The sequence below is a fragment of the Macrotis lagotis genome, chromosome X (genome assembly GCF_037893015.1).
Source record: "Macrotis lagotis isolate mMagLag1 chromosome X, bilby.v1.9.chrom.fasta, whole genome shotgun sequence".
Lineage (NCBI taxonomy): Eukaryota > Metazoa > Chordata > Mammalia > Peramelemorphia > Peramelidae > Macrotis > Macrotis lagotis.
In genome coordinates, this window is record NC_133666.1 from 584697191 (window position 1) to 584769279 (window position 72089).

Sequence of the window (72089 nt, forward strand, 5' to 3'; positions counted from 1 at the left end):
ATTTTCCCAGTCCCTTAGTTTTACAACTCATGAATCATTCTGGAATCCTCACTATCTCTCACCCTCCAAAAAACAATCTATTTCCAAGGACTGTCAATTTTACCCCTAAAATATTTGTTGACTAGGTTTTATTTTTCCCAAGGAAGCAATTGATAAGAAAAAAATCCCCATATAGTCTAAATTTTCATGGCAGCACTGTTTCTGATAGCAAAGAATCAGAGACAAAGTAGATGACCATCAATTGAGAAATGACTAAACAAATTGTGGTATGTTAATGCATTTGATATTATGTTATAAGAAATAATGTGATGAATGTGATGAATATAAGGATCTTCATGAACTAATTCAATAGAAAGCAATCAGAGCCAAGAAAAAAAATATACATAATACCTACAATGGTGTAAATGGAAAGAATAATCACAACCAAAAAATCAAAACTGAATGTCACATAAATGAAAAAAGAGAAAATATCCCCAGCATACCTCTTTTTGGAGGCTTTAGGAGATACACAAGTCTTTCACATTGCACATGTTTTCAGTCTTTTTCAATATACTGTTTTTCTTGGAGCTTTCTTGGTTGCTAAAATACAATTTGTTGTTTAAAAATACAATTTGTTATATGGAATGGATGGAAATTAGGAGAGAAACTAGTTGTAGATAGGTTGAGATTTGCACTTTAGAGAAGCTAGGAAAACCAAAGAGATCACAGATCCATTTAATTACCATCTCCTGGGACAGTGGTTTAAATATAAAATGAATACATAATAAAATATAGGGAATTCTAAGAATAGGATCCAGTCTAATACAGCTTAGTTCAACAAGATTTATTAAACACCTACTACATGTAAGGAAATATTTTAGACACAGAAGAGAGAAAAATAGAAATGAAAGAGTGATCTTAGAAAATAACAAATAACCAACTTAAAGGGATACTCATGTCAGTTAAAAAAGGACTCTATAGCAAGACGATATAGTAAAAAAAAGCATAAAAGATGAGCATCTGGAAGAATAGGTTCCACTGTGCCACTAATTTATATGATCTTAGGTAAGTTCTTATCTTACCTAATCTGTCTGACTTTGAAAGTCACTGTCGAATCTATTATTTAATATTTGTTTTTTTAAGTTTCCTAGGACTTAGGCATACAGTAGTTTTATTTTTATCAAGTCAATTAAAGTTAATGTAAATAAAGTTTTTTTAATATCAGTACCAAGTCTATGTTAGGAAGGATAAAAAGGGGGACATATTAGAAAATCCCAATAATATTGTTTTCTACCTAAAAACCACCTAGTCATCCACCCAAGACATTTTTCCATTTGCTTCCCACTGCAGATCCCTTCCTCTCCACCTGAACAACAATCATCTACACTAGTCTTCTATACTCCCGTCTTTAGGAATCTACTCATCTTTGGAATTTACTTTGTAGATTTCATACCAGATGATTAGTGACTGAATGAATTCAGAATGGATCACTTAGATCATAGTATTAGCTGAGTGACTCTAGACACCAGATCAAGCTTCAGCTTTCCTTTCTTAGGTAGTTAGGTAGCATAGTGAAGAGAATACAACATCTGGAGACATGAAGATTTTTCCTTTCAGATATATTAACTAGCTCTATTACTCTTAGGACAAAACATTAGATATGCTTACCTCAGTTATCTGCCATTTAATCTTCCAAATGGGAATAATAGTACCTACCTCCTAGGGTTGTTGTGGGGAGAAAAGTACTTGTAAATCACTTCATGAACCTTAAGGTGCTATATAAATTGTGTTGTTATTTATTATGATTACTTTTGTTATTATTATTATTACTATCCAGTCATCCACCCATACTCTTTCATCACTTGTCTACCACTAAAGACCTATTCTTTCCCTTCTTCCCACAAATACTAAGAGAAACCAGCCTACTGAAATCACAATTTCCCTGCATGTATAGAATATAATAGAATATAAACTTTATTATCTATGCATCTGTCCTTTTTATATTATGAGCACTAGACTGAATATACTTTTAGATTGCATGATAATATACAAATTACAGTTGTAGAACCCAGGGCCACCTCAATTTAAAGTCTTCTTTTAAAGTCCAGCCTAGCATAGAAGGTGAGCCTTTGTTATAAAAAGCTTTACTAGGAAAAATGTCTAACTTGAAAGTTCATCTGACCTAGAAAAAGTCTTCTCAATGGACCTAAGGATAGAATGCTCTTATCAGAGAAGCTTCTTACATAATATTAGAGAGGTTTATCAGTAGGCTGGCTGAAAGGTGAGAAATTTTCTTAAGCATATTAACTTTCTAATTCAGAGAACTTGTAATAGAGGAGATGTGATGTGAATTAGGAGAGATGTATTTATTCATGAAATCCTTGATTATTCTTGATCTCTCTGCAGGTTTTGATATTTTGAAACATTCTCTCCTCTTGGATATACTCTAATCTATGGATTATCTGACACTACTCCCTCCTGGACATCCTCCCACGTGTGTGACTACTGCTTCTCAGTGGATTCTCCCTAACTGTGACTATTCTCTAAGACTTTGTCCTGGATCTCTCCATCTATTAATAACTATAAATTTCTGCCATTGTTCAGTTGTTTCAGTGATCCTAGTTGGGGTTTTCTTGTTAAAGATATTGAAATGGTTTGCAATTTCCTTCCCCAGTTTATTTTCACATATGATGAAACTAAGATAACATGGTTAAATGATTTGTACCCAGTTTATTTTTATAAATGAGGAAACTGAGGTAAGAGTTATACTCAGATATAATAATAGTCATCATTTATATTTTTCAATCATGTCCAACTCTTTCAATCCCCTATTGGGATATTCTTGACAAATAAATTGGAGTGATTTTAAAACAGAAAGAAACAGGGTTTAAGTGGCTTGCAGAGTCATTATAGTTTATAAGTGTCTGAGGTCAAATTTGAACTCAGTTTTTCCTGACTTCAGGTCTGACAGTCTATCCACTGCACCACCTAGCTGCCCATCATTTAGGTAGCACTTGTCATAGGCTATTAATTATGTTAAGTACTTTAAAATTATTCTCTCATTTGATAATCAAAACAATATAAGGAAGAGAGTATTATGATCCTTATTGAACAAATGAGGAAACTGCAACAAATAGAGGTTAAATGACTTCCCCAGGGTCACTATGACAGTAAAATTCTGGTATTGGATTTTAACTTGGTTTTTCTTAACTCCAAGCCTAGTGCTTTATCTACTGTACTTGGATTATAGCCTTTCAGTGAACTCATTAGGTCCCATTATCTTCTTAACACCATGTCTTAGATCCATATCCCTAACCTTAATATCTCCTGAGGTTCTTTTCTTCATGATCCATTAGCAATTGAGGTTTTTTGAACTAGCTGCTCAAATCTAGCATAACAAAAACACAACACATTATATTATCTCAATAATTGTATATAATTTTTAAAACTTCCCCATTTCAGTTGAGAATCTAGGTTTAATATGTGGGAGATATTCTCAACTTTCTTCTTTTCCTTTATCCAAATATTTAATTAATTAAACCTATCTCTATGCCATCTATGCTACATGTCCCCTTCTTCCTCCTCCAATTACTACCCTAGTACAATCCCTCAGCACTTATTCCCTGGATTATTGTGATTATCTTTTTTTCTCTGTGATCTCTGTGTCTCTTATCCATCCTTCACATAGTTCCAAGTTGATAACACTAAAACATGTGTTTAACCATGCCATTCTTTTACACAATAACTCCATTGACTCCCATTACCTCTAGAAATAAATAAAAATTCTATTACTTGTCAATTAGATCTCCAACTCTCATTTCCAAGATTATTATACATTACTCCCCTTCATGAACTCTATGGTCTAATCAAATTGCTCTTCTTGCCATTTCTCCTACATGGCCTCTAATCTCCCATGTCCATGTCTTTTGCATAGACTGTTCCCTGTGAGTAGAATTAATTCTATCTTTACCTTTTCTTTTAGAATCCCTTGTATTCTTCTCAGCTTAGTTCATGTGATAAAGGAAATCTAATCTGCCCTCAGATGTTATTTCCTATGTCTCAAATCCCCTACATACACTTTGTATATAGTATATTTAATTTTAGATATACCTCTTTTCTATCTTTATAGAACCTAATTTCCTGAAGACAAATACTTTTTTTGCTTTCATCTTTTTTCTCCAGTATCTAGCATGCAGAGTATGTGGCACATAGTAATTACTTTTAAAATGGTTGTAAAATTGATTGTTTCCTTAAGTTTTGAAGTTCAGAGTCTAATATATAATTTTGCATGGAATAGAAACTTAATAAATTTAGTCAGCTGACATAAAAACAAGTCAGAAAAATGTCAAGAATATAAAAATCCTATTTATGAGTCTGGCTTGTGAATATAGATATGATGATTCTTCGAGACATTGTATCATGAAAAGGGCAGTTTCTAGCCAAGATGATAAAATGTTATACATGACCACATAAGTTATAAAAAAACTAGGAATACTTATCCCAAACTACCACTATTTACTCTTAAATGCAATGGTTTCCTTTTATTTATAGTTTAAAAATTCCAAAGAACTCATTTGGGTCTCAGAACAATTATGTGAGAAGGTACAACAAGTACTATTCTCTGTTTTATAGCTGAAGAGACTGAGGCTCAGGAAGGTAGTAATATTTATTTTTCAAAAGGTTGTACAGTTAGAATGTGTAATAGCTAGGAGGAAAGGGTTCAAGTCTCATGAGCCTAGGCCCAGCAATCTTTATCCTGATCCACATTAATTCCTGTTACCTGAAACATTCAAGCAGATAGAGTTGCTAAGGTAACATAATATAGCACTCCATGCAAATCATCACCCTTTGATAGGAACCTGATGTAAGACAAAACACTTACCACCCAGCCAAGGTTGAAATACCCATAAGGAGACTCACAGTAGCCTTTCAATGAGAAAGGATATACAGTATTTAAACATACCTGTGGACATCATCAAAATCTGTGTCAATAGTGAAAGGACGGAGACCCAAAATAATGGCAAATATTCCCCTTGTGCCCAATGCTTCAAAGAACTGTTAAAATATACAGTGCTTCTAGGCAGCTGCAGAGTGCATGGTCTTTTTTTCTAAATGAATGTCCTGAAAAATAAATGACATTGTTCTGTGCTGCCTGCTTAATGTCTTTCTTACAACAAAAATAATCACTCCAATGGTGTTTCCAAGATTGGGGATCAGTAGGTCAGAATGGAAGCTCTGTAACATTAAAAGAAACTAAACTTGGAAGTTAGCTGGCACAGTACTAGAACAAGATGAATTACTTCTCTGTTTAGTCATCAACAATCCTCAGAGTCAAGAAATCTCAGATCAGCTTCAATAATGTGAACTTGTAAATTGGTGATCATGGGACTTCCAGGTTAGACATTTGACTCATTTTTACAGATACCTGAAACTATGGGTAGCTCCTGTATAGCTCAATAGTGTTTGTAATATAATCTGACTGTGGCAGGACTATACTAGTGACAGCTCTTACTAACTCAAGAAAGTGAACTGTTCATTGTTAAATTTTTATACTTCAGGTTTTCCAAGAGTTTTCCTGATTTATACACTGAAGAAAATGATAGATTAAATGATAAGTGTTTTCTGCAAAAATCAGTTGTTAAACATTTATTGGCACATCCCCTGAAACTTAAAAATTTCTTAATCTTCCTTTATTAAATTGTTTCCTTTGGCAATTATATAAAAATTGACGAGCCTATGTGAAATAACATATCCAAGAATACAAAGGAAATCAATTATATTGAAATAATATAATAAACTATATGTCTTAAAATTTTAATTCATAGTCTGATCTAGCTCATTCGAGATAATGAAGAAAAAGCATTCTGGTCATCAAGAAAAGGAAGACTGACAAGATTTTATTGTTTATCCTTCATTTTGAAGAGGATCAATGACATCATGGGGTAATATCTTGATTCACATGTGAATTGAATTTAAGTAAAACAGAGTTCCACAAAGTTGTCAGCTTCTCACTCTTCCAGAATCATGGAAATTCAATGACAATGCAGTCAAGAGAACTGGAGATGACCTGGGTTGCAGTGGGATAACTTTAGAATCTTTGATGTATTACCAAGCTCTTAGAGTTCCATGTTGCCAGATTACATTGTCAACAGGATGCTGTAATAAACCATTCCACTGCGGGACGTTTTCAGATACTTGGAGTAGACACCTCCTAATTCACTATCACCTTTCAGTTAATCTCAGTTGTGTTTGGTCCATCTGCTGAGATAGTTTTACTACAATAGGACCACTGCACATGCTACAGCTTCTTGACGATCTGGTAAGAAGTGAGCATAAAAGGTAGATGAGCAGCGCTGAAAAGATGCTAGTCTTCTTTAAACAACTGATGAAGCTCCCCATCTCTCTAAAATGATAGACTCACAAGATTACTAATGAATGGAAAGAATCAGTTTGGTGCCCAGAGACAAGAAAACAAAAACAGATAAGGGTGTCCCCTTTCAAAAGAGAGGCATGAAATGGTAATTATTGATTAGAAGAGGTTCAAGCAGGAAGGGGGGGGGTAGGTAAGAGCCATTATGATTTATGTGGACATCCTGAGAATGAAAGGGAATAGAGTGCAGGAGAAATCAAATGAAAAAATATGTTGCATAGGGTAGAGAAGATCCTATTGAACTGGATATAAGAAGAACTAGGTTCCATTATTGTCCTTTGTAGAAAGTGAGAATTGATTCTTTCTGACTAGGTACAATGAATAATCTTTACTTGATTACAGCATTTCTTTTATTAAAAGGAGCTTTTAAAAGCTGCCTGATATCTCCGTATGGAATAAGATAGAACAATCATTCTATTAGGTCTAAGATGTGCCATGCTCAATAGTCAGGGTGGTCCTTACCCTGCAGAGTTTGAATCTGGGTTTCAAGTCAGTCCATTAGGGATTGAGGGTTGGAATGAGATGGGAATTAATACAGATGCTGTCTAATTTGCTTCATTGCCTCCTCCCACACAATCTCTTGCCATTAGTGTGCTATGTGAATTTTGACTTTTGGCACATTCTTTAAATTAGGTTTGGGGAGGTATTATTTTAGCAACTGCGTTTTTAAATGCTTCTAAGGTAAAGAAAATGGTAGAGCATTGAAGAAAAACAAACTTTTCACTAGCTCAGACTCTGGAAAGCATATGAAATGATTTTGTAGTTCAAGTACTTTCACCATTTATTTATACATTTAGATTTTACTGTTGCTATGGTCATCTATCTTGCTATACTATTTATTTTGTGTTGTCATCTACCCAACTATCTATTGTTCTATTTATCTGTGTAAAACCTTGCAGACTTCATTCAGACTTGCAAATTTGGAAAACTAAGAAGCAAAAGATCTAAGGAACTCAATGGAGATGGATAGGTCTGCAGATATAACCAATTTCAATCTCAGGGATTTTATATTCTTTCTCTGTTTAGGATTATACAGTGATATCAAAGAACCTGGAGCCTGACAAGTCTCAAAAAGTAGATTAACTTGATCCATTGTGATCCTAACTCTCTCACACTATCAGCTTGAGGTCCTCTGAGAACAAGGAATCACTCAAAGTTCTCATCCAGTATCTATTTCAGAGTTGAGGGAGATGGTATATTCTGTGATAGAGAAAGAGCAGACCTGAAAGTTGATTCAAGTCCCATCTCTGACATACTGGCTGCATCACCTTGGGTCAGGTACTTAAGCGGGAAGTTCCCTAAGTCAATGGCATCACACTTGAATAGAATCAGATTCCTCTAGGTGGGATATTGACTTAGAAAATGCAAAATTATTATCTATGCTTCATTGTATTTTTACTCATTTTATTAAACATTTTCCAATTATATGTTAAACTGGTTTGATCTTGAGTGTTGGGGGCCATAGTTCAAAACTTGTCTCTAAACAGTTCACTAATACTATACAGAGAAGATACAGACCAGCACTGATAGAGGACATTTTCCCTCTAAAACTTTCCAGTAGCTATGGAATCTCAGGTAGTTCCTATTCCTGTTTAAAATTGTATGAATAAACAAGATCTTCCCTCTCTTAGCTTAAAAAAATTAAGAGCAATTCTATCCATTTATTTGAATGATTTTTCTTTTGTTCTTTTTTCCTTTCAAGAAACTGAGTTAGAATTTAAATTCATTATTTTTTTTAAAAATCACTTGATTCCAATCAAGATCACAAAAACATTAAATAAACTAGATGTAGTTCTCTGTTTAATTCTTTACATTTTATTTTCTATTTTTTTAAATTTTATTTTTCCATGGTTACACATAAAAACAAATTTTAATATTCATTTTTAGAATTTGAGGTCCAAATTCTCTCCCTTCTTCCCATCCTACTCCCCCATTAAGAAAGCAGCTTATTTGATATAGTTTAAAAATGTGTAGTTTGGTGAAACATTTCCATAATAGACATGTGAAAAAAAAGAAACTTCAAGAAAAATCAAAGCATGCTTCAGTCTGTATTTGGACACCATCAGCTCTATCCTGGGGGATGGATATTTTTATTATGAGTCCTTCACAGTTGTTTTGGGTCACAGCAGTGCTGATAAAAGTTGTCATTCACAGCTGATCATCCTACAATATCACTGTTACTTTGTATACACTACATTTCCCATTGCATCTAATCATGCAATTCTTTCTAGGTTTTGCTGAAAACACCCTGCTCATCCTTTTTTATGTTAGAATAGGATTTCATCATAATCCCATAAACAATTTGTTCAGTCATTCTCAACTGATGGATATCTCCTTGATTTCCAATTCCTTGCCACTAGAAAAGCACTGCTATAAATATTCTTATACATATAGATTCCCTATGACTATTCTTATACATATAGATTCTTTTCCTCCCTGTTTTGCATCTCTTTGGGAATATAGACATGCATAATTTTATTGCTCTTTGTACAGAGTTCCAAATTGCTTAAAGAATTGTCGAATTTCACAACTCCAATAGTGCATTAATATTTCATTTTTCCCTATCTCCCCTCCAACATGTCATTTTGACTTTATGTTTTATTTGCTAATTCAATAGGTTTGTTCTAATTTGCAATTATCCAATCAAAAGTGTGTTAGGAATTTTTTTTTAAATAGCCATAGATAGCATTGATAACCTCATCTGAAAATTGTTCATATCTTTTGAACATTTTGTCGATTGAGAAATGGCTCTTCTTTTTTATAAATTTAACTCAATTATCTCTGTTTGAGAAAAAAGATCTTTATCCAAGAAACTTATTTCAATAATTTTTTCTGCAATTACTATTGCTAACTGTATTTCTCTCCATCCTATTTCCCTCACTCACATTTATCCTATTCTCTCCTTTCATACTGTCCCTCCTCAAAAGTGTTTTGTGTCTGACTAGCCCCTCCCATAATCTTCCCTTTCTTCTCTCACCTCCACCCCTTTCTCCTATTTTCTTCCCCTCCTTCTTTCCTGCAGGGTAAGATAGGTGTCTTTATCCAATTGAGTGTGTATATTATTTCCTCTATGTGCTAATTTCAAGGAGAGTGAGGCTCATACATTGCCCCTCAACTTCCCTCACTCCTACTCCACTGCAAAAACATTTTTTTGCTTCTTTTATGTGAAATAAAGACCCCAATCTAGATCCCCCCTTTGTCTTTCTCCAAGTACTTCCCTCTCTCACCTCTTAACTCCGTCTTTTTAATATAGTCAAATTCAATTCCTGCATGTGTCTTGTCTATATAAGCTCCTTCTAACTTTCCTAATAAATGAGAAGTTCATGTGAATTATCAGTATCATCTTCCCATGAAGAAATATAAGCAATTCAACAATCCAAATCAATCTTCCTTCTTCTTCATATTGAGTTCTGTATTCAATTTAAGAGCTCATCAATCAAAGAAAAGATTTCTTTTTTTGTATCAAAAGTGTCAAAAGAAACAAATAGGGAAACTGTATTATGCTTAATGGTTCCTTACACAAAAAAGTAAATTACAAAACTCTCTCTCTCTCTCTCTCTTTCTCTCTCTCTCTCTCTCTCTCTCTCTCTCTCTATATATATATATATATATATATATATATGTGTGTGTGTGTGTGTGTGTGTATGTATTTATGTACAATATAAAGATATGCAACACATAGTATCTTTAACAATTAATTTAATTATAAAAATACATTTATAATAATAAATTAATTATAAGAAGAGTTTAATGTTCCAAAAATACAAAATAGTCCACTGAAGTTAGTAACAATAGACATATTTTCTGAAATAGAATGATAAAGAATATCCTATTTCTCACCATCATGTGGTACTTTCACAAAACTAGACTATAATGATGCAAAGACATAAGGAAAATTTTAAAATATGAAAAAATAGTAATAATATTGCTTATACATCATATTGCAATAATAAAAGCATTGAAAATAGAAAAATAAGCTAAAGAACATAGATCTTAAAATCATAATCTTATCCAGAAAAACAAGTCAACAAACAAATTATAAAATAATTGATAACTCTATGAAAGAAAATGAAATAATATACCACAACTGGAGATTCAGATAAGGTAATCCTGAAAAGAAAAGGTAAAAAAACAAACAAACAAACAAATAAATTCATTTATGGAAGCTTTTTAAAGTAGATTAGCCAAATGAATATAAAATATAAAAACTTCAAAGCTCAAAAATTAACCAAATTCAAATAAGCACAAATAAATCAGTTTTGAAAGTAGATATAAATTGGAAAATAATTTTATCAAAAAAATAGACAAAACCAGTAAGGTTTTATTCAATGTAAATGAAGAAGAATAAAAAAAGGGAAAAATCAAACTGTTCAAATAAAAAATAAGGAAAAAACAAAATCACAACCAAAAATAAAAAAATAATGATCAGAAATTACTATGTAAAATTATCTATTACGAAAGATAGGGAATTGAAGGAAATGGATGATTACCTATAAAAATAAAAAGAACCAAAATAATAGAACATGGCATAGAGATTTTAAATACTAATCTCACAAAATTAAACTGAACAAGTCATAAAAGAACTTCCAAATGGGGTTAAATATCTAATTTAGGTAGACTTACACTTGAATTGTAACAAACATTTGAAGAGCAATTAATGCATATGCTGTAACAATCATTCTAAAAATGAGATATATTTTATTTTTATGGGATAAACATTTCTTTTATGAGATAAATATGGTCCATATGTCTAAACCAGTAAGAGACAAATATAAGAACAGAAAAAGATCACTTATGAATATTGACATAGGATGTTAAATTACATTGTAACACAAAGAAGCCAGAAATACTTTAAAAATCATAATTATGGGGGCGGCTAGGTGGCACAGTGGATAAAGCACCAGCCCTGGAGTCAGGTGTACCTGGGTTCAAGTCCAGTCTCAGACACTTAATAATTACCTAGCTGTGTGGCCTTGGACAAGCCACTAAACCCCATTTGCCTTGCAAAAACCTAAAAAAAACATAATTATGGAATTATAGCTGTATGCCATATATGAAATGAGAGTTCAAAATTAGGAAAACAATCATATCAAAAACAAAAAGATATAAGGAACAATTTTATACAGAGAGGAAAAGTGAAGCACTGCTTTCGGAGAAAGAAGATTTGAGTCCACTTATGCTTTGATAATAACTTGAAAACTTTCTACCTTAAAATCTCAGGAGGCCCCAATTTTCCATCTCAAAATGAGAACAATGGATTACCTGACTTGTAAGAATCATTCCAGGTCTGGAAGTATGATCATAAATGCTCTATATTGTCAGTCTGGAAGCAAATTCCTTATTCTGAAAGAAAGCATTCCATAGGTGCAGCTAGGTGGTGTAGTGGATAAAGCACTGGCCCTGGAGTCAGGAGTACCTGGGTTCAAATCCGGTCTCAGACACGTAATAATTACCTAGCTGTGTGGCCTTGTCAAGCCATTTAACCCCGTTTGCCTTGTAAAAACCTAAAAAAAAAAAGCATTCCATAGGTAACGCTCACAGGACTGATTCTACACTTCCAGGTATTTATCTTTGCCACCATCAAAGGCATTATGAACCTTATTTTTTAAAAGTTTAAATACAGTGTTGGAAGTTTTTAGAGCCAGAATTCATGGATTTTTATTAATGACTCCAATTGTCTCTCAGCATCCTTTAGCATGAAGGATCTTGCTATAAGGAACTTGCAATGGTTAGAGAAAACATTTAAGAACATAAAGTAGACATGACTAGATGAATTATTTGGAGTCTATCAAATTTGAAGTTTAAACTCTTCTGGGATGTCCCAGAACTAAGTGAGAACTTCCTTACTCTTCATTACTGGAGAGAAATTATTTCAGTTTGCTTACTGGAAGTCATGCATTTGATTAGGAAAATTTCCTGTGGATTCTCATAGTAAAGGCAGCTACAGTGCCTTTATTGTATCAGGTATTTTGGAAGGAGTTGCAATATCCCTTGGAAGAAGAAGAATTGGTTCTGAAATGTTAGTTCACATTCAGTTTTATACCTTTAGTTATTTGTTTTCCTCTCTAAGCATAGAAAAGTGACCTCCTATTTCTTTTTCTTTATATACTTATATGTGCAACTAATTACCATTCTTATGTATATTCAAGGCTAATTATTTGGTTCTCTCTCCCCTGTTTAGTATTTCTGTAGGTATTGACTTTTCCCACTGCCCTTCTTTTCATTGCAGGGAACTTCATCTTGTGGTTTGTATTTTCTCAAGCTTAGTCACACTTGCTGTTTTACCAATATGTTTATTTCAAGTAACTGTTTATCTTTCTCATGGATCTTGCCATGACATACATGAAGACTCATTTTCAAAGCTTTCTTGTTCCAAACTTTGGGAAAAAAGAGAGGAAGGCAATGTTAGTCCAAGGGTTTGTAGATCAATTAAAATAATTAAATCTGAACTCATGCTTTTACATTTAAGTGAGTCTACAGTTTCATCTATGTCATTTCACTCTTGCATATCATAAACCATTCATACTTCTCATGAAATCCATTCTCGACTTTTGTTGCAGTAAGATATTTTTATTTCTTGCTAGATAATTCCTTACTACCCTCTCTACAGAAACTATTCCAAAATTTCTTCTCAAGATTTTCTTACCTCTCTCCCCTCTGTATTTGCCAGATGATAAAAATGGAAGCAATAAAGCCAGGCTCTCCCTCTTCTTTCATTCTCTTAATCTCAAAAACCTTAATATCATCCTTTTTTCCCCTTAACTTATGATAAATGTAGACCTACCCCTCACTGAGGCCAATCCCCTTTTTGTGTACTTGATCTCTTTTTGTCCAGCAAATTGCAACCCAAATTATTCTCTTATTCTCTCTCTCTCTCTCTCTCTCTCTCTCTCTCTCTCTCTCTCTCTCTCTCTCTCTCTCTCCCTCTCTCTCTCTCCTTCCTCCTCTTCCTCCTTCTATTATGTCATATCTATAACCTTTTCCCAATAATATTGAACTTTCAAACATGTCCAGGTCTCCTTCATCCAAAAAAAAAAGCAAATTGAAAAGAAAACTTTTCCAAGTTTTATTTTCCCTCACATTATCTACTTATATTAACTCCATTTCCTCTTCTATTAGTTCTCAATCCATTGCAATCTGATTTCCAGTCTTATTACTCCTATTCCTTCCAAAGCCACCATTGATATCTTGATTGCCAAATTTGATGACTCTTGCTCTGATTTCATTCTCTCTTAACTTTGTTGTTTGGTAATTTTTCACTAGTGTCTGACTTTTGTGATCCATTTTGGAATTTTATTATTGGAAAGCTTTGCCATTTCCTTCTCCAGTGCATTTTTACATATAGCCCTGAGGCTAAACAGTGTTAAGTGACTTGCCCAATCATACCACTTACTAGTTGTCTCTTCTGAAGCCAGATTTGAACTCAAAAAAAAAGGGACTCTTCCTGACTCCAGACCTAGAGCCCTGAATTCATGGCACCACTTTCCTGGGCCTCCCTAATGTAAGCCACTGTCCTCTCCTAAAAACTCCAATCTCTCTAAACTACCATGGCAATGATCTTTCTCAGTTCTCCTCTTCCTCTCTGAATACTACTTCTCTGTTTCCATTTCCTAGATCACCATCCATACAATGTTCCCTAACAATGGATATTTTCCCAATGGTTTTTGCTTATTTTTATTCTCTTCTCTTTCTTTACTGTTTTCTTGAAAATCTCAACATCTTCCAGTTTATCAAGGATCTTTATGCAGATGACTATAAGATTCATATATCTAGTTCCATTCCCTCTTGAATGTCAGTCTTATATACCAATAGTCTATTTGCTATTTCAAACTAAATAACCCAGAGGCAATTTAAACTCAAAATTTCCAAAATGTTAATCATTCCTTTTCACTCTAACTCCTCTTTATTCTCTAGTTAATATTTCCTTTGAGGGCACTACCGTGCTTCCAATCTACCAGATTCCTAACCTCAGCATTATCGCCTCTATTCCTTACCCCAATTAGTCAATTGTTAAATCTTGAAATTTCTACCTCCAAACCTTTGCCCACTTGTCTCCACTCATATGGCAGCCACCAACATTCAAGTCCACTATCTATACTTCTTAAGATTAACAGCCTCCTAATTGGTTTTCCTACCTCATGGATCTCCCGACTCCAGCCCAGTTGCCAAAGTGATTTTCTTTTAGCATTCCTCTTACCCTGTCACTTCCCTATTCAATCAATAGTCTCTCACAAAATACTTGTTTCCAGGCAAATTTGTTTTTTCTCTGGCCCTCACACCCAATACTCCATCTCCTTTCATGTGGTATATCCCTTATTTCTGACATGTACACTCTCCCCAATGACACCACATAAAATTTCTCTCTTCTCACTCAAACACCACTTTCTGCATTGTCCTTCATGATCCTCTGAACTATTATTATTTATAGTCCCAAACTACTTTTTTGTTGAGCAGCTTTGTGTTTGTTCTCATTATATTTATTCCACATATGTTGTTGTTAGGTCACTTCAGTCATGTGCAATTCTTATCCCCATTTGTAGTTATCTTGGCAAAGGTACTGGAATGGTTTGTCATTTCCTGCTCTAGTTTAATTTGCCACAGAAGAAATTGAAGCAAACAGGGAAAAGTGATTTGTGCAGGGTCACACAGTTAGTAAGTGTCCCAAGGCTGTATTTAAACTCAGAAACATAAGATTTTCTGACTTGAGACCTATCACTCTATCTACTATACCAATCAACAATCCTTTATTCTGTGTAAATTACAAATATATTTAACATTTTACCCTTTAAAATATAAGGGTTATTTCATTCTGAGTACTTGTAATCCCACAGATTATCACAATGCCTAACACATTGTAGGCATTTAATGCTTGCTGAAAATTAATTTTTTCTTGATTTAGGATCTATCCAACACATCATAGGCCTTCCTCATGAGTTTTTAATACAAATGAATTCTTAATAATGGCTTTTCAATCATTTTCTTTTTTCTTTATTTTGTTTCTTTATTTTATATTATTACAATAATCTTGTTATGAGAGTAATCATAAACCCCCCTCCCCCCAGAAAAGATGAAAAACCACAAGAATAGATATAGAGAAAGAAAACAAAAAAGTGTACTTCAGTCTGTGTTCAGATTCCAATGACTGTTTCTAGGATGAACTGCCTTCCCCATCCTAGCCACCAGAGAAGTTGCTTCAATATTTTTCCCACAGTTGCTATCACTAGCTGTATTTCCCTCTACTCTATTCCTCCCCACTCTCATCTATTAGAACTCTCTCTCCTTTTATCCTGCCCCTGTTCATAAGCATGATGTATCTTAGTACCCTCTCTCCCAATCTTCCATCTCTTCTATCACCTATTCCCCACCTTCCCTCCTAGCATTCTCCCTTATCCCATCCCTTTCCTCTCATTTTTCTCTAGTGTAAGATAGATTTCTATACCCTATTAAGTATGTATTTACATTATTTCCTCTGAGCCATTTCTGATGAGAATGAAGGCTCACTCATTCTCCCCTCACCCCACCCCCATCCTACTCCATTGTCAAAGTTTTTCTTGATTCCTATGTGAAATATCTTAGACACTTCTTCCTCTCCTTTATTTTCCTCCTAATCCTTCTAACTACTCTTAGGAATAAGAAAGTTCATATAAGTTATCAGTATCTTCTTCCATGCAGGAATACAAACAGTTCAACATCATTAATTTCCTCATAATTACTCCTTCTCATTCACTACTTTTGTGGTTCACCTCAGTCCTATACTTAGAGATCAAACCTTTTGTTCAACTCTGGTTGTTTCAATAGAAAAGTTTGAAAGTCCCCTGTTTCATTGAATATCCATCTTTTCCCCTGAAAAAGGAGGTTCAGTTTTGCTGGGTAGTTGATTCTTGGTTGTAAACCAAGGTCTTTTGCCTTCTGGAATGTCTTATTTCAAGCCCTAGGAGCCCTTAATGTAGATGCTGCCAGATTCTGTATAATCATGACTACAGAGCCACAGTAGTTGAGTTTCTTGTTTCTGGCAGCTTTTAGTATTTGCTCTTTGACTTGGGAATTTTGAAGTCTGGCTATAATATTCCTGGAAGTTTTTCCTTTTGGGTTCTCTTTCAGGAGGTGATTGGTGAATTACCTTGATTTCTATTTTACCTTCTGCTTCTAGCATCTCAGGGATATTTTGCTGTATTATTTCTTGAAGAATAAAGTCTATGCTCTTTTCCTTTTCATGAATTTCAGGTAGCCCAATAATTTTTAATCTCTTTTGGATTTGTTTTTAAGGTCAGGTAATGAGATAGTTCCCATTTTCTTCTACGTTTTGTTTTTCTTAGTACAGTTTTATTTCTTCCTGAGTTCTTGCAAAGTTATCAAATTCCTTTAGTTCCACTCCGCATTTGAGGGAATTATTTTCTTCAGAGAGCTTTTTTTAATCTCCTTTTCCATCTGGCCAATACTGTTTTTTTAAGGCATTCTTCTCCTCATTTGCCTTTTGTGTTGCTTTTTTCCCATTTGGCCTAAACTGGCTTTTAACATATTTTCTTCAGTTTTTTGTATTTCGTTCCCCAACTGACTCACTTTTCATGATTTATTTGCATTGGTCTCATTTCTTCTCCCAAGTTTTACTCTACCTTCCTTAATTGCTCTTCAAAGTCTTTTTTGAGCTCATGCATAGCTTGAGCCTGTTTTCTATTTCTCTGAGAGTTTTCAGATACAGAAGCTTCAATTTTGTCACCTTCTGAATCTTCCATGGGACCAAAGTAATTTTCTATGGTCATATTCTTCTTTTTCTGTTGTTTGTTCATTTCCCCAGTCTATGACTGATTTACCACACTTCCTAGACTTTAAGGGGTTTGGGGGACAACCCACAGTGACTTTAATTTCTCCAAGGTCTTATGAGAGGCTTTGACTGCTCTCTTGACTGTGTTCAGGTCCTCCCCTCTGCCCTGGAACTGTGAGGATGGTCCCTGTTCAGCTATGGTGGTGTTGTGGGGTTCTTGGTGTGGGCACACAGCTGAGTCTGGCCCCAGGGAGAGCAGAGAGACCTCTGCAGTCTCCCCTGACCCCCTTACAGTATTTGAGCTGAGAGCTCTGGATGTGTTGGGTGGCTCTGTTGACTCCTGCTGCAGGTTCTTACTGTAGGGATGCTCTGAGGCCATAGCTCTCCTCTACACTCATTCTGGTGTGACAGAGTTCTCTCACCACCCCTCCTAGCTGTTCTGAATGATTAAGCCACCCACTCTGTCACAGGCATGGGCGACCAGCCCATCTATGCTGCACTGCATCTGGGGCTGCACTATAGCTTTTTCCAACTCCCCAGGCCAGTGGAACAGACCTGTCCCAGAACTTCTAAGTTGTCTTGGACTGGGAAATTGTCGCACTCAATGTTTCTGTGGGTTCTGTCCCTCTAGATTTTGGCTAGAGTCATAATTTGATGGCTTTTGGAGTTTTGGGGAAATGAGTTTCCAGGAATTCCTGTCTTTATGATACCATCATGGCTCCCAAATCATTATTTTTATCACATTCATTTTCATATATTCACAGCATAATCCCAGATCACCTCATTTTCCATTTATATGTGCCTTTGGAATTGAGAGTTCTACTATATTCTTTCTTTTAACTAATGGTGGCAGGAGAGAGAGTGCTGGTAGTGGAAGTAAAAACCTGGAATCTGACCTCAAATACTTCCTATCTCTGTGATCTCAGACATTTCCCTTAACCCTTGTCTGCCTTTGTGTCTTTAAATGTAAACTAGAGGTGATAGCACCTACCTTATAGGTTCTTTGTAAGAATCAAATAGGATAATATTTGTAAAAGTACTTACAATTTTGGTTGGCACAAAGTAAGTACTATATAAAAACATTCCTTTCCTCTTACTTTCTCCTCCCCTCCTCCCTACCTACTTTTTTTGCAAATTGGCATCAATCTAATGATGACTACTCTACAGATTCAGGTATTTGCCTAATATTAAATTGTATACTTGTAGTTGTAAATATCTTGCTGGAATTGAGAACAATATCAATCTCATAAAAAAGAAATTAAATTAACATCATTTTGATGGAACAAATAGTTCTTTGTCTTTTTAAAAATATTAATTTTATTTTTTTCAATTACATGCAAAAAATAGTTTTCAGCATTCACCTTTTTTGTAAAACTTTTTAGGGTAAGTTTTTGAGTTCCAAATTTTTCTACCTCCTTTCCCTTTCTAATCCCTCTCCATGATAGCAAACAATTTGATGTAGGGTACACATGTCCAATCATGCTATATAAACAAAGAATCAGAACTAAAGGAAAAAACATAGAAAAAGAAAAAGAAAATAAAACAACTTTTAAAAATTAAAAGTAGAAATCTTTCATCTCCATTCAGAATCCATAGGATTTTTCCCATAACAAGTCTTTTAGGATTGTTCACATAACATAGTTTATCCATTTCCCCAATTGATGGTTATCACCTCAATTTCCCATTCTTTTTCACTACACGAAAAATTATAATATTTTTGTACATTTGAGTCATTCTTTTTGTCTTTTTTAAATGATCTCTTTGGGGAATGCACCTAGTATCAAAGGGTATGAAAGCTCTACTGACCCTTGGGCATAGTTCCAAATAAACATGATTCTTTGTGATTGTAATTTATTGTGTACCATTCATTTACCAAAATCTAATGCTTTGTCAATATTCAAACTTCATTTGACTGACTCATAGTTTTGCTTTAATTATTATAAATAGGGGAAATGAGGACCATATTGATGAAATTAGGATCAGTTAGAACTCCTGAATGCAAGATTAATGTGGTAAATATTTAACAACCATTTCTATGGGTGAGGGTGGGTGTAAGAGGGGTGTTCTTATGGCCCACTTAACTTTAAACTGTGTTGTGTTCCTGTTAGACTAGCTGTTCAGGAAGTGTTAGGTTCCTGCCAGCAAACTTATCCTTACCCAGGAGAATGTTGAAGAGGCAGGAGACAAGGGAGACAAGGATGAAAAGTTCTCCTTAAAGGTCTCCATTTATTAAGCCAAATACAAGTGCTTAAATATCCTCCCCAGTCCCTGGTCCACTCCCACTCCATGGCACTTTCCACTCAACCAGTAAAATGGTGCTCTAGTGCTTAAGGACACCAGGTGATAAAAGTTTACAGTACTCCCACACACAACAGTTCCTTAGAAAACTGTGTCATTAACATTTTATCCATCATTTTATTAAGTCTAGATGAATAGCAAAACAAGAATTCAGGATCAAACATAATATATAGATAATTTCTGAGATTTAAATACTGAAATTTTAACATTTGATATGCCCCAGCCCAGATTCAATCTCCACTCTTTTTCTTAGGTTTTTGCAAGGCAAATAGGGTTAAGTGGCTTGCCCAAGGACACACAGCTAGGTATTTATTAAGTGTCTGAGGCTGGGTTTGAACTCAAGTCCTTCTGACTCCTGGGCCAGTGCTCTATCCACTGCACCACCTAGCTGCCCCTCCACTCTTTTTCTAACAAATCTATGGAGAATTATTAGTGTATAATAGCTTCTGGCATCATATAACTTAGGTTTAAATAAAATATCTTTAGTGTTTTCACTGAGTTTATAACTAGATGATATATGACAGCCTTTAAGAAAGGAAGTCAAAGAGAAATCACCAGCAATGATGAAGACATGGTGGGAAGGATATTGAACTAAAACCAGATGTCCTTGGTTCTAGTAAATACTCATTAGATGGTTCTTGAATGAATGAATTAATGGATTAGTCAATAAATCAATCCATCAATAATCTGAATCTTCGAGAAAGAAAAGCCTTCCTGACACAGAAGAAAAACATTATAATGATAAAGTGAGAGAAATAGGGGATAGTTTTAAGAATGAGACAACATCTTACTGAAATATGTTTAAATCTCACTATACAGCAGCCTTTTCCCAAAATCGGCTCTAAGACATTATCCCAAGAAGTTGCCTAAATTCTGGGAAATTTTACCTAATTACTTAACAGTAGAAGTTTTGTCTTACCTAAACAATTTTACGTGGACCTTTTGATAGTAAGCTGGACAGATGTTTTCGCATCTATTTCCTTCCAGTTTCCTGAACTTAGCATCACTTCTTATCTCCAAAACAGTTTCTAATATTGCCCAATCTTCCCTTTTTCTCCCCCATCCATTATTTTCTAAGAGAATTCTGATGTGGTAGCAATTACAACCAGAGATAAAAGTCTTACTCACTTCCCTGAGAACTCTTCTTAAGCATATTTAAAATTCTGACCCACACAATTATTTTGAATGACAGAAAATTAAAGAAAAAATTCTACCACAAGTATTTTGATATGTGATGAAACACATCCTATTGGATACAGAAAGGATTTCTTGGAAAGTCTGAATTCCTCTTCTATAAAATTGTAAAGGCTTTGATTGTATCTAACCCATTATACTGGTTAAATTATGCCTTGTAGTATAAATTTTATTCATTTTCTATTTCCCTCTTAAAGTCTGTAAGCTTCAGGAAAAAAAGAGACTATTTATTATCTTCCTATTTCCCTCCATTTCTAGAATGATCCTTGGACATATTTCTATTATCCATAGCTGAGAACCCTCTCCCTTAATGACTCTGGAATGTCTTGGACCTGGCATAATCTCAGGGACCTGATCCAAGTAGGTTAGGGTCTCTCTCTTTCAGTTTGACTCATTGTCCACATCCTGCAGATAAAGTAAAGTATAATTTAAAATAAAGCTTTTCTAAAACATGTCTTATAGGGTTTTCTAATAGGCATTCAATAGTTATATATGTTTGGTATGAGTCAATGACCTATGGTAAACGAATAACATAAAATATGCACAAAAGCCCATGAAGAGATACAAAAAGACAAAGATTCCCAAATATGCATGGTATTACAGTCCTTTTAGCATAGTTCCATGTTGCTCTCCATAATGATTTACAGTTTACAACTCATCAATAGTGCATAGTGTCTCAATTTTACTCATTCCTTCCAACATTTTTCCACCATTGTCATCAGATTAGCCAATCTGATAAATTGGGGTGGTACCTGAAAACTGTTTTAATTTGCACTTCTCTAATTGGCAGTCATTGCAAGCATATTTTTCAATTGACAATATATAGTTTTAATTGCTTCATCTGAAAACTCCATGTTTATAGCCCTTTGAACATTTATCAATTGGAGAATGACCTGTATTCTTAAGAATTTGATACAGTTCTCTGTATATTTGGGGAATGAGTCATTTATGAGGAAAATGCTATCATTTTTTCTGGTTATGATTACTATATATTTCCTTCCATCCTATCCCCCCCTATTTACTCTTTCACCCTCTCTATTTTCAAAAGTGCTTTACTACCACCTCCTTCAATCCACCCAACTGAGTATGCATGTTATTCCCTCCTTGAGCCAATTTTGATGAGAGAAAAGTTCAAGCACTTCCTCCTCAACCTCTTCCATATTCCTTTCCACTGTACAAGGTCTTTTGCTTTTCTTTATTGTGAAAAAATTTATCTCATTCTTCCTTCTTCTTCCAGGTCATTCCTTATACTCACTCCTTGATTGTACTTTTTAGGTATCATTCCATCATATTTCACTCATACTATGCTTTTTTGTCTACATACACTCCTTCTAACTGTCTTAATAATAAGAAAGTTCATGAGAATAATAAACAATATAGTTCCATGTAGGAGTTCAAACAGTTTGACTTTATTGAATCCCTTATTTCTTCTTTTAGTTTACTTTTTATACTTCTCTTGTGTCTTGTATTTGAAAGTGAAATTTTCTATTCACATAGCAGAGTGGGCCACAAGAGGTCACAAGGGCCTGAAGCCAGTGGACAATGTAATATCTTTGATGGCATCGTCACCAATGAATAAAAAAAATCTGTGCCATACTAGGAATTCTGGTACCAGGGGAAATTTCATTTGAGCAGAGCAGGGAATGGAGTTGGAGTATACAGCCTAAGCTATTACCGTTCCCATGCATGTTTAGGAAGTTTGGTGGCAAAGTTGCGGAAAGATGAGGAGGAGGGGACACTACAAGTTCCAAGTTTTAGAAAGTGGCAAGGTTTGCAGTAGAGAATGAGGTTGTAAGTTTTGTAATAAAATTACTTGAAGTGACAAAAAGGAATAGTGATTTGGGATATACAAATGATAGCAACATGGTTTCAAAGGTGGAAAAAATGCTTGAGGGAAGTAACTAGGAAAGAGAGTATCTGAAAGTGATAGCTGAAAGCAAGAAAAATTCTACTTTCTCTTAATATTTAATCCTTAATCCTATGGGCTTGGGAGAAAAGAGCAACTTTATAGAGGACACTAAGCAATGTGGAGTTCTGGGAAGTAGATTGAATTCAAAATGGAAGGAATAAAAGATAAAGAGATTTGGGCTAAGGGACTTAAAGGAGCACAGAGCCCATTCTAGCATTTTTTAAATCAATGTTGCTAGACTTCATTTTTTTTTTTTAGGGTTTTGTAAGGTAAATGGGGTTAAGTGGCTTGCCCAAGGCCATACAGCTAGGTAATTATTAAGTGTCTGAGATGGGATTTGAACCCAGGTACTCCTGACTCCAGGGCTGGTGCTTTATCCACTGCACCACCTAGCCGCCCCAGTTGCTAGACTTTAAAGGACTCATCAAAATCAACTAAATGGACAATGGATAGAGCACTGAGCATGGAGTAAGAAAGACCTGAGTTAAAATCTGAACTCAGACACCTTTTTTTGCTTGTTTCCTCATCTGTAAAATGGACTGGAGAAGGAAATATCAAGTCATTCCTTTGCCAAGAAAACCCCAAACAGGGTCACAAAGAATTAGGCAAAACTGAAACAATTGAACAAATAAAATTCTCTGTTCATCTAGACATGTTACAAATTTGGTTGTAAGACAATATTGATGGGCATCATCAAGGTCATCTTTCCATTTGCCATCAAGTAAGAGTAGTTCTCAGTTCAAGAACATGTTCACATTGACTTTGGTGTAAATAGGTTTTTCAGTAAATTATAAAGGTTATCTTTAGAGAAGAAAGAGGGGAAGCCAAGGTTCAATTTTCACTAAGCAAGCAATGATGGTAATATTTCTTTTTTAAATATATAAATATTTTATTTGTTTTCCAATTATATATAATCATAGTTTCTATCAATCATTTTAGCAAGGTTTTGAATTTTTGATTCCCCCCCAACCAAGAAAAGGCAATCTGATATAGTCTTTATATTTCTTTCCAAGATATGCATAGATCAAAATTGAAGTGTTGAGAGAAAAATTATATCCATAAGGAAGAAAATATTAGAGATTGTAAAATTATGTGATACAGAAGAAAACTAATGACAGCAATTTTTAATTCAAAATATTATCCAATTATGTTTGCTTATTTGAACTTTTTGAAACCCAATCTAACTAAAATGTATTAAGTAAATATATAATACTGTATGATTTTATTTTAATAATCTTAACTTTAATGCAAAATCAGAAATTGCTAATTTTTGTATTCCACATACACTATGTGACCTTAGATGAAGACTTTATTTTTCTTTAAAGCAACACATTCTTAGATATTCCTCAAAGGTATTAATATTATATTTGTAACATGAGAAAGTTAAAATAAATGGACCATAATGTGGCTCCTAAATTTATGTTTATATAATATTTCAACCACCATTGCTGAAAATCTTTCTTGAAATATTTTTATTTTTGCTCTGTTTTGGTTAACATTAAGCACATCAGAATTATTGTTTAATCCAACATTTTACAATGCCTCTTAAATATAATTCTGATCCCTAGTAATTATCCATACCTGTTCAAATAAAGGAAGAAGTTACAGGAGATGGAACTGAATCTCTACTATGCCTAGAAATATATCAGATAATTTAAATTTGTATCATACTGTTTTTTTAATCATATTTGTTTGGAATTAATATTTCTAGAATTTATATTGAAGCAACTATGTGACACAGTACATAGAGTGCTAGGCCTGATGTCAGGAGCACCTAAGTTCAAATCCAGTTGTAGACACTTAGTAGCTGTGTGACTCTGAGCAAGTCACTGAAATCTGTTTGCCTCAATTTCCTCAACTTTTTAAAATGAGCTGGAGAAGGCAATGGCAAACTATTACAGTATCTTTCCCAAATAAACACCAAATGGAGTCATGAAGACTCAGGCATGATTATTCAACAATAACAACCAAAAATATTTAGTTCTTTAAAGTTTACAAAGTACTTTGCAAGTATCATACCATTTGAAACTAAAAACACTCTGCAAGTAAGATCATGTTATTATCTCCATTCTACTTTTTTATAAATGAAGAAACTGGGGGAGACAGAGGTGAAATGACTTGCTCCGGTTCACATTGCTATTAAGTAACTCAGATCTTCCTGAGTCCAGGTCTATCATATTGCCAAATTGCCTCTTGGAGTAAAATATTTACCTTATAAGATGAAACAAAAGCCATTTCATGCAACTTAGAATTCTTTTTTTAAATAAAGAATAGTTCAGGAAAACCTGACCAGCCCATCACTTGAATCTGATAGTATATACTGTGCACACTCATAGTCCTCCCTCATTTGTAAAGGAAGAAGGTGATATATTTGTACTTTTTTATTGTCTCTACCAAACTTCAACATTATAATTATGTCATGTTCCATTTCATTTACACTCCTGTAGTTATATGCATATAAATACATACATACATATTTATATATACACATTATACTTTTATATGCATATTTTTGCCTGAATCTGTCCATTTTACATTATATATATATATATATTATATATATATATATATATATATATAAAATATATGACATATTATATAGAAGCTGGATTTTTATTTTTAAACATTTTCATCTTGGATAATAAACATTTCTATTTTTCCTCCAAAGTTTTTGGGATGGGAAAACAACAAAATCTAGAAAGTCAAGGATTCTGGGTAGATGGTGTAGATGACTGAAGGTTTTACTGACATAAAATGGGACAGCTTACTGGAAGAATTAAAAATAATCCCTGCTGTCAAATCTCCCTACAACTAAAGAATGTGGTTTTTGATGAAATAAGATTTTAACCAGTTTTACGGATTTCCTGTTCATTACCAACCTCCAAAAAGACATTCTTTTAACATGGTCTAGTGTCTAACCAGCAACTAAATCTACTCTGTCTGCATGCAATACTCATTCTGTGCTTTCTCCTTACTTGCTGAGTCAACATGAGTATATGATCTTTTCCTGAATCAGTTTCAAGATATTGCATCATCAAAGCCAATTTATTGTACTAGAAACATGATTTTTAAAACCACACTTATTTTGTCTTGATTCTCTACCAATTGAGTTTGAAAATTAAGTTGTTTCCCAAGGTAAGGTCTCCAAACTCTCCACTGAGAACTTTTTTTCAGGATACTTTTAAAATAAAATTTTTAAAAAATGCATTTACTTTCTCTTTCCTGATCATGCTTTTTCTTTGCTATATCAGTCCATATTCTTAACCTAAAAAAACCCCACATCTTCAAAATAAAATTTCTTCTGTTCTCTTCCCACTTTTTACACTTTGATTCTGTTTTTGCTCTTTTTGTTTTTATTTATTTCTCAAATCTATTTGCATAGCTTCCCCAGACTACTTATCAGAATCTTTGCATGGTTGTTATCATAAATAAGTCATTTTTCCTCCAGAAAGTGACATCATATTACTTCCTGATTACTCAAAAGAGCTCCAAATGCCAGAGGGACCATAAGGAGTCCAAGTGCTTTCCCATTTTTCCTGCTTATCATATTTTATCTCCACTTGTCTCCAAGAAGAAAAACAAAGCTCACAGTGGTCAATGTATCATTGATTCCTTAACCCCATAACATAATGATGGTATGTCAATATACACCAAAAAAAAAATCTTAGACTTCTTTCAGAGTTTCAAAAGTTACCTAAGCTCAGTCAATGATACCTCCCAGGTTTGGTAAAGTTGCTGTTGTTATGTTCTTAATTATGAACCATCTAATCAAAAATCTGTATTGTAAATGATTATTAATTATCTGACAATTTTGACTGCTTTTAATTCACATCTGCTACCATAACACCTAGCATCAGTTGGTTATATACTATGGTCTTGGCAGCAGCACCCCCTTTCTCACTCCCATAAATAGGCTATTTCCCCAACAGGCAACTTCTTATTTCTTCCTGCATAGTTCTAGGAATAATGCTGAATGGTAGGGTTACTAATAATCTTTTTCCCATGACTCCACTAGTGTGCTTCCTAATATCATTCAACCAAATAACATTTCCTCAATATCAATAAACCCATCACAACCAGTTAGTTTTTTACAAAGGTGTAATTACTGAAAATTAATAGCAAGGACCAAAGTACAAAATAATCCACTAACTTTCTGACCCTCCAAATTGGAAAATGTTCTCTTTGTTCTATAAACTTAGTCCTTAAGACAGTGAAATCCAATTTAAAGAGATTACTACAAAAAATACCCCCTCTCAGTCCCAACTCAGGATTCATTCTCCTTCCTACAAACACACAAGATCACCGGGATGACTTATAGCACAAAATGACTGTAACACATATAAAATATGTATGACTGAGGAATACCTCTAGACTTTAAAAATACTTTTTTTTCTCTTTAAGGAGTCTACCAGGTTTATGTCTGACTGTGGCATAGGTGCTATATGAGTAATACCCTTGTGTGTTGCACACAGTTTATTGGTTAGCAGACAAATCCACTGATGGACAGGCGGGTTGCTTCTCAAGACTGGATGCTGGGTGGCTAGGTGGCATAGTGGCCCTGGAGTTGGGAGTACCTGGGTTCCGATCCCGTCTCAGACACTTAGTGATTACCTAGCTGTGTGGCCTTGGGCAAACCACTTAACTCCATTTGCCTTGCAAAAATCTAAAAAAAAAAAAAAGACTGGATGCTGAATAGATTCAATAACTAGAGATACTGAGAAATTGAAAAAGAGATCTCTGATTTCCTTTTTACCTTTAGAAGTTCACAAGATTGCATTTTTTCCTATTTTATCTGCAATAATTATTCAGTTAAGAGCAGAAAAGATTAAGTAGATATAAAAGAAAGAAAGGTTCTGTGAATTCACAAACATGTTTTCTTGGTGATGAACCAGTGATCAAGCTCAAGTATACCAGATAACTAAGTACATCATGATGGGGAGTTTTTGATCTAAATATATCAATAATTTCACATATATCCCATTAAAATCAAATACAGATAAGTCTGAAAATATAACAATAAAAATAATCAGAATTTTTATTACTATTATTGATCTTATCCAGAAAAAGTTGGGAAATACATATTGTTTTCTTCCTTCTTTGAAGAAATATGAAATCACAGATATGGGACACTTTGCATACAATCAGGAATGGGTATAAATTAGTTTTGTTGGACTTTTATTTTTTCTTTTTTTATTCTTAAAAGAGTTGGGTTTATGTGGAGAGAAGAGATAAGTTAAGAATATGTTTGAAAATTAAGTGAAGTTAAAACAAAAATAGCTCTATAAATTCTCCAAAAATAAAATATCAGATGAAATGCTCCCTGGATCAATTGAGCTGCATTTGGTCTACAGGTTTCAAGTTGAATGCCTGTATTATGCCTAGGCTATATGAAAATGAACATGAAATTCAAAGAAGTCAATATAGCCCTATATAGAAACTTTATAAATACATGATCATGGTCAGGACCTGTGTAATATTTATCTTGCTATAATTTTTCTTGCTTCTCATATCTGTAGTAACATATTAATTTTTTGGGTATCACTTTTTAAGAAGAATACTGGTAAGTCTGAGAATATGCAGAGGTTGGCAAACAAAAGAGTGAAAAACTGTAAGACAATTCCATAGGAGAAGTTAAAGAAATTTTGAATATTTAACCAGAGAGGAAAAGTCTAGGAATGAAGCAAGAACCTCGGGTATTTTGATGACAACCATGAAGAAGAGGGATTAGTGCTGCTTTTCTTGGCCACAGAGTGAAGAACTAGGGTGGAATGAGTGGAAATCGTCAAGAAGTAAAACTAGGACAGGTGTAAGGGACAATCTTCCAACAGTTAGAGGTTCCTCTAAAAGGGGACTAGTTTTGTTTGTGATTTTGGACTGATTACTGGAAGTCTTCAAGCAAAGATTGGTTGGACACTTAGTAAGTGAGAACAAATTTGTCCAGCTACAGGTTGAACAAGATGGTCCCTCAGGTCACTTCCAACTCAAAGATTCTGTGTTTTTATGATGTGGTTGTCAGGAAACTGGAACACTGAAGAAGTGTTGCCACTTGTTTAAAGGGAACGGTTTCTAAACAGCTCTTTCCATTACAGGAAAAACTGGGAATAGAAGTGGTTCGTTACACAACATTTTTTGAACTGTTATAGCAGTATTTGTGTTAAAGTGAGCCTGCTATCAGGAATATCTAAGTTCAAATCTAATATCATATACTTACTAACTATATGACCTTGGACAAGTGCTTAACCTCTGTTCGCCTTAGTTTCTTTGAGTGAAAAGATATAATGAATAAAGAGATCTTCTTATAGCCAGGAAGACTTGGGTTCCAGCTCCACATTTGTGTCACCTTTGTATCTCTTAGTGCCTCTAGGCAATTCTTAAAGTCTTTTAATTTCAAATAGTATTTCTTCTCTACCCAAAGGTTAGTTCTGCTGCACAATGATACTCTACAAGAATTCTTCCTCAGTGTTTAACATACTCCCATTCCTCTGAACCCTCTACTGCCATTGTTCAAACTTAATTTCTAGTCATCCTTTATCTGTTCCTATCTTCCTTTAACCAACCCCTTGTACTGGCATGTCTGCTATACAGGTAACAATCTATCATCTTAAACCTCTTTCCATATCCTTCAATGCTCTTGTACTCACTAAGACCCCACTCCAGACTGCTTACTTCAATCGTTTCTTGTAGCACAATAGTATTTCATCAAAAATCACATATCACAACTTGTGAGGATATCCCCTCAGTTTATAGCTCTTTGCTATCACAAATGCAGTTATAAATATTTTTATATAATTAAGTTTTTGTCCCATTTTCTTTCATCCCTTTGAGAATAGACTACAAGTGGTATTGATGAGGGTCTCAATTAATCTCAATTAAAGAATCCCTCTCTAACATTTAGATGTCTCTGAATATCCTTTCCTGAATCATTTCTAGGTACAGGAATTCTAACTGGTCCTACAATCCCTATCTCCAGATTCTTACTCAAGGACTCTATTCTCCTACATGTTTGCTATCAGTTTCTACTGCTAGAGATTTTCTTTATCCATTGTCTTTTTGCAAGGGTCTGTTCAGAGTTTATCATTTATTCAAAAACCCTTCTTACGAGCATGCTTTATAACTTAATTAGAAGTTCTATCCCTTCTTGGAACCAACTTCTGACCTCCAGTCTCTCAGCAAACTGACAAATATTAAGCTGAGATCATTTCTTCTCTCGTGTTCCTTATTTTTCCCTCCCCTATATAAAGAACATGTCATACCCCGCCCCCCTTGGCTAGAGGCCTTGCTATATTACACAGTGAAAAAAGGTCTCCTTTAACTAGGAAATAGCCCATTATCTCATGAATTTATTCTCATACCCTCAACACCGAGTCAAAGAGTTTGCACAGTTATAAAGTTCTTTAGGTATAGTCCCAAATTGTTCTCCAGAATATTGGATCAGTTGACACCTGCATTAGCAACACATAAGTGACTCAATTTTTCCATATCCCCTACAGAATTTATCATTTTCATTTTCTGTCATATTAGTCAATCTGCTAGGTATGTGGTAGATTCTCAGAATTGTTTTGATTTTCATTTCTCTCATCAGTAGTGATTTAGAACATTATAAATTATATGACTATAGTTTTGAATTTTTTCTTGTGAAAACTGCCTATCCATATTATTTGACCATTTATCATCTGTGGAATGGCGCATTTTTTTTACACATTTGACTCAGTTCCTTATATATTTGAGAAATGAAGCTCTTTGAGAGAAACCTGTTGTAAATTTTCCTGCAAATTTGTTTTCTTTCTAATTTTGGCTACATAAGTTTTATTTTGCAAAAAACTTTTTAATTGCTTGTTATCAAAAGTATCTATTTTGCTTCCTATGAGCCTCTCTCTATCCTTTGTTTGGTCATAAACTCTTATCAATAGCTATGACAGATAAATTTTCCCTTATTCCCTAATTTTCTTTTGGTATCAACCCTTATACCTCAGTCATGCACCTACTTTGACCTCAACTTGGTATATGGTATGAAATCTCAATTTTTTACCTAGTTTCTGTCGAATTGATTTTCAGTTTCTCAGTAAATTTTTTGTCAAATAGTGAGTTGTTATCCCAAAAGCTGAGATTTTGGGGTTTATTTAACACTATTTACTACGACCTTTTTAAAATATGCAATATGTACCTAATCTAATCTATTACTCTACAATTCTATTTCTAACCAGTACCACATGGTTTTAATGATTTTACTTTCATAATATAGTTTAAAAACTGGCTGTATTCCATAAATTTTGGAATTTTGTTTTTTCATTCTCTGTAATTTTCTTGAAATTCTCTGTAACTAATTTAAATATTTAAAATATATGCATTTAAGATGAGGACAAGGAATATAACAGTCCTGGGCACCCAGGACAGTCATCCCCTCATTCAGCTAACTTACCTGAATTTCATCATTCTGCAGATATATATCCCACCCTTACACTGGAAACTCCCCCTTCCTCCTGTTCAGCTTCTTTTTACTTAATGTCTCCCATATCAGATAATCTCTAAAATTCTTGATTGTTTCTGATCCCCTCATCAGCCTACCAGTTGGGCAAGCTATCTAACCTAGTTGCCTCAGGTTCTTCAATAATAAAACAAGAATAATAATAATCACACCTACATCACAGAGTTGCTATAAGAATAAATTTACAAATCTGTAAAAAAAGCATTTAGCAGAGTTCCTAGAACACTGTAGATTCTATGTAAATATTTATTCACTCCTTTCCTTTGGCAAAGTTCATTACCTCTTCCCTCTTTCTCTTTCCTTCTTTACTCCTATCTTTCTGACTCTTCTCAATATCCTTTGTTGGATCTTCATTCAGATCATGGTCATTAATTTAGGGGTTACCCAAGATATAGCTCTGATCTCTCTTCTCCTTTTCTTCTATTTCATTGAGTCATGTCATTTACCATAAATCTCACTATTGTCTCCATGCAGATTATTCTCATATTTCATCATCCACCCCTAGCATTTTTCCTGATGTCCAATTTCATATTTCTAGCTACTTAGTGAACATTTCAACTGAATTATCTTTTCAGTTCAATTATCTATATGTCAAAATCTAAGTAGGGTTCAGAACTTTGATTTTGCAGTGTGGATAGTTTGACTGAACTCTTCATCTAGGAGGTTCTACTATATTTGAAACTTTTTTGCAATTATCACTGTTATGCACAAATGCTAGAACATTTACAACACTTCACTAGTGGGTATGTACCAGAGATATAAGAAGAGTTAATTTCACTGTGGTAAGAGGAGAGATGGTTAAAATTCTACAAATTAAGATTTTACAAGTAAAGTTAGTTCCAGAAGAATGGGAAACTCAGAAAAATTGAATTTTTGAAAAAACAAAATTTTGAAGAGACAACAGGAAATAATTCTGGAGAAGAGTAAAAATGGGAAGGGCCTAACCAGACCAATGTGGAAAGTCTAAGAACTCATCAACTAATTTAAATAGTTAAGATATATTAACTGGAGATAGCAATGAGGTATGTAACAGAGGAAGATAGCCACTTGGTCATCTCATCATTTGACTGCTTTCCTGGATTTCATCACTCTGCAACATGGGGAATTTCATTATATCCCTACACTAAGTATTCTCCTCTCCCCTCATGTTAAGCCTCATTTTATTTGTTGTCTCCATCATTTGAAAATCTCTAAAGTAGTATGCCTTTCATGGTGTTTACTGACTTTCTTTCTTTGACCTATGAGTTCATTTATTTAGAGTCTTCTCAGACAATAGATATATCTCTAATAATACAAGTTGTCACCTTCGCTGCAAATTATAATCTTAGATTTGCCTTGAGTATTGCCTAAATGACTTGGGTGGATTACTCAGTATGTTCCAGAAACCAGATTTAAATCTGACTTTCTGACATGTACTAACACCTATAAGATCATTTAATTTTGAGATTTGAGGTAATTAATCTTTTTCTATTATTCTAAACAAATAAATGATGTATTGCACATGCAATAAGAAGTGATTTAGCATTAAATTGATTATTAGAATTTTGTAGCATTTTTAAAATCATTGGAAACCTATGCATTGACATGAAAATGGGTTTGTATGTGTTTGTATGCTTGTGTGTCTGTGTGCATGTGTGTATGTGTGTGTGTATGTGTGTGTGTACATGTGCAAGTTGAGATGGGTGCGGTCAAATTTTCTCTATTCTGAAGACAAAAGAACTCAAGTATCTTTGTCACATAAAATTGTTCCATCAGGAAACAAACATTTATGAAGGACTCACTATGTACCAGGAGCTTTGCTAAGCCCTGGGAATACAAATAAAATTTAAAAGAAAAAAAAAAAGAAAAACTGTCCCTGCCCGTAAAGATCTTACTAAGGAGGGAAGACAAAATACAAAAAACTTCCGAAAGGACTTTGAATAAGGGAAGCTAGTTGAAGAGGGGGATATGGTGAAAAAGTCAGAGAAGTAGTAGAATAGTACAGGAGAGAAATGAAATTTTCTGTGCTGAACTCCCTCCTTAAATGAAGGTTTAGAGTTCATGGCTCCACCCTGTAATCTTGGGGGACAGAGGATGGTGATGAAGTGGAGTATTAAGGTTAAAGGAATTTATTTTATTTTATTTTTGCAAGACAATGGGGTTAAGTGGCTTGCCCAAGGCCACATAGCTAGGTAATTATTAAGTGCTTGAGACCATATTTGAACTCAGGTACTCCTGACTCCAGGGCTGGTGCTCTATCCACTGTGCCTCCTAGCCACCCCTGTTGATGGAATCCTAAAGGATGTTGAGATTTTCCCAATAATGAGTTTCTGGGTTTCCCAATAATGAGCTAATAGGGGTTAATACTCCCTATGAATGATTAATATGTAGATTTGTGGTCACTATAATGTAGGCAGAATTAAATGGAATGATTATCATCAACTTCAAACATACCTTGATGTCAAAATTGATTTTAGATATTTCATCTCTGGCAATATCTCAAACCCTAAAGTGTTTTCTTCAAGACATGAGAATTAATTAATGTAGTTGACTATTTGAAAAATCTGGAAAACATTATGAGTAAAGACCAGTGCTGGTTCTTGAGTGACTATCCATGGATTTAAGTGTGCAGGGGATGGTTAGTAGATCTGTTGTTTTAAGTAGACTTAGAAGAGTGATTGAGCCCACAGAAGCTGGGAGGGAGGATTAATTTTAACCACAATTACAAATCCTAAGAAGAGTAAGCCATTATAAAGACAGAGTCATCTTGTGAAGAAGTACACTCTATCACAAAGTTAACATGTTTTTCCAGTCCAGAACTCTTTAGAAACACATTCAAATTTATTTAAAGTTCCTAAATTTATCCTAGTGGTCAGAATAGAATTTTGACGGCAAAAATGCATCTATAAATCAGGATATTCTATTTAATGATGGGCCTTTGGAGTCAAGGAAATCAAAGTTATAGTACATTTTATTAGATGGTTCAGAATGATTAAATAAGGCAAAAAAACAAGCAAAATAAAATAACAACAATCACAATAATTACATACTACTGTGTTTAGTATTCAAGGCACTTCTCAATTTGACTCCAAGTTACTTTCCTATCCTATTAAACATTTTTTTTCATTTCAAGAATTCTCTGGCACAATCATTCCTGCATGGATTGGTCTTCACAATTGACACTCCATTCTCCTTTACAGAATTCATGCCTTCCTCTTCTCTTAATCTTAAACTCCATAATAGATTACTTAGTGGTGATCACACCATTGGTGACTGACCACCATACTTCATCAGGAAGATGTGAATTTAAATCTTTCCTTAAGTATTTTGGATTTGTAATCTGGAGCAAGTCATATAACTGTCACTGATAAACAAGGAATAATAATCACACCTGCCTTATAGACGTAAAAAGCTTACAAATTATTAGTTGTTGTAGTGTATATTAGTACCTGTTAAGTTTTTGCACTCTGCTCAGTGTTTTTGCATTTTGAAAATTTAATCCTCACAACCACTCTCTGGCTATCAATTAGCTAGAGTATCTAGAAAGAAGGTATTTTAACTGCAAGATGGCACAGTGGATAGAGTTCTAGGCTTAGACTCATCTACATGAGTGCAAATCTAACCTCAGAACCCAAGAGGATTCTCCTACAGACAACAAACCCAGTGTTCCCTAAGTGAGATATTAGGACCCTATTCTTGAAATCCTAGATGCAGTTGGGTTAAGTTGAAGGATGAGAAAATTGAAAAGATCTAAGCTGCTCTAAATTTCTTTTAGAGATAGAGAAACTACCTTTCATGTGCAGTTGAAGTCTCTATAGACCCTAGCAAAGCAGCTATAACAGAATGTACAATACACATAAGTGTTAAAATGAGGACTTGTGAAAAAAAATCTGTTTCCTACTCTGATTCTCAAGGAAGAATTGAATTCAAGAGTTACATTACATCCAGGGGTATGATGGAACCATTTTAAAACTAATTCTCCAAATAATTGTTTAATTTTTGGTGTGGATATTTATACATTGGAAATGCATATTAATTACATTTCACAATTTTATCTATTTTCTTACATTAATTGTATAGAGCCAGAGGCAACAAACTCTTTTAAAGCCTGGTCCAGATTGAAAATATAATCAGGAAATTTTTGACAAAATTAAATATAATGCTAATAAAGTCCACATACAGTCTGTAGACATCTTTTTTTCTACTTGATATCACTAGCTAGACTTTCAAGTAACAGAGAAAATGTTAATAATGGAGATTAACTTAAAGTTGTGTCATGGGTACACTGTTTTCAAAGTTGGTTGTTAAATATTTCCAACACAATGCTAAGTGTTATTAATAACACATTACTATGCCCAGATGTCTGCAAATGATTTTAAATTTCCAGATTCCATTGTATACACTATTAAATTTAAACCTTGCAATAGTCAAGATTAAAAGAATAGCTTCTGATCCTTAAAGGGAAAGAGGAAATTATGAATAAATGGACTTAATATGAACAAAGCCTTACCAAAAACTAATCATTCCAAGTTTTAGTTGAATCTTCACTGTTTTTAGCTTGAACCAAGCTAGAAATCAATTCAGTTTAGTTTATCAAAAATTTATTTAGAACTTGCCCATATGATCCATGAAATTTTTAGAGAATTCTGTTCTATAAGCACATGATATACTCCTAACAGGAATTTAAATTTTTGTCAATTCACCAACAAATACATGGGGTATTGAGTCCTAAAGAGAACTATATGAAAACGTGTGACGGGGTGGAAAATCAGAATCAATAAATTTGATCTCTCCCTTCAAGATCCTCACTAAAAGATTGGAAATAAGTACTAGATCCATTGGGTATGAAGAAGTATGGAAGAGATAAAAGAGGAAAAACTCTTGCATTTTGTGTCCTTTTCTTCTTCCATTAGGATACAGGGTGGAATCAGGAAAAAGGAGGGGAAGTTGTTCTAATAATCACATAGTTCTCAAGTCATAAATAATCATGTTGATGTACTAATTTTTATGTCTTTGGGGGAAAAAAACTGAACTGATGGTTTGCTGAAGAATTCATTGACGTTAATATTGTTATTCTTATATCAATGAAACTAGAAGATAAAAAGAAACAATAGGTAAATTGAAGGATAATTCACAGGCTCTCTTCATGATGAAGAATAAAGAAGGTGATAAAACCAGCTTCAATGTGCATCCACATCCAAAGGAAACAAGAAATGGTATTTCATGAGCCGCTTTGCTCATTTGTATTGCAGTGCTACTAATAAGAAAACAAGATACCATGGATATAATTGAAGCTGATAGCCAAATATTCCTTACAAAAGATCAAGAAGTATAAAAATTCCATGGAAAATTTTATTTAATCTTCCAAATATGCGTGATGTTGGACAAAGAGAAGGATTGTATAAATTAAACATGCTACTCACTGTGGTTTAGCATTATAAAATAATCATCAAAGATATGAAGATTGATTTATCAAAAACTTTATTATTGGTATAACATGAATACTTCCAGAAAAATTTTAAGTCCCTGGACATAGAAATAACAAAGGCTATAAAACTGAAATTAATTAAACCTTACAATCAAAAAAGAGATGGCTACCAAAGAATAATTAATTTCTGAATCAGCAATCCATGTGCAATTAGAGGAGTTAGAGCAAAGGAAATATTCACAATAAATAAAGTAGAATAAAGTATAAATATGAGAAGATATTTCATGCAGTACCTCAGTCTATATTAAATATCCAAATCTGTTTAAATGTGTTTAAGAAATGCTACTGACTATAATAGGAAATATAGAAAACTGCCTACACTATGAATGTCAACATTTTTAATGGATGTTTATCTGATACAAAGCAGTCACCACAATGAGCAAACCAGAGAGTATCAAAGTACTTTCCCAAAATACATGCTTAATATGATGCATGTTGGTATATATCAATATATTAATTAATTTTATATCATAATCCATCTATATCTAATCTATGTCTATTTGACCAAATGAGTTCTTAATATTTCTTGTAGCTCTAAAATCTATGTTTAAATTCAAATTTAATTAAATTCACAATTACCACAAAAACATATCTCAAAATACATGCTCTGCTTAATAGTAGGTTAATAGTATCATCTTTATAGAATGATCTTATTTTTCCTATTTTGTGCTCTGGTCTTATATTGTAAATTCCTACAGAGAAAAGTATAGGTATAAAGGTAATTATTTCTTTACCAGGTACAGCACTAAAGGCACTGAAACAAATAGGTCCTCAGAACTATATTCCCTGAAAAGAGTCATAATATGATTTAGAAAGATTTCTCCATTTACGTATGGGATTTTTTCCAATATCATATATACAGACAGTTTTTCAACATTCAGTTTTGCAAAATTTTGAATTCCAAATTTTTCTCTTTCCTTCCCTGCCATCTCCCCTCCCCAAGAGGATAAGCAATTTAATATGTTGTGCATGTACAATTATGGTAAATATATTTCTGCATTTGTCATATTGTGAAAGAAGAATCAGAACAAAATGAAAAAAAAAACCTCAAGAAAGAAAAATCCCAAAACAACAATAATGTAAAAATGGTATGCCTTGCTCTGACTTCAGATTAATTCTTTCTCTGGTCATCTATAGTATTTTCCATCCTGAATCTTTTAGAATCGTTTTTGATTATTGTATTGCTGAGAAGAATTTAGTCTATGATAACTGAGCATCTCACAATGTTGCTACTACTATATATAGTGTTCTGTTTCTGCTCACTTCATTCAACATCAGTTCATGTAAGTTTTTTCAGGTTTTTCTGAAATCCACCTGCTCATCATTTCTTATAGAACAACAGTAATTACACTACCTTCATAGAACACAATTGGTTCAGCCAATTCCCAACTGATAGACATCCCCACAATTTCCAATTCTTTGCAACCACCAAAAATAGTTGTTTTAAATGTTTTGCATATGTGTGTCCTTTCTTCTTTTATTATCTCTTTGGATTACATATGTAGCAATAGTATTGGTGAACCAAATGGTATGCACATTTTGTCAGACCTTCAGCATAGCTCCAATATACTCTCCAAAGTGGTTGCATCACTTCACAACACCATCAACAATGCATTAGTGTTCCAATTTTCCCACCTCTTCTCCAACATTCATCATTTTCCTTTTATGTCATATTAGCCAACCTAATGGGGTTGAGGTGGTACCTCAAGGATGTTTTCATTTGTATTTTTCTAAACAATTGTGATTTAGGGCATTAATTTTCATAAGACTATAATTTTTTGACCTGAAAATTGCCTTTTCATATCCTTTGACCACTTAGCAATTGGAAAATTACTGGCATTCCCTCAAATTTGGCTCAATCACATATATATATATATATATATATATATTATAGAAATTGGGTCTTTATCAGAAGCAGCAGTCATAAAAATTGTTTCCCAACTTTCTGCATTCCTTCTAATCTTGCTTTTACTGGTTCTGTTTGTGCAAAAATTTAATTTGATATAATCCAAATTATCCATTTTGCAGTTCAGAATATTATCAATCTTTTGTTTGATCATAATAAAATGTTATCTTACTAACAGCAAGCTCCCAGTTTGACCTGGACAACTTTATTCAACTTTCCATTTAATTTAACAAATGCTTCCTATATTCCAGGCACCATCTGAAAACGGAAAGAAAGAAAGAAAAATCTGCCTTCAAAAAGCTTAAATTCTATGTCCACAGTTATTCTAATGGAGAAATATAGATTAACATTTCATATATCAGAAAGCAAGGTATTTTGAGAAACACATAAATAAAATACTAATACATACATTCAGACCTAAATGGACAAGTTCTGGAGTAGTCTACCTTTACAATATATTTATAGAGAATTAATAAATATTTTTAAACTCCTACATCTGGAGCATTGTGCTAGGCACAAATATATGAAAATGATCACTACTTAGGAGCTGTCAAAGACTTCCAAATCAGTTGAACAAAGGGTCTCTAACTCATATGGTTAAGTCAATATTCCACTTATGAAGTCAATTAAGAAGTTTCTAGAATAAAAGTCAGGTCAGGTCACCAGTATTAAGGCAAATTTGTTGTTGATGATTTCTGTTTGATAACTTGACAAGGAGGAAGTATGTGATGAGAACCCTAATATTTTCCTGAATCTCACTATTTTCCTCTTCTAGGAAAGTTGTATTTTTTCCCATCTCTGAAATTACCTATCTTCTCACATAGGAAGGTAGGATGGTGAAAGGATATGGAAATGTGATTGATAGAGAGGCAGGCTTTTGGTTGTGTTGAGGAATTATCAATTACTCAAGTGACTTGAAGGGGGAAGTTTTAATATTTTGGATATTTCTCTTTGAATAATAGCATGTAATTTTGAACATAATCAATATTTGATGATTTATGAGGGAGGCAACAGTGTTATGACAATGATGATCAATTGGTGTCCTGTTGAGTGTCAGATTTAACCATCTAAAACATACTTTACGTCTTTTGTAGTATGAAAATACTGGAAACAAAGTTGGTGCCCATTAACTGGTGAATAATTAAGTAAATTGTGGTTTATGTTTATAAGGAAATTATAGCACTTTATGATTAATATGGTAAATTTAGAAAAAATGAATATACGTGAATTGATGAAAATGAGGTAAGCAGAATTGATAAAAAAACTATCTATAGCAGTTTTTTACTTTGTTTATAATTTTATCTTTTGGCAGTTAGATTTTCTTCTTTTAAATTTTTTTTCAATTAATATTTTACTTTTATTTTTCCAATTACATTTTAATTAATGTAATTTAATTTATTTATTAAATTAATTTACAATATTTACTTTTATTTTTCCAGTTGCACATTTTACTTTTATTTTTTCAATTACATGTTTTTCAACATTCATCCTCAGCAGTGAATAGTCTGATAAATATTGTACTTATACATTTTTGTTTGGCATGTTTACGGATTAGTCATTTTCGGTATGGGGAATTAGGACTAAGGGAAAGAAATACCTAAGAGATATTTTTTAAAAGGTGAACGTGTTGTTCATCAGTTTCTGAAGACCTTTTTGGTTTGGTTTGGTTTGGTTTGATTTTTCTTCCTTTGGATGGGGATAGTATTGTCCATAGCCATTTTAATAAGTTTTTCCTAGCTCTCTGAACTGCTAAGAGCAGCTGCATCCATCAAAGTTGATCATTTCATAATGCTGTTGTTAATTTGTACATTTTTCTGTTGGTTTTGCTCCCTTCACTCAATATCAGATCTTGATTCAGATCCAGATTCATCTTGTGTTCCTCTAGAGTCCAACCATTAATGGTTTCTTATGAAACAGTAATATTCCATAAAATTCATATACTATAACCTGTTAGACAGTCCCCAATTGATAGACTTCCCCTCAATTTTCAATTCTTTGTCACTACAAAAATAGCTGCTATTTTGGAACATGTGGGACTCTTCCCATTTTTTTATGTTTGCTTCTGGTTATAGGCTTAATAATTGGTATTGCTGAGTCAGAGTCTATGATTAGTTTTATTGCTCTTTGGGTATAGTTTCATATTGCTCCCCAAGAATGGTCAGATCAGAACACAACTTCACCAAACCAACATTGAATGTTTTTCTCTTTTTGTCATCTTAGTCAATCTGATAGGTATGAGGTGGAACGTCATAGCTGTTTTAATATGAATTTCTCTGATTAGCAATGATTTGGAGCAATTTTTTTCATATGATTTCATATAGCTTCAATTTCTTCATTAAAAATTGTCTGTTCATGTACTTTGATCATTTATCAATTGAGAATGAATTTGAACCTTATAAATTTGATATAATTCTCTATACATTTTAGAAATGTTTGGTTGGGGGGTGTCTAGGTGGCACAGTGGATAAAGTACCGGCCCTGGAGTCAGAAGTACCTGGGTTCAAATCCGGTCTCAGACACTTAATAATTACCTAGCTGTGTGGCCTTGGGCAAGCCACTTAACCCCATTTGTCTTGCAAAAAAACCTAAAAAATGGTTGGTTGCTTGCTTCTTGTCCTTTGTTATTGAAGAAGACCAAAGGGACATCACTATATTTGTGACAAATTACAGTGTGTCCAACGATGGCTGATCAGACCAATATGAACTCAGAACACTCTACCACAGGTTGGGCACAAGTAGTCCATGTGAACCACTGGGCTGGTACTCCAAACTTATGCATGTCATGATTCCTTTGTGCTGCTTCAGTTCTACCCTTCTCCATGAGTGCAGCACCCTCACTGATGTTTGTATGCCATGCAAGGCATTCCTGTGCCAGAGTGTCTTCTATGCTATACAATCAATTCAAAAGCTCTTCAATGAGACCTTCAAGGTGCCTTAGTATTTCTTCTTCTGATCCTCTTGTGAGCACTTGCCCTGTGTGAATTCTCAATAGTTTTGTTTTTTTCTTTGGTAAACATATGTCTGGCATTCTAACAATGTTTCCAGGCCATCTGAGTTGCACTCTCTGTAGTAATGTTGGAATATTAGGTAATTTAGTTCAAGAAAGGACCTCAGTGGAAAAATTTATGGCCAAACAAGAAATAGAGTATAATATAAACTGCAAAATGAATTATTTTGACTATATTAAATTCAAAATGTTTTGCACCAATACAATCAATGATGCCAAAATTTGAAAGAAAGCAGAAAGCAACATTCTTCATAACTGGGATTTCTGATAAAGGCTTCATTTCTAAAATATATAGAGAGAACTGCATTAAATTTATAAGGTTTCAAGTCACTTCCCAATTGATAAATAGTCAAAGGATAGAAATAGACAGTTTCAAATGAAGAAATTAAAGCTTTATATAATCGTATGAAAAAATACACCAAATCATTATTGATTAAAGAAATCCAAGCTAAAACAATCATGAAGTATTACCTCACAGCTATCAGACTGACTAAGATGACAAAAAAGGAAAATGATCCATGTTGGAGAGGTAATGGGAGGTGTGGATAATTAATCCATTGCTGGTGAAGTTGTGAACTGATCCAACCATTCTGGAGAGCAATGTGAAACCATGCCCAAAGAACAATAAAACTATTCATACCCTTTGATCCAGCAATTATACTTCTAGGCCTATATTGAGAAGAAATAATTAAAAAATGGGAAAAGTCCCATATGTCCCAAAATGTTCATAGCAGCTCTTTTTGTAGTGGCAAAGAATGGAAAATTAAGGAGATTACCACCAATTGGGGAATGGCTAAACAAGTTATTCCACATATGGAATACTGTTGTGATACAAGAAAAAATAAATGGTTGGACTCTAGAGAAACTGTAGAGAAGGAATTACAGGATCTGATGCTGAGTGAATGGAGCAGAACTAAGAAAACAGTATACACATTAGCAACAGCATTGTGAGATGTTCAACCCTGATCAGTGCAGCTCCTCTCAGCAATTTAGAGTGCTAGGACAACCCTATTATATTGGTTATGGACAATGCTATCACCATTCAGAGGAAGAAAAACAAAACAACACACAATATAAAAAAACACTTTAGGAGAGGATGGGGGCAGAGCCAAGATGGCGACAAGAAGGGATCCAGTCTTAGGCACTCTCTGATAAAACTTGAAACTAAGGTCTCTTAACTAAACTTTCGAGAGACAGAACCCACAAAGGGGCCCAGCAAGGCAGTTATCCTACTCAAGGTAACCTGGAAAAGAGCAGAAAGGCTCTGCTCCCCTGGGTCGGAGGGGCAGCCCGCCAGAGGGGTGGCCAACCAGAGCGAAAGAACTTCAGCCTCCAGGAGACAGCCCCAATGCACTGGGAGCAGCAGCTCACAGCAGCGGGGGAGTCTCCTGGGCTGCACCCGAGGGAGCACTGGGCACAAAATGGGGGAACAGCGGGGGACCTCTGCCAGAGCAAGCACGTGGAGCCCTGTGCTCAGGGCACACAGCCAGCAGCTTGGTCATTCTAAAGCCCAGATCCAGAAACAGAAGCAGGCAGAGCCAGTAAGCAGGAGCCCCCAGGGCATGAGCCCATTGAGCAGAGGGAGGGGAGTGAAGAGAGAGAGACTGCCAAGCTCTGTCCTCTGCCCCTGGAACAGGACTCTGGGGCTCTGACCACATTTAGATCCTGATAGCAGTCTAGCCCCCCCAATAGAACAGCAGCCCCCCCACCTCAGCCCCGTGGCAGGGGGGGGGCACTTATGGTCATTCACAGACCAGGAGGAAGGACAGAGACTCACACACTGAGACCCTTATGGGAGTGTCCCAAAAGCTCAGGAAGCACCCCCAAAACCAGGCCCAGGCTGGGAAAATGAGCAAGCAGAGAAATAAGAGGAAGACCATTGAGAAATATTTTGCATATGAGCCCAAAAAAGGATCAAAATACTCAGTCTGAAGATGAGGAAGCACAAGCTCCTGCATCTAAAGACTCCAAGAAAAACAGAAATTGGGTTCAGGCTATGACAGAGCTCAAAAAAGACTTTGCAAATCAAATAAGGGAGTTGGAAGAAAAAACTGGGAAAAGAAAGGAGATACAGAAAAAACATGAAGTCAGCAGCTTAGTCAATGAAATCCAAAAAAATGCTGAAGTAAATAGCATGATAAAAACCAGCTTAAGTCAAATGGATAAAACAGTTCAAAAAGTTATTGAGGAGAAGAATGCCTTAAAAAGCAAAATTGGCCAGATGGAAAAAAGAGATAAGAAAACTCTCTGAGGAGAACAAATCCCTCAGACAAAGAATAGAATTCAGGGAAATTGATGAATTTACCAGAAATCAGGAATCAATACTTCAAAACCAAAAAAATGAAAAATTAGAAGAAAATGTGAAATATCTCATTGAAAAAACAACTGATATGGAAAACAGACTTAGGAAAGATAATTTAAAAATTATTGGAATACCTGAAAGTCATGATCAGGAAAAGAGCCTTGACATCATTTTCAAAGAATTACTACAGGAAAATTGCCCTGATATTCTAGAAGCAGAAGGCAAAATAGAAATAGAATCCACCGGTTCCCCCCGAGAAAGAGATCCCAAAAAACCAACCCCTAGGAATATTATAGCCAAGTTCCAGAACTCCCAAGTCAAAGAGAAAATATTACAAGCAGCCAGGACACAGTTCAAATATCGTGGAGCTGCAGTCAGGCTCACACAAGACGTAGCAGCAGCTACATTGGAAGAGTGTAGGGCTTGGAATACAATATACAGGAAGGCAAAAGAGCTTAAAATGCATCCAAGAATGAACTACCCAACAAGGCTGAATGTCCTCTTCCAGAGCAAAAGATGGATTTTCAATGAACCAGGGGAATTTCAAAGGTTCCTTTTGGAATGGCCAGAGCTGAACAGAAGGTTTGATCTTCAGATACAGGACTCAGGTGAAGCATGGAGATTGGAGGAGAGGGGGAAAATATGAGGGACTTAATGATGACGAACTGCATGTATTCCTGCATAGAAAAATGACACTGATAATATGCATATGAACCTTCTCAGTTAATAGAGCAGGTAGAGGGAGCTTTTATAGTTGAAGCACAGGAGAAAGCTGAATTCGAAGATAAAATATGGTGTAAAAATGGAGTCAATAGGGGAAAAAAAGGGAAATGTAATGGGAGAAAGCAAAAGGAGAGGGGGAATAGGCCAAGATATTTCATATAATAAGATTTTTTGTTATTACAATGAGCTGTTTCAATGATATGGAAGGGGGGAGGCAAGGGGGAATGAGGGAACCTTTGCTCTCATCAGAGGTGGCAAGGAGAGGAAACAGCATATATACTCAATGGGGTATAGGTATCTGGAGTAAGAAGGAGGGTGGAGCAGGGGGAAGGGGTGGGGATGTGAATAAAGGAGGAGAGGATGGACCATGGAGGGGAGAGTGGTCAGATATAACACATTTTCTTTTTTTACTTCTTGCAAGGGGCTGGGATTGGAAGGCCTGTCCAGGACCATGGGGCCAGGTGGATTCTGGGCCTAAGGGGTGTTATGGGGGGCTCAGGGCTTCTTGGCCCCAGGACCAGGGATCTGTCTGCTGCGCCACTCAATGACCCTACAGCAGAGACAGAGTGAAAGGAGAGAGAAAATATAGTACATGGTAGTAGAGAAATAAGAAAGGAGGGAGTTGCAATCAGCAATGGCAACGTTGGAAAAATATGGAAGTAACTTTTGCGATGGACTTACCATAAAGAAGGCGATCCACCCATGACAGAGTTGTTGGTGTTGGAACAAAGACTGAAGCACATTTTTTATTACTATTATTTGGGGGAAGGTGCAGGGCAAATGGGGCTGGGTGGCCTGCCGGGGGTCACATAGCAGGGTGATCTTTGGGTGTCTGAGGCCGGATTTGGACCAGGGTGCTCCTGGCTCAAGAGCCAATGCTCTGTCTGCCACCCAGCCACCCCTACTATTATTACTATTTTATTTTATTTTGGGTCTTTTTTTTCCTTCTTTTTTGTTTTTGCAGGGCAGTGGGGATCGGGTGGCTTGCATGTCACATGGCTGGGTGATTGTTGGGTCTATGGGGCTGGATGTGGGCTCTGGTGCTCGTGGCTCCAGGGCTGGTGATTTGTCTATTGTGCCACCTGGCCATACCTACAATTATTACTATTTTTTAATTTTAATTTTTTTCTCTCCCCTTCACTTTATCACCCAAACAAGCCTATATTCATGGAGGGAGGGGTATTTTGTTTACTCTTAAACAAGAATATTTTATTAATGTAAAAAAAAAAAACATTTGTACAAAATGTGAATAAAAAAATTAAATTAAATTAAAAAATACTTTAGAACCTGAGGAACCTCACATTCACTTTTTAAAAAATATCCTGTATTTCTTTCCCTTAATTCTAATTCTCCATACCAAAAATGGTTAATCTATCAACATGCTTACCGCAAATGTGTACGTCCAATATTAAGCTGACTATTCACTGCTGAGGGGGGTGGGGGTGGGAAGGGAGAATGGAAGAAAATTTTGTAACTTAAAATATGCATAGGCATATGGATAAATCTTTTTTTATTAAAGAAAGATTTATAGATAAATCTTTAAAAAAATCTTTCATAACATATATTTGGAAAAGTAGAACATCAATAAGAAAAATTTTAAAAGAAGAGAGAGAGAGAGAGAGAGAGAGAGAGAGAGAGAGAGAGAGAGAGAGAGAGAGAGAAAGAGCCCAGTGTCTGGTATCTTCTCCTGCCAGGTGATCTTCAGAGTCTTCCTAAAAGAATTGAAATGGAAGTGATTCAGTTTCCTGACATGGAGCTAGTAAACTGTCCAGGCATATAGCAATGAGGTCAGTACAATGGCTCTATACGTCTTCCATTTGGTAGTCCATCTAATACCTCTTCTCTTCCACATCATTTTTAGGAGTCTCCCAAATACTGATTTAGCTCTGGCAATTTGTGTAAGAACCTCATTGTCAATGTTTACCTCCTTGGAATGGACACTGCCAAGGTAAATGAACTTGTCCACAATACTCAAAACTTTGAGAGATGTAGAATTCTTGGCTCAATAAGAAGAAATCTGAAATTCAATTTCATGCAGACAATAAGAAACCAAAATGCTTCTTTGATGTCCTGAAGATTATTTATGGGTCAAAGACATATGGTGAATCTCAACTACATTGATTAACAATGGGGACATGATGCCAGAGAGATGGGCTGAATCATCAATCAATTGCAGAAGCCAATTACAGCTCAAGTTGAAGTCAATCCAGTCCCTAACTGAAGTTCCAACTGAAGAAGAGATTTTAAATGCCACTGGACTCCTTTCAAGTGTCAAAGAACCTAATGCTCATTCTTATTTCATTGCTCATTCTGTCTGTTCCATTGCTCAGCCAAAAACTGAATTAAATTTTCCAGGTTATATGGCATGAAGAGGTTATCCCCTAAGAATTCAAGGATGCCTCCATTGTGCATCTCTATAAAGGTAAAGGGAATAGGTAGATAGTCCTGTGACTATCACAGGGGTAGTTCTCTTTTAGTCACTGTTGGTAAGATAATTGTCAGAGTCCTTCTCAATAGGCTAATCCTTCACCTGGCAGTTGGTGACCTTCCTGAGAGCCAGTGTGGCTTCAGAAAGTGTAGAGGAACAGTTGGAATGGTGTTTTCTGCCTGACAACTCCAGGAAAAATACCAGAACAGAGCAAAGGTCTGTATACAACATGTGAAGATCTGACCAAGGCCTTTGATACCATCAGTCATAAGGGTTGTGGAAAATTAGGTCAAAATTTGGTTGACCAGAGAAGTTCATCAGAATTGTATGTCAATTTCATGACAGAAAGCATGCCCAGGTTCTGAATAGTGGAAGATGCTCAGTAAAACAAGGATGTGTCCTTGCTCCCATACCTTTTGTCATGATGTTTTTAGCCATATTATCTAATGCCTTCAATGAGGATTAACATGTCCTCAAGGTCAGCTACACAGATTGCAGATTCTTTAATTTGAAAAGGCTACAAGCCAAAACCAAAGTGGAGGGAGTGTTGGTGCATAATCTTCTGTTTGCAGATGATTGTGTTCTCAATACAGCCTCTGAAGCTGAGATGCAACAAAGTACAGATCTATTCTCTGCTGCTTATGCTAATTTTGGTCTAATAAATAACACCAAGAAAACACAGGTGCCCCATCAGTCAGCATCACACCATCCATATGTAGAACCACTGATTACAGCAAATTTTAGAAATGAGACCTTTATCAGAAACCCTAGCCGTGAAAATTCTTTCCCAACTTTCTGTTTTCTCTCTAGTTTTGGCAGTACTGGTTTTACTAATACACAAAGTTTTTCATTTAATATAGTCAAAATAATCCATTTTGCAATGTTCTTTTTCTTGCTTGGTTATAAATTTCTCCCCTTTCCACAGATCTGACAAAGTATTTCTTGATCTTTTAATTGGTCTGTGGTATTACCTTTTTTGTATAAATCCTGTATCCATTTTGTCCATCACTGTATTTCTTAACCAGTACCAGGAAGTTTTGATGACTCCCCCTTTATAGGATAATTTTAGGTCTGGTCGACCTATGCTTCTTTTACATTTTTTTCCCATCAGTTCCCTTGATATTCATGATCTTTTCTTGCTCCAAATGAATTTTGTTATTATTTTTTCTAGCTAGGTAAAATAGTTATTTGGTAGTTTGATTGGTACAGGACTGAATAAGAATTGTAAATTGAATAGAATTGGATTTTTATTTTATTATCTTAACCTTACCATGAGCAATTGACAGTTTTCCAATTGTTTGGAACTGACTTTCTTTGGGTGAGAAATGCTTCGTAATTTTGATTATACAGTTTCTGGGTTTGTCATGGAAAGCAGATTCCCAAGTGTATTGGGAATGAATTCCTTTTTTTGACTCTTGCTCTGTTGTTAATATAGAAATACAGATGATTTCATATGAGTTTATTTTATATCCTGCTACTTTGTTGAATTTGTTAATTGTTTCAAATAGTTTTTAGATGATTTTCTTGCATCCTCTAAGTATACTACCATATCACCTGCAAAGAGTGAAAGCTTTGCTTCCTCATCTATTCTTTCAATTTCTTTATTTTTCTCAGATTGCTAAAGCTAATATTTCTAATATTGTATTGAATAGTAATGATGATAATGGGCATCATTGTTTCACCCTTGATCTTACTGGAAATGATCCTAATTTATCCCCATTACATATTACATTAAGGGAAATTATTCCTATACTTTCTAGTGTTTTTAATAAGAGTGGATGCTGCATTTAATCAAAGGTTTTTTTTCAGCATCTATTGTGATAATCTTATGATTTTCTTGGTTTTGTTATTGGTATGTGTAATTATGTTGAGTGTTTTCTTAATATTGACCTCTTTCTACCTGTATAAATCCTACCTGTTCATGGTGTATTATCTTAGTAATAACTTGCTATAATCTCTTCAGTAAAATTTTATTGAAAATTTTTGTATCAATGTTCATTAGCATGATTGGGCTATAATTTTCTTTGCTTTGTTCTTTCTGGTTTATGTATCAGTATCATATCGATGCCATAAAAATAATTTAGTAGAACTCTTTTTCCCCCTATTTTTTAAATTATTTATGTAGAATTGAAATTAATTTTTCTTTAAATGTTTGATAGAATTCACTTGTAAATCCATCTGGAACTGGAGATTATTTCTTAGGGAGTTATTGATGGTTTCTTCAATTTCTTTTTCTGAAATAAGATTTTTTATTTTATTTTATTTTCCATTAATCTGGAGAGTTTGCATTTTTGTAAATATTCATCCATTTCACTCAGCTTATCAAATTTATTAGCAAATAGTTTGGCCATATAACTCTGAATTATTGCTTTTATTTCCTCTTCATTGTGGTTAGTTCACCCTTTTCATTTTTGATACTGGTAATTTGGTTTTCTTCTTACTTTTTATAATGAAATATATTATTTGATCCACTTATTCTTTACAATTAAGTTATTTAGTTTTCAATTAATTTTTGCTTTATCTTACCATGGTCCTTTATACTTGTAGTTTTTATTGCATTACAATGAAAAGCATGCATTTTTCATTTCTGCCTTACTGCATTTGATTTTAAGGGTTTTTGTGACCAGTCAGTTTGCTGAAGGTGCTATGTACTGCTGAGAAAAAGGTATATTCTTTTTATCCCCATTAAGTTTTCTCTAAAACTCTATCATATCTAAGTTTTCTAAGATTTCATTCACCTTCTTAACTTCCTTCTTTTTTTATTTTGTTGTTAGATTTATTCTGAGAGTGAGATTGAGATCTGGCATTATTTAAGTTTTGTTCTCTGTTTCTCCTTGTAATTAACTCAACTTTTCCTTTAGGAGTCTGGATGGTATGCCACTAGGTTCATACATGTTTAGTATATTTAGTTTCACTATCAATAGTGCCTTTTAAGAAAATAAAAGTTTCCTTTTTATCCCTTTTAATGGCATCTACTTTTGCTTTTGCTTTATCTGAGATCAGGATCTCTATGCCTGATTTTTTTTTTGCTTCAGGTGAAGCTATATATATATATATTATATATATATATATATAATATATATATATATATTGCTCAAGTCTTTTACCTTTATTGTGTATGTATCTCTCTACTTCTAAAGTGTTTCTTGTTAACTACATATTGTAGGATTATGGTTTTTTAATCCAGTCTGCTCTCTTGTTTTATGGGAGAGTTCACCCCATTTATATTTTCAGTTAAGATTACTAATTCTGTATTTACCTCCATGCTCATTTTCCCCATTTATACTTTTTATTGTTCCTTTCCTCTTATTCCTCCTACCATAGTTTTACTCCATTTCCCCTTTAATTTTTCTTTGGAATTTTAACTTAGTTTATTTTCAATTATACCTTTTATCAGTACATTTTTCTTTTTCCCCCTCTCTCCCTTCCCCCACTTCTTTGTAGAGTAGGATAAATTTTTAAATCCAACTGGGAATATATACTCTTCCTTCTCTAGGTCAAATTTGTTGAATAGGAATTATTCAATGTTTATGCACTCCTTTCTTTCATGATAGTATAGTAAGTCTTTGTGTCTCTTTACCTGGTGTTATTTATCCCCTAATGCCTGTTTTATTGTTTTAACCCTGTCTGATAATTGCATTCCTTTTATCAAATTATAATCCTTTTACTTGACCTGGTAGAAGTACTATCAATGAAAGTACTATCAATCAAAATATAATCAAAGATTGATTGATTGATTGATAAGCAGCATTTCCTCAGTCACTAATTACCCTCCCCTTTTCTGTCTCATTAAAAACACACTTCTCAAAAGCCATAAATCACATCAAATTATAATCACTTTATACCTTACTGCCTTTCAATATTCCCTCCACAAACATACAATATTCATGAGCCAAAGCATCAGGTGATGCCAAATCACTTAATGAATCATTTGTACCCCCTAAGCATAATATCTCCCACATACCCCCTTTAGCTCCCCTAGTTAATTTAAAGTATGGATTAAGATCTCTTCCTTCTCTTTATGTCTAACCCTTCTAAGTAGGTTCCTACCCTATGCCCCTATGGTGCTACAAACTTCTAAGTATCTTGTAAAGTCACATCTGAATGAATTAACTATAGAGTCTTTAAGTACTCTAAGTATTAGGACATCTGAAGGCCTCTCTTAAGAACTTTACAAATGATTGCAAGCTATGGGAGACACTGGCTCAGGAACTGCTCAGTATAGGATGCCTTCATCAGAGAAAGTACTAAACAATGAGTAAAACAGAATTAAAGTAGGCCAATGGAAACATGAGACATATAAGTTTAGAACAAACACCCTAATTTTTAACCTACAATATTTGTATCAAACATAGAGATGTAATCCTGGTCCTCTTTAATAAAAAGACAAGAACCAACCATGCCCATATAGTCTAAATACAATCTCTTCAACTATGTGCAACCCTTTTACTACCCTAAGAGAAATACAATTCTCAAGACTTACAAGTGTTTATCTTCCCTTATGGACTTGTATATAATTTAATGTTCTTAACTAACATTTGTTTTTTCCCCATCCATTTACCTTTTTTTTTTTTGGCAAGGCAATGGGGTTAAGAGACTTGCCCAAGGACACACAGCTAGGTAATTATTAAGTGTCTGAGGTTGGATTTGAACTCAGGTCCTCCTGACACCAGGGCCAATGCTCTATTCACTGTACCACCTAACTGTCTCTCCATTTACTTATTTATGCATCTCTCAAGTCTTGTATTTGGAGATTGGATTCTCTGTTCAGTTCTGGTCTTTTTATCAGAAAATTTTGAAAGTCCTCTATTTCATTGAATATTCATCTTTGCCTCTGACAGAATATGTTGAATTTTGAGGGTAGTAAATTCTTGTTTATAATACAAAGTAATCCCTTCTGAAATATGGTATTCCAGGTCCCTTGGTCCTTCATTGTTGAACCTGTGTAAGTCTGCTTTTGGCTTGCAGGATTTTCTCTTTTATTTGAGAAGTCTGGGATTTGGTATGATAGTCTTTGGACTTTTTATTCTGGGGATGTTTTCTGGAAGAGTTCTAGATATTCTTTCAATCACTATTTTGTCTTCCTAATCTACCTGATTTGGACAGTTTTTCCTGACACTTTCCTGAAAGATATTCTCTGCACTCTTTTTTGTATCTAGGTTTTCTCATAGGCTATAATTCATAAATTATCTCTCCTGCATCTATTTTTGAGGTAGCTTATTTTTCTTAAAAGATAGGTTAGGATTTCTTCAGTTTTTCAGTGTAAAATTTTACTTTGTTTGATGGAATCTTGCCTTAATCATTGATTTCTACTTGTCCAATTCTAATTTTTAGGGTTTTATTTTCTTCAGTTAAATTTTGTACTTCTTTTCCCAGATGGTTAATTTTATTTTTTGCTGCATTGCATTCCCTAAACAGTTGGTGATTTGAATTTTAGATGAGTTGGATTTTTCTTTCAGTTGGTCAATTTGAGTTTTAGATAACTTGCAATCCTTTTCTACTTGGTTGATTTTAATTTTTGGTGGCTCATATGCCTTTTTCCATCTGTTATTTTTGTTTTTAAAGGAGTTGATTTCTTTGGTCAATTTTTCATAATTTGCCTGAATGATTCTCATCTCTTTTTTTCTTCTTCCTCCCTTCTTTTGTTTTAAATTTCTTTTTTAAGTTCTTCTATAAGCTTTTGGATTTGAATCTAATTCATAGACTCTTTTAAGATTCCCCATGTAGGTAATTTTTCACTGCTTTCTTCTGTGGTGGCATTGTTATCATCTTAATCTGTATGGTAACTTTCTATGATTAGCACTCTTTTAGAATTTTTGCTCATTTTAATTGTATGACCTCTACTCCTGGGATATAGGGAGTATAGACCCAAGCTTTTTAATACTGGGGTTGGGTCTGATCCCTGGTTTATTGTTGTCTTTGCAGAGATTTTATTTCATCCTTTTTGTCTAGGTTCTGCCTATGCAGTGACTTTTTCCTGACCCAGTCCTAACTTTTGACCCAGTGTTCCCAGGTTTCAGACTTTATTTGAAGTTGGGACTGTCCCTTCTGACTTACTATATAGTCGCTGGCACCTATGCTATTATCAGACTATTGGCACCTGGACTGCACTATGGCTAAAAGCCTCCTACTGACTTTCTTCTCTCCTACCTAGCTGGGTATAATTCCCTTTTTCCACCAAAGAAAGAGACCTTCACTGAAGATCCTTCAAGATTTCAAGCTTGTCTTTTTTATTGGCATCTGCAACTTTAATGTCTGTGTAGAGGATCCATTTAACATTGTGTAGGGAAAAGCTCAGTGAGCATGCTAATTTCACACTATCTGGAAGTCCAACCATAGCAGTTAAAACAGAAAGAACAACAAAACAATAGAAACTGAAGTCTGTCAGATTATAAAAGAGAAGTAAAAAGACATTCCCCATCCCCTACAAACACATACTGCCTTTGCACAGAAGATGTACTATGAAAACTGTATATAATATAAAATATATTCACATATACATATAATATTTTATTGTTGGTTTGTTTAGTTGAAATTTTTTGTGTTTTTTTTATTTCCTTATTCTTTGTTTTAAAGAATGACTCTCTGAAAAGAAGAAAATGTAATACATTGGGAAACAAAATATATCAATAATTATCTTTAGCAATCTGGTCATAGATGGATTCCTCCCAATAGCAACGGCCATGGACACCTACCATTGCAGTCTTGTGCATTTCATGACCTTCTTATGACAAATACTGTCTTCCATTTACTTAAACACAATAAAACTTCCTGGATGCACTCTCATAGTGCATCGATTAGACCATATGATTGCAAGAAGAGACAGACAGAATGTGAGAGTGACAAAGGTAATGTGTGGTGCAAAAAGCTGGACTGATCAAAGATTAATCCTCTCTAAACTAAATATTCATATTTAACCAAAGAAATGGTCCCAAGGAAAAATGAATATTAGAAAAATTAATGTCAAGAGATTAGAGTGTCTATCTAAGAGGAAACAGTTTGTTGCTAACTTGGAGAGAAAATTGAGCCACCGTGCAGTTGGCAACAGTGGAACTGAAAAGGAATGGGCAGCTTCCAGAGATCTGGTATACAGCAGTGTCTTTGCTCATCTGTACCAGAAAACTTGTAACACCCTGCCTAGTTGGACAAAAATGATAGGGAAATACAGAAAATGCTAAATTAAAAACAAGAAATCCACAGGATTTACTAGCAGGATAGTTGATCTGTTTCTAAGAAGCCAGCATTTAATTCCATTAAAAGTAAAGTTCAAGTGCAGCTAAGAGAGATGCAGGACTCTTGACTCAGTAAGAAGGCAGATGAAATTCAATTTTATGTAGACAGTAACAAACCAGAACTTTTATGATGCCCTAAGAGTTATTTATGGGTCAAAAGAAAATGGTGCATCTCAACTACTAAGTGCTGATATATACACATTGATTATTGATAGGGACATGATCCTAGACAGATGGACTGAATACTCCCATAGTGTGCTTAACACATTATCATCAATCAATGCAGAAATCATTTACTGATTACCTCAAGCTGAAGTCAATAGTCCCTAGCTGAAGTTCCAAGTAAAGAAGAGGTTTTGAGTGCTCTTAGTCTCCTTTCAAATAACAAAGTGTCTGGTGTTGGTTCTATTCCAGCTGGGATATACAAGGTGGGGGGTCCATTGTTCATGCATTTATATGGCATGAAGAGGTTATCTCCCAAGAATTCAAGGATGCCTCCATTGTCCATCTCTATAAAGGTAAAGTGAACAGATTATCCTGTGGCAATCACAGGGTATTTCTTGTCATTGCAGTTAATAATCTTGCCAGAGTTCTTCTCAATAGGTTGATCCTTCAACTGGCAGTTAGTCATCTTCCTGAGAGCCAGTGTGGCTTCAGAAATCATAGAACAACAGTCAAAATTGTGTTTGCTGCCCAACAACTCCAGGGAAAATGCTGGGAACAGAACAAATGTCTCTATACAATATTTGTAGATTTGATCAAGGCTTTTGATACCATCAGTCATGAGAGTTTATGGGAAATTATGTCAAAATTTTGCTGTCCAGAGAACTTCATCAGTATGGTACATCAGTTTCATAATAGCATGCATGCCCAGGTTCTGGATAGTGGACAATGCTCTTGAAATTTCCCAGTCACTAATGGAGTAAAACAAGCTTGCTCCCATACTTTTTAGTATGATGTTTTCAGTCATGTTATCAAATGTCTTCAATGAGGATAAACATGGAATCAAGGTCAGCTATTGTAGTGATGTCAAATTCTTTAATTTGAAAAGACTTCAAGCCAAGACCAAAGTGGAGGGAGTGTTGGTACATGATCTTCTGTTTGCAGATAATTGTGTATTCAATGTAGCCTCTGAAGTTGAGATGCAACAAAGTATGGATCTATTCTCTGTTGCTCATGGTAATTTTGGTCTGACAATTAACCCCAAGAACACACATTTGATCCATCAGCCAGCACCACACACTATCCAAATGTAGAACTAACAATTACAGCAAATGAAGAGGTTTTGAGTATTGTGGATAAGTTCACTTACCTTGGCAGTGTCCGTCCTAAGGAGGTACATATTGACAATAATGTTGACATACTCATTGCCAGAGCTAACTCAGTTTTGGGGAGGCTCCAAAAGAAAATATGCAAGAGAAGAGAGACATTAGACTGACTACTAAATTGAAGATCTACAGAACCATGGTGTTGACCTCATTGCTATATGCCCGTAAAACCTGGAGAGTCTACCAGGGCCACGTCAGGAAATTGAATAGTCTTAGGAAGACAATAACATTGTCTTAGGAAGATTCTGAAGATGACCTTGCAGGAGAAGATACCAGACACTGAGATCCTTTCTCCAGCTAAATCACTTGGCATTCCAACATTACTCTAAAGAGTGCTACTATGATGGGCTGGACATGTTGATAGAATGCCACAAGTATGCTTGCTACAAAAAAAAAAAGCCTATTTTATGAAGAATTCACACAGGACAAGTGCTCACAAGGAGATCAGAAGAAGCAATAGAGAGACATCCTGAAGGGCTCCTTGAAGAACCTTAGAATTGATCTTACACTTGGGAGACAATGGCAAAGGACTGGCCAGCATGTTATGTCCTCATCAGTGAGGGGACTGTGCTCTATGAGAATTGAAGTAGCTCAAAAGAAATGTGACATCTGTAAGTTTAGAGTACCACCCCCAGGTGTTCACATGGATTATTTGTGCCCAATTTATGGTAGAGCATCCTGAGCTTTCATTGATCTAATCAGCCACAGTAGGACACACTGCATTTTGGGGGGGTTTTGATAATAATGGATCAAGAACCACCACCATAGAAGAATCCACTTTTCTATTTATCATTGACAATGTTATTATAAAAGATGAGAGAGAGAGAGAGAGAGAGAGAGACAGAGACAGAGACAGAGACAGAGACAGAGACAGAGACAGAGACAGAGAGAGAGCATTTTCAAGTGACAGATATTTCAACAGCAGCACAGCATAACTCTGTGGTCACTACATGTACTTTTCTTGACTCTCACTTTGTGTGATGCAGATTGAAGGAATGTGTCTATTGGCATCATTATTTCCTTTAAGTGCCAGACAGCAGAAGTTAATTATTTTGTGCAATACCAAAACTTATCATTTATAGAGATCTCTAATTCAAAGGTTTGGAGTTTATTTTAATTTTGCAAACTTTCCCTTTATATGAATATACATAAATATATGTATATTCATAAAAAATTTACATATATATTAATACAGAGTAAGAGGTCAGATTTGTAAAGATGTATGATTTGATATTAACAGATTAGTAGAATGTTGAGCACTTTCTCTTTTATACTAAACCTTCTGTTATAATTTATACATAGCAATTGAAGGATTGCAAATCACTTTCTATATATTATTTTATTTTATCCTAATAACAAATCCAGGAAACAAATTCTGCTACTATCTTACTTTTATAGATAAGATAGGAAGAAGTTGATTAATTTTCATAGCATCACACAGCTACTAAATGTTTTATGAAGAATTCATACATGGATTTTCCTGATTTTAATTCAATATTCTACTATACCACGGAGTTTCCTATATTGTCCTTGGGAAGACCCATTGACAAATTAAATGGATTGTAGTCCATGTGATGGTATGGAAATAGCCTTCAATTTGGAGGCTAAATACTTGATGTGGCATAGTGGATAGGGCATTGACCTTGGAGTCAGGAGAAGGGGTGTTTGAATCTACCCTCTGACACTTGCCACTAATTAGCTTTGTGACCTTGGGTAAGTCTCTTTGCCCTAATTGCCTCACAACCAGGGCCATCTCTAGTCATCTTGATTCATATCTGGTCACTGGACCGAGATGATTCTGGAAAGTGAACATAGTGACTTAGCACAGCACCCCATCACTCAAATCCAATTCTAGTGCTTGTGGTGGTATGACCTCCGATGTCACATACTTCTTTGCATCAACTTGATGCAAAATTTCAACTAATCACTATGTTAATCTTGGGAAAATTATTTAATGTGCTTGAATTTTTATTTTTACTGTCTTTTAATTGGTTAAGCAAGGGTAGAATGATGAACTATGCCACATCCAAGTTACACCATAACCCTAAGATCTAAAAAATGATTTGATGAATAGTTGGTGAGAGAAAGCAAGGAAAAAATACACATAGGTAAAGTAAGGGCTGAGACCTAACAACTTCTCAATCCAAAAGTTTCTTCAAAATGAGCAAATTTTAGGTAGCATTAAAAAAGTGTGTGATATTAATATTTTCCCTAGGATATGCCAAACAAGTTGGTATCCCTAACATGAAGCAACTAGTGATGCAGGGGATAGAGCACAGGATCTGGAATCAAGGAGACCTAAATTCACATCTAGCCTTAAACAATTAACAGTTATGTGAACCTGGCAAATCACTTAACCTCTTCACTTCATTTCACTAGCTATGAAATGGAGATAATAATACAACTTCCTAGCAGAATTTTGTGAGGATCAAGTAAGCTATTTTTAAGGCATTTTGCATAGCATTTGATATATAGTATTTACTATATAAATGCCTATTCCCTTCCCTTGATGGCTATGGGTGAAGAACAATACATTTGTAACCTTCATGGCAAAAATGAAACATTTTATTAACCAATGTCATTGTCTCACTTAAGATAAAACCTTTCAATAACAAACATACTCAAAATATTTAGTAAAACATGAAAAATGCTCCCCAAAGTCCAATATAACTTTATTAGGATCATTCCCTATTTTAAAAGTACTTTAACTTATTTGTGTTTAGAAAAGCAATGATGATCAAGAAGCAAGAAATATGAGATTAAGAGGTGAAAATAGGATGAAAGAAAAAAAAAGAAGAGAAAGGAAAAGGAAAGAGCAGAGACCAGCTCAGAACCTATATCATTGCACCACAGTCCTAGAGTTTCTCAGTTATGAAGTCAAGGAGTTGCCATTAAAACATGGTGACAAACAGTCTGGATCATGAATCAAGGAAAATGATTTTGAACCCTCCCAACAAAGCATTTACTAGCTGTGTAAAGCAGGCAAATCAGTTTGCCAGTCAATCAATAAATATTTCTTAAATAGCTATGTGCTCTGCACATTTAAACAATACCTACTAAGAAGGAGCCAATATTTTCATTTTGGAAATGAGAAAACCAAGGCAAACAGGGGAAGTGATTTACTAGTTGCCTCTTAAATAAGATATTTGAAAACTTATTTTATGACTAAGTTAGTAATTAATGATCAAAGATTTCAAGAAAAACTTATCTCTGGAATTAAGGATTTTCAAGGACTCTTGTAGGATTTTGGTATGAGATTTTCACACATAAATAAAAATAACCAAACAAGTTTAACTTTTACTTATCAAAAATTATGAAAAATGTGAATACAAGACTTAATACATCCAATTAAATGACATTGGAGTATTTTTAAAGTCATTGAAAGAAATTTGGAACTACTAATATTAATGACTTTTGGTATGTACTCCTTCATGCCTCTCTATAAACAAAAAAAACAAAATTTCTCAAAGGGTTTTTATGAAAATACTGTGTTAAATAAGAAAATTCTTCATTCTCATTTTATCTTCTCTTTTCACATTTGAGCTATCAATTTTTAAAGTAGTGACACACTAATAAGTAGTTACCAGGTGACCAGGCGAAGGATGCCGATCTCTGATGAATCCTAAGTCCTGAGATCTAAGAAATGAGTCAGTGTAGAAGTAGTGACCATCTCTGATTCAGATGTAAAATAGCCTTGAGAAGGAAGACACTAAGTTTACTTTGTGCTTCTTATTTTCAGCTATAGTGAAACCTCTCCCTATTGGCAAAGCAAGCACCAGATCTTAAGAACAGAGGAATCTACAAAAATTCTATTTCTTTGTTTAGAGGCACCAAAAATGTTATTTGGATGAGGAAGGGAGGAAAAAGTGGTGGAAAAAGTCAGTGGGCCTGTAGGGAATTCTATTTTGTTTATGCATCTACACTAGCTTTTGAAAATGAAGGGGCCCATTATGTTAAATGTCCTATCCTGATCCAACCACCTATGGAGCACTTATGAATGGAGATATGCAGTCTTCACAGTATCTGTACAAGTCGAACATCTTGGCATGTGTGCCCCTTTAGCAACCTTCCAAAAGATTTCACACTTACTGGGTATTGAGTCACTTGTGAAAATTTCAAATGCATGTTCCAAATGTCCATGAAGAAAGGAGGGAACTTGGCAGGGCTTCAAGAGAAAACCATGTTTCCATAATTCCCAGCAAAGCAGAAACAATAAACTCATCAGTTTTGTTTGGATATAGGGGCTCCTGATGGAGCATAAGGTAGCTGGAGTTCTTAGTTGCAACAGTATATGGGGTGCTCAACTCTTTCTTGTATGAGTGGAACCTGATATATGGATGTTCTATCCTAATATAAGAAAGACAAAGCAAACAAACAACAAAGATATATAATTAGAACCTTTGGAGCAAATAGCACCTTTTGTATAAGATGTCTCAGGTGGTAAATCTACAACACATTGAATTGTTGATATAAAGAAATGTCCTTCAAAGTAAAAGGGGTTAACCTCTACAATACATTTTGACAAACAGTTTATAAAACAGCTATTTAGCAAGAGGCAAAATTAGACACTAGGTAGAGATACATTTCTGAATCAGAAAGATTTGAATTCATGTCTTGCATCTGATGTTTTTGTGACCCTGGGAAAATCATTTCACTTCTTAGTTTCCCAGGAGACTATGACCATAAAATTGCAGAGGTCTTACTGATCAGTATCTGGGAATCATCTATCATATGCTGATGAAATCCAGGTATGAATAACCCCCAAAAAATTAAAAATTAAAAATCTGCTTATTGAGACATAGCTACACAGATGAAGGTGGAATATCAGCCAAGAAGAATACTGAAGTAGGAGTCTGAAAAAAAAGGGGGTATAAATTCTGACTTGGAAACGTGCTAACCTAGTGATTTTAAACAGTCAGTCAACAAACATTTATTAAGTGTTCAGTATTCCACCTGTTGTACTAGGTACTAGAAATACCAGGACAAAAATGAAAGTATCATTGCATTCAAAGAACAAGTTATATAACCTCTTCAAACCTCATGTTTCTCATCTGTAAAATGGAGATAATAATGAGTCTAAATGGTTTATTGTGAAGGTCAAAGGAAAAAGTGATAGTAAATTGTAGGAATTCAGGGTATTCCCTTCCAAAAACACACAGTGGGTTCTCCAATCAACATTATTCTAGCTTCAAGATATTTCATGGTCTTATGGTCACTCAAAGTCATGCAGTTCAGGAGTTCCCACTGAAGTAGTTTAAAGCAAAGACATCTAATGAATTAGATTAGTAAGAAAAGTAGTCATAAAATGTTTATGCTACACAACTGGATTATACCCTGCTCCCAAATACATACTTTATCAGCATTAAGATGTCAGTTAGGAACGGCTAGGTGACCCAGTGGATAAAGCACCAGCCCTGGAGTCAGGAGGACTTGAGTTCAAATCCGGCCTCAGACACTTAATAATAACCTAGCTGTTGGGCGGCTAGGTGGCGTAGTGGATAAAGCACCAGCCTTGGAGTCAAGAGTACCTGGATGCAAATCCAGTCTCAGACACTTGATAATTACCTAGCTGTGTGGCCTTGGGCAAGCCACTTAACCTCCTTTGCCTTGCAAAAAAAAAAAAAACCTAAAAAAAATAATAATAACCTAGCTGTGTGGTCTTAGGTAAGCCATTTAACCCCATTTGCCTCGCAAAAACCTAAAAAAAAAAAAAAAGATAACAGCTAGGTGGTATGAATAATAGAGTTCTGTACTTTCAATCAAGAAGACAAGTTCAAATCCTACATCCCCATGAGACCCTGGGCAAGTCCTCTGACCTTTACCTACCTCAGTTTCCTCTTTTGTGCAATGGGGATGATAATAATGTCATCTACCTCCTTCTCCTTGGACTATGGTGAAGATCAAATGAGATAACATAAAATGCTGTAAACAGTTTAAACTATTACATAAATATTACTATTATTCTTGGTAGAGGTGGTATTTGTAGTAGTAACAGTAAGTATTAGCAGCAGCAGCAGCAGTAGCAGTAGCAGTAGTAGTAGAAGTTGTAATAGCAGTAGTATAGGAAATGACATATAGGAAATATCTCACTAAGGTACAAGTCTGTGTGAGGGAAAACGCCTTGTTCTTACATTGTGTGGTCCTCTTTCTATGGATTTTTATTGCTTCCAAACAAATCTGTCCTATTTTGGTCACACATGGAGTACAATATGTACTGTATTCTCTAATAAACTGGTAGTATTTCTAAGTCATTGTTATCAACAGGTTCCCTGTTACTATAATTCAGTACTGCCCCCGTATACTCTGGTTGTACAGACTCTCATCACTTCCAGACACAGTTATAATGAGCATGAGTGTCTGAAGAGATCCTTCCAGCACCTATCTTCAATTGGAGTCATATGATCATAGATTTAGAGAAACTAAGTGGCTTAAGTTCAAGGGACATAGGAACATTTCAGGTCATCATATCTTCATTTAAAAATGAAGAAACTGGGGTGGCTAGGTTGCACAGTGGATAGAGCACCAGCCCTGGAGTCAGGAGTACCTGAGTTCAAATCCAGCCTCAGACACTTAATAATTACCTAGCTATGTGGCCTTGGGCAAGTGACTTAACCCTACTCTCTTGCAAATAAACAAACAAACAAACAAACAAATAAATATAAAAATTAAGAAAATAAGACACAGATAAATAGTATAATAAATGATGAAAATGGGATTTGAACCTAGGTATGGTGATTAAGAAATTTGATAGCTATAATTTCTGGAAGAGTTAATCATTTTATTGATAATTCTGGCAAGAGGATGGTCCTTTGGCCATTTCTCTTAGACCTAAGACAATCAGGCAACAACAGGCTTATGGCTTGCTTATATGTTCATTGGAAGAGGGGTGTGGCAGTCAATTCTGATTGGTTAACAATTAATGAGAGAATGAAAATTACAATGAGAGATTGAACCTTTTAATATGAACTATGATTAAGTTTCTTACTTCTAAGTTACCTCCAGTCTAGGAAAATCTATTCAAAGAACTTATCACACCCAAACCCAAACAGTATTATAGCTTCCCCATCTAGGTGAAATCTGAACAAGATTGTTAAGAAGCTTAATCCAATCTTATTATCAGTAATGTCCATCAAAAGACTGGGTTTTTGAAAATCAAGAATTTAGAAGAAGGGGTGAAGTCTGGAGCTACTCAAATCATTGGTGATTAATAATCATTTCTTTCATAGGCATTCCTGATTGTGAGTTCAGTGCCTTATCTATGGTGTATCTCTTCCCCACAAAATGATAAGTGATCTCTGAAAAACTTCATTTGTTTAAAAACCTATAGAATTTAGTTTCCTTTTGTTTTTATTTTCTGTTTATTATGATACTTTTGGAAAGATAAAAAAAATCCTAAAACACCTGGTTTTCAGACTAAGGGGGAAAAAAACTGGCAGTGGCTCTACTTCTCATAAACTTGGTATCTCTTCCCCTAGGGAACTGAACTTGCTTTCCATTATGTAAAGAGAGTCCTTTTCCTAAAAGCCAAACTCTCTGGAACACATAGTGCCAGCACTGTGTTGGGGACCTCGGGGTTAAATGTGTTTTTTGTACTCTATGTGCTGGTCATTTGTAGCTGTATCTCCTTCTGATCCTTTATTCTACCTTATGGTTTATACTATTTAAAGGATAAAGCTAGGATTGCAAGGTAAAGTGAATTTTTTTTCCAAACCCTCCCAAAATTCCATACTAAAAAACTTTTTAAAAAGTGCATCAAAATTAATGATAAGTGGTATAACTATCAGACATTTTCTTGGACTACAAACATTATAACTCCATAGTGTGATATTACAACCTAAAAAGATAATACTATCTTGGTTTGAATTTAGAGAGGTATACTGTCCACATATTGGGCTAGGTAATACAATTGATAGAGTGCAAAGCCTGAAGCCAGGAAGACCTGAATTCAAATCTGCTTTCAGATGCTTACTAACACTGGAAAAGTTATTTAACCCTGTTTGCCTTGTGTTGCTCATATTTAAAATTGAACTGAAGAAGAAAATGGCAAGCTATTTCAGGATCCAGGTCAAGAAAACCCCATAGAGGTCATGAAGCCTAAGCAATAACAAGTGTCCAGAACCTGAGAGATTATAATCTCTAATATAATCCTAATCCTTGATCAAACATACCATATTTGTGCTTATCAGTTCAGCCCTGGGTGCCATGATTATAGAGACCATTTATAACTAAGAGTGTTCAAAGTACTGAACCAGAATTGACAAAGGTTTTGATGTCACAAGAACCAGTTTTTTTTTTTAAATTGGGAGGTTTTACCCTTTATCAGAGGTAACTTGAGGGGTAGGTGGAGAGTAAGGTATGTTAGGTACCTGTACGTATGTGGAATAAGGTGTTTCATTTGGCTTCAGACATTGGATTAAAGATCAATGGCAAAATTGCAAAAGTGTTGAAGATATATATTTGGATTCATCAAAAAACCTCAAGTTGAGTTATTTTTAAAAAATGGATGCAATTGCCTTAGTTTCTTCCTCTATTGCCATATCTTCAAGCAAAATTCAGGTGACTATTTGAAAAGTATATTATGGAAGATATTCTGCCTCTATTATAGTTTGAACTAGATGGCCTTATTGCTCCTTCAGCTTGGAAATATTATAGTTGATTGATTCTATGAAAACATTTTCCTCACTCTTCCCAGAATCCCTTTGTTACTTTGTGTCCCCATGTAGTTGGATGCCTAAACTGATAAAGTAATTCCAAATATCATATTGCTCACTGGTGAGGTTTTGGAAATGGCATTTTTGATAATTATATATGCACACAACAGGAAGCAATGACACCTAAGAAATCACATAGAGATGAATTATGAAGTTAAAAGATTTTTTTCAAATGAAGTGCAGAGAAAAAAAGGAAATAAGATATTCTAGGAAGGAGGGTTTGGTAGAATGGGCAGATGATAACAATTTCTTCCAATGGCCATGAATTTGCTGAAGCAGGAGTTGTAGAGTGCTTAGAGATTGATCAAGCATTGAAGATGCCAAGTCATTGTCAATCATCTTGACTTTGACTCAGGAAGGCATAATGAGAATGAAGACTTTGCATAACTCTGCCCCAAGTAAATCCAATTCACTTAGAAGTCAAGTCATCATGTCTTGATGTCATCAGACCCTCTCAAAAACTAGGAACAACAAAAATGACTATCTGGCAGTCCTCCAATTAGAGGGAAGAGGCAACTGAGGGCATCAACTATCAAAATTGAGTTAATCTGCTTGGTGATGAATTTTCTAATTACATTATAATCTAATTTCTGAGGGAGCCAAAGTATTCCTGGAGTGAAAACCAAGTAATGCAGTTGACAAAAATGAAGAAAGAATTAGATTAGACATGAAACTAAAAGGAGGTATGAATAAAAGTTAGTGTGGGTTGGGAGAAGAGAGATGGATTTGGTGCCAAAGGATCTAGATTTGGATTCAGAATATATTCCTTGTGACCTGCAAGACCTTGCACAAACTTTCTCTACCTTTCTGGGTCTTTGTCTTCTCTGTAAATTGAGGAGTTTCATTAGATGTCCTCCAAGGTCTCTTCTAGCTCAAAATCTGCTATCCTAAAGGATAGCTTCACTTATTCAATTTTCTAAAGCCATCCCAACTACAAAAGTTTTATTTAAAGTTCTATATTTCAACTATTTAGATGACATTTTCCACTTCTTAATATCATCCTCAAATCCCTTGATACATTAGCAAATAATGGAGCAGAATAAATACTCCTGAATCAAAAGTCAAGTAATCCAGATTCTGGTTCTCATTGAGATCTTGAGTAAATTATATCCTTTTTTTTCTGAATTCCTTTTCCTCAGTATAAGGCAAGAAATTTGGAACAGATATTCATTGAATCAGATTGTGAACTAGAAGAGAACTCAGAGGCAGCCTTATGAACCTTTCTCATTTTATATTTGCTGGAAATGAGGATTGGAAAGCTTCAGAGATCCCTAAGTAATAATCAAACAAAACACAAGATAGGTGTTGTAGCAGAGGGAGAGCTGGACCTGGGGTGAGGAAACCTGAGTTTAAATTCAACATCAGATTCTTTTTAATTCTGTGATTCTGAGTAAGTCACTTCTTCTAGTTTCAGTTTACCATTCTATAAAATGAATTAAAGAGTTAGGCTTAGAGTTAAGATGATGATATGCCTACTATGTCCTAGCACTGACATAGATACTGAGAATATAAAGTTTAAAAAAATAGAATCCATGCCATCGAGAAATTAACATTCTATCTGGCAGACGTCTTTTATACTTATTACATAATAAATATAATTGGCTATTGCTAGCTATAAGTAGAATATATATGTTTATATACTTATAATTATATTATATATACCACTGTCAGTATGGCTCTATAGCAATAGATATGCAATGCAAGATATTTGTGTAAGGAAGGCATTAGTGAGTAGAGAAGAACCCAAATCAGTTAATTTCTGAGCTAGTGTTCTTCCCATTGTATCAATATATTGATAATACAGTATATTGTGTCAATGGTGACTTAAAGCTTCTGTTCATCTCTAACTTTTTAGAATTCTATAGCTCTCATACCAATGACTACTCTCCTTTCTATCTTATGGTTACTTACATATCCAGCTCCTTTCTCTCTCAATTACAGCAAAAGGGATGAGTTATCTTTAAGAAAATATTCTATGAAATGCCCCATGCAATAATTTTGAGATGACATTGATAAAGTGATTTGAGAGTCTTCTAAGCCATTATTATTTCAATCAAACATCCCAGTAAATCTATCAGAAAAGGAAAGAGGGTCTCAGAGTCACTTTGCTTACAGTTACACAACATACTAGTAGTAAATATTGGAGGAAGAATTCAAACTCAGTTCTTCTCTACCCAAGTTCTTAACACTTTTTCTATCTATAATGCTATGCTACCTCGATGTAAAACCCTCTGTCCATGACAAACATAAAATGATCAGAAAAGAGAGACCAAATCTGGAACTTTCTATTCAAGATGCAGTAGCCAAGATGCCCATGATCCTTTTTGATTGTTGTTAGGTCTTAGGTAGAGAACTGGAAAAGACCTCAGAGTCATTTCATCTAATCACCTCACTTTGTGGCTTAAGAAGCTGAAATCCAGAGAAGTCAAATGATACCCCCAAGGTCTCACAAAATTAGAGAGCTAACGCAAAGTGTGAAATCAGAGGCCCTGCTTATTCCATTTTACCAAATTACCACATAGAGGCAAATGTTTATTTTCATGGCTACTAAACTCTATGCAAAAAGTGACTCTTATTTGAACAAGTCACCAGAATTCTTGATGATAAGACTTCCATGCTGGTGAAGAAAAACAACTTTTGGATGAAAGCCCCAGAATCTGTGTCCAATATGACTTGTCATTGAACTGACAACAAATGCCCTTCCTGCCAAAAAAAAAAAAAATACAATTTTGAGGATCTACTCTGAGTTGGAAGCTCTGGATTACTGAAAATCTCCATGTCTCCACAGCTGGGAATCAGCTATGAGGCTCCTGGAATGGTTTGAGTTAAGTGTCAACTATTTGTCCTCCAATGCAAAATGACCACATGCAATCTGACATGTTTATGCAGGATAATTAGGAGCATCTGTCCTGGAAAGGTCTGCTCAGCAGAGGGTGACATGGATCACAATGTCAGCCACACACCGCACGATTCTGACACAAGGGATGGTCCTATCTACCACAAGAGAGTTTCATACTGTCTACACATTTGCAGCCTGACTGTCCCCTGCAATTTTCATTTTGGTAAAAGGGAAACTAATAATAGAGTTAGATATTCAAAACCCACTATCTCTGGTAACAGAATACCTGCGTCAAACTCCACCTCTGACACTTATGTTTATGTGACCTTGGATAAACCATTTAGCCTCTCTTTTCCAATCTGACAATGGGAATAACAGTCTTTACTTCACCTGATTGTGAGAATAAAATGAGATTGCATGTAAAACACATTGTGAGCATTAATGTTTCAACTAATGCCATATAAATGACATTTGAAGATATTCTAATTATTGTTAATAAGAAAATATATGATAATTATTGTTAATAAGTAATAATTATAATAAACTTTAATGTCAAAATTTCATCATCTGTGAAAAGAAAGAGCAAATGAAATATATAGAGAGAGGAGAAGTTGCCAGACAGCTAGTAAGGACCTGAAGTAGGATTCAAACTCAAGTCCTCTTAACTTTGAACCCATCAATCTTTGTTACTATATTACCTAAAAATAATACTTTGTATACTTTAAAGGATGCAAAGAGAAATAATGGTGGCACCACAGTACACAGAGCTATGGACCTGGAATCAGGAAGATCTGAGTTCAAATCTCTTCTCAGGTACCAGATCTATGATCATAGGCAAGTCAACTTAACTTTTGCCTCAGTTTCCTTAACTACAAAAAGGACATAATTATAGTATCCATTGCCCAGGCTTATTGTGAGGATCAAACAAGGTAGTATTTGGAAACTCCTTAACACATACTAGGTCCTTAAATTTTTTCATTTGGTTTTTTTTAAGGAGCTATATGACAACCATTATTTTCGCCTCCCACTTCAGAAATATAGAGAGGAAAATACTTTGTAAACCTTAAAATGCTGTATCAATGTGAGCTTTTAGAATAGTTCTTATCTCCTAATATGATACATGAATTTATTCAGTAAATGATTTAAGTCCCTATTATGTGCTAGACATATTGCTAGATACAGCAAAAAAAATTATTTCCTCTCCTCAAGAAAATTTTCTCTCCTTCTAATGTATCGTAAAGTGAAGATTAACTACTCACTCCTCGACCCCTCAACTCCTTGTTCTCAGAGTTCTTTATCAAGTAGAGTGAAGCACCATAGGAAAAAGGGAGAAAAGATGCACCAGTTTCATTGGTATTCAGTAAATATTTTATTGCATACCAGCTATTTGTGTGGCATTATATATTCATATTTCTTAAGGCAGGAAGGAAGTAGCAGGCATTGACTCACTGTAATCCAGACATTCAGAAATGTTTAGGTGAGCTGAAATGTCCATATGGCTATTTGGAGAGAAATCAAGACCAGAGAGAGATTTGGAAGTTCTCTAGATAATAAAGATAGTTTTAGCCAATTGAGTGATTTTACCAGGAAAGATTCAAAAGAAGAAGACCAAAATCATTGTCTTGTTTACTGCCAAATTTAAGGTGGCGTTATGTGGAAATCAGAGAGTAGCCAGAGATGTTGGGAACCACTAATGGCATATACAAGAAAGGTTATTAAAAAGAAGAGAATGTAATGATAGTTGTTCTAAAAATTTATCTTGTGACTTGTATAAGAGCAACACCTTGGGGCGGGGGGGGAGCCAAGATGGTGACAGGAGAAGAGCCTCTCTTAAGGTAGTCTCTCTATAATATTTCAAAACTCATAAAATAATGACTCTAGCTAAATTTTTGAGAGACAGAACCCACAGAGGGATCCAGTGAGTCAATTCTCAGGAACAAGGTAACCTGGAAGATAGGAGAAAGGATCCACTCCATAGGATTAGAGTGATGGCCTGCTACAGTGAAGGAACTACAGCCTCCCAAAGTCAGCCCCAGAGAGCTGGAAGCCATGGCTCATGGCAGCCAGGGCAGTTTCCTGACCTACACCCCGGGTAGCACCAGGCACAACTTGGAGGATGAGGGGGTACCTCTGCCAGAGGGAGCTTGTGAAGCCCAACCCTCAGAGCACTCAGCTAGCAGAACTGGCTGTGGGGCAACCTAGATCCAGGAAATGGAAGCAGGCAGAAATGGTAAGCAGGAGCCCCCAGGCAACTGAGCCTTGAGTGCTCAGCCTACCTAAGGTAGTGGAGTGGAGAGACATTTCTGAGGTCTGTCCTCTGTACCTGGAACAGGACTCTGGGGCTCTGATGGCATTCAGATCCTAGTCACAGTCTAGGAAACCCCTATAGAACAGGGCCCACCTCCCCACCTCAGCCCAGTGGCAGAGGTGTGCACTTCTGGTCATTCACAGACCAGGAGGGAAGACAGAGCCTCACACACTGAGATCCTTGTGGGGGGTGTCCCAATAATACTGAAAATCTCAGGAAACACCCCCAAACCAGGCACAGGCTGGGGAAATGAATAAAGAGAGAAAAAAAGGGGAACACCATTGAGAAATACATTGTCTATGATCCCAAGAACAATCAAAATGTTCAATCTGAAGATGAAGAAGTTCAAGCTCCTGCATCTAAAGACTGCAAGAAAAATGGAACTTGGGCTCAGGATAAGACAGAACTCAAAAAAAGATTTTGAAAATCAAGTAAGGGAAAGAAAAGAAAATTTGAGAAAAGAAATGAGAGAGATGCAGGAAAAATATGAAAAAGAAGTCAGCAGCTTAGTCAAGGAGATCCAAAAAAATGCTGAAGACAATAACATATTTAAAACTAGCCTAGGTCAAATGGATAACACAGTTCAAAAAGTTATTTAGAAGAATGCTTTAAAAAGCAGAATTGGCCAGATGGAAAAAGAGTTAATAAAGCTCTCTGAAGGAAACAAATCATTCAGATCTAGAATGGAGATAAAGGAAGCTATTCACTTTATGAGAAGTGAAGACACAATACTTACAAACCAAAAGAATGAAAAATTAGAAGAAAATGTGAAACATCTCGTTGAAAAAACAACTGATCTGGAAAACAGATTGAGGAAAGATAATTTTAAAATTGTTGGGATACCTGAAAGTCATGATCAGGAAAAGAGTCTTGACATCATTTTTAAAGAATCCCTACAGAAAAATTGCCCAGATATCCTAGAAGCAGAGGTCAAAATAGAAATTGAGAGAATCCACCAATCTCTCCCAGAAAGTGATAAAAAAAAACCCTAGCAATATTATAGCCAAGTTCTAGAACTCCCAAGTCAAAGAGAAAGCATTACAAGCAACCAAAGGGACATAATTCTAATATAATGGAGCTGCAGTCAGAATCACACAGGACTTAGAAGCAACTACATTAAGGACTCATAGGACTTGGAATACAATATTCTGGAAGGCAAAAGAGCTCTGAATGCAACCGAGAATCAACTAAATCAGCAAAACTGGAATCCTCTTCCAGGGGAAAAAGATGGACTTTCAACAAACCAGGGGAATTTCAAATGCTCCTTTTGAAATGGCCAGAGCTGAACAGAAAGCTTGATCTTCAAATACAGGACTCTGGTGAAGCATAGAGAGTGGAGAAGAAGGGTAAAATATGGGGGGGGGGACTTAATGATGATGAACTACATGTATTCCTGCATAGAAAAATGATACTGATAATACTCATAAGAAACTTCTAATTTAATAGAGCAGATAGAATGAGCTTTTATAGATGAAGCACAGGAGAAAGCTGAATTTGAAGATATAATACACTATGAAAATGGAGACTTTGGGTGAAAGGGAAATGTAATGGGAGTAAGAGAGAGGTGGAATAGGATAAGATATTTCATATAATAAGATTTTTTTCCTTATTACAATGAGCTATTGCACCGATATGGAAGGAGGGAAGGCGAGGGGGAATGAGGAAACCTTTGCTCTCATCAGAGGTGGCTTGGTGAGGAAACAGCATATATATACTCAATGGGGTATAGACATCTAGAGTAAGAAGGGGGACAGGGAGAAGTGGGGGATGTCAGTGATGGAGGAGAGGGTGGACTGCAGGGGAGAGTGGTCAGATATAGAACATTTTCTTTTTTACTTCTTGCAAGGGGCTGGGATTGGATGGCCTGTCCAGGACCACAGGGCCAGGTGGTTGCTGGGTCTTAGGGGTTGTATGTGGGCTTGGGGCCTCTTAGCCCCAGGGCCAGTGATCAGTCGGCTGCACCATTCAGCTACCCTACAGTACATTTAAAAAGATGGATGGAGTGAAAGGAAAGAGAAAATATAGTATATGGTAGGGGAAAGTACAAATGGAGGGAGTTGCAATCAGCAATGGCAACAGTGGAAAAATATGGAAGTAGCTTTTGTGATGGACATAAAAAATGTGATCCACCTGTGACAGAGAAGGTGGTGTTGGAACACAGACTGAAGCACATTTTTATATTATTATTATTTTATTTGTATTTTTTCTCTTTCCTTTCCTTTATTGCTCATGAGGGTCTATATTTTGGGGGGAGGGGGTATTATGTTCACTCTTAAACAAGAATATTTTAGTAATGTATAAAAATATTTTAGTAATATATAAAATATTCATTTGTACAAAATAAAAATAAATATAATTTTAAAAAGGAAAAAAGAGGAACACCTGGTATTCTAGAAGAAAATTATTATATTTAATGAGGAAGATTATTCTAATTACAAGATGCTTATGCTTGCCTCATTTGACATCACCTTTAATGGGATAATTCCTTGAAAATAAGAATAGCTTCCAGAGATAGCTCCATCTTCAATATTTCCATTGGGTACATTGAGTCAATATTCCGTTTGATCAGCCGACACTTAATTATTTATTAAGTCCTGTGCTAAACAGTTATAAGAGAGGCATAAATATGACATGTCATCACAAGGAGCCTACAGACTGGTTGGAAGAGAAAAAAATGCAAACAACTATGTATAGACAGGATAATGGTATATCAATCTTCAAGGGAAAAAAATGTATCTTTAACAAAATAGAGGACTTCTAAATATTTTTGATTAAATGACC